Consider the following 68,074-nt stretch of genomic DNA (forward strand, 5'->3'; position numbering starts at 1 on the left):
TGAAAAAGGTCAAATTGAAATCGAGTTTTGAACTATAACGAAATAAAAGAACATTCCAGATTCAAAATACAAAAATAACTGAAATGAAGTAGGGAAGAAGTATTTATCAATCTCATATCAAGCACAAGACAACTTGATGTCTATTGTAATAAAAATACAAAACTCTTAAAGAAATCGCACTTTTAAACTATCTATAATAAAACTTTTCTTTCTTTGAATACGTTTCATGAAATAGGCAAGTATATTACCTATCTACAAATATATACAAATATTACATATTAAATTGTAGGTATATTGAAATAATAAAGACTTTACACGTACCTTGACAGCGAAATAGCAGCTTGCTAGTTGTTTCTGAAATACAAAATTTTAAATAACCATTTTTGCTTTCTCCAAATTCAAAACAAAATGGCGCGTCGTCCAAGCGTCCCATTTTGTTAAAACTATTTGACAATGTCATAGTTTTTACCACACTTTTTCCAACCTAATTCAATTTGTACAATGTATTTTGAATCAAATAATGCATAAATAATATACGAAAACTGTGAAATACCAATAATACGAAAACTGGTAAAATCGACAGTCTTATGTTTTTTCACAATTGTTAGATCAAAGTACCTAAACAAACATTAAAGTAAGATATTTCAATATGTAAAAAGCGTTTTTTTAGCATTTATTTTAAAATTTACTTAGGTACATTAAATAAGTAATTAATTTTAAAATAAAGCAAACTTACCTCGACGGCGATAAAGCGGGAACTGGCAAAACGTTTTATTTTTTCAAACAACTAGAGCCTAAGGAATAAAGCTGGCCATAAACGATCAAATGTGAGTTTGTTTTTTTTTCATTAGGACTATGGGGAAGGCGGTTGAAAGCAAATTGTAGATGGCGTCACTGGAGTTTGAGACAACTCGGGCAACTCGTTGTATGAAATTTATAATAAAAAATATATTTGTATTTAATAAACCAATGTTTAATAAAACTTCATAATTAACAATAAAACGGAACAGTAAAACGGAAACCCTGTGTGAACGGGCTGTACCTCTCACCGCCTGTAAATGAGCAGGGCAAATAAATACGACCCGGCGACTCTCAATGCCCCAGCGTTTTGATTGCGCGAAGTTTGTAAGTCCTGGAAATACCTAAGTCTCTCATCTGATATTCTACAAAACATGTCAATTATCCACTCTTCTGAGAGTCGTGACATTTCTGAAAAACGCGGTTCTGACAGCACAAGACAACGGACGTACTCGCATTGCGTTAATTTTTCTTTATTAAATTTATCCATCTTCCCAATCTTCCACCCCAATTCACCGTAGGGGTATAATAGCGGATATTGGAAAGACTCATAAAAGTCGACATTTAAGATGTCGACTTGGTGAACAGTACGTGCTCCAACGGCCCAGATTGCTACTTTATTTGGAAAATAACGCTCATTACTATGACTAATTATAGCTGCAACTTCATTACCTATAGGCAAATCACCCAAAATGTTACCGTCTCGTGGGCTCGACGCGGTAGAGTCGAACACTAAGTGGGCTTGTTCAGTCATTTCAAGACTTAAACGTCTGAAACATTCAATATATGGATTGACTTGGTGCAAATAGTGACGAATTAATTTAACAATATCTCTATTGAGACCTCGTCCAGTGGCGATTCTCTCACGCTCGCTGGGGTCCTCAATGTACAGACCGATCGGATTGGTCGTCTCATTATAGCCTAAATCGAATACTCAATGATAAATGCGGACTTGAACTTTCACAAAAGCAATACCCGAATCTGGATTTTGGAAACCATGTTGCAAACAAATGATTAAAAGCGCGCGAATTTTTAATAAAATCTGGATTCTTATAAAAATCTTCAGTGAGCGGGTGGAATTGTGTTGTTTTGTATTTCCCATCACCGCCACAGCACCATTTTCTTTCATTAGGGTCGGTGCCCTTCTCTTCTTCGAAGAGAGGGGCAGTACAATGTGGACATCTATAAATGTCGGGAGCAAACAAAGATCGCTTCTTCAAAGAATGAGGGACGATAGTCTTTAAGTCGTCATCACCCAACTGACCGATGAGCTTCCCGGCTCCGCGCAAATTATGAGGAACATTGCGATTAGCCTCACGATAACGTTGAGATGCCGCCCGATTGACTTCCGGATGTTGTTGCGAGTAACGGTTTACAGCGGATCTGTTTATTTCTGCGTTTGCTTGTGAGTTGCGGATTACTGCGGCGATCCTATCTACACGATTTTTTTGATAATATCGTTTCACGGCTTCCTTAAGCACTTGCGGATTGGTTTTCGCGTATTTTTTAAATGAATTTTGTTGCGCGCGATTCCCTCCCCGTTTTTTGGGTCGTCCGCGCGGTTTTTGGTCTGAATTTTGTTGTCCATAGTTGGGATATGATTTGACTGGGCCAAAACAACCGTTGGTTTAAAATACGATTGTTTTAGGTCTGAAGAAAATTGCGCTATGTCATTTTCTGACCGGTTCCGACGTGCTTAATTTTGGGTCTAATGAGTGGTCTTTGCTAATGACCTCGATCAATTTTGAAGCCGAAAGTCTCTCGATCATTACGATCGGTTCGCGGCGCGGTAAATTTACATTCGAAGATTCCAATCGAATCTTGTTGATCTCATACGATCCTAATTCCATACGGGCATCTTCGGGCCTGGCCGGAAGCGTTGGCAAGATTGTAAATAGAAGTTTAGTGAGAGCTTTGATACTCGAACACTAAAACAAACGCGCGTACCAGGTAGCGTAGTTGGACATGTTAAACTCATCAACCCCGTGGCTGTTAAAATAATAGAATTTATTTTTGTGGCGCCAAAACGATGTCGTGTATCCGAGCCCCGTAAATAAATATGAATCGATCGCGTCGGAATGATCAGGTTCGGCGAAAATATTTGCTACGACGTCTTCTATATTATCCACGGGTTTATTTTTAATATAATTGAATAAACTTTGGTAGTTGCCCAACTAATAGACATTTTGGCCGTGTAGTTCCCTATTTGTGCTTCGCCTAAATTATGGACTTCCTCTGGACGCAAATGCGCGTGGAGATTATTACTTCTACCGGGAGGACGACAAAGGAGATAGAGGACATCTCCAGAATATAAAATTAAGTCAATCGTATCTTTATTAAACTCCACGCGCTTTATTAACGATGAATAGAGGCAAGCTACAGCGGACATGGCTGTACACTGCGCATTGTTACCTTTAAAACGTTGATCGCCCTGATGCGACTATCCTAAAAAATATAATTTACTATAGGCGCAGTGTCCATTATCACTATAGGTTCTTTTAATTTGATTAATTTAATAAATTCAAATATAAATGGAATACCAAATATTTTACAGAAGGTAATGCAAATGCCAATACTTAGGTAGGTAATTATAAGAGTTATAAATACTGGATCTGTAAATATTATAATATATAGTTATGCATGTTAGCAATAATTTTATATAAGTATAGCAACCTAATTTATAATATTTCTACGCCGATAGAGGCAGAATATGACGCGCTTATTATGAATTGACCATCTTTGTACCATATTCTAAGAAATAAACATTTGTATTTGTATTTTGTAGGAAAATATGACTGGTATTAAATAATTATATGCCTGCAGCATTATAAATTTTTTCGGCCGTCAAACTTTCGTCATCTGGTGATAAATCGCAACCTTTGAACTGCGGATCCAGCAAATTTGAAATTTTATGAACGTCATAGATCGCGAACTCTTTTCTGTGCTTTAATATTTCCTTGACCTTTGACCTTGACCAGTGGAGGGGGGAGAGGGGTACCCCCTAATACCACCCCCACCCCCCGAAACCCCATGATTATGGAGATATTCATGGTTAAAGTTTATAGGTTAGAACAGCGCTATTTCACAAAAAACATTACAATTTCAATAGGAGGGCAATGAGGAGGGGAGGGGGAGCTGTTGGGGGGGGGGGGGTCCCGGGCTGCGCGTCGGCCGAAGGCTTGCTTCGTCGGCCCGAGGTCGCTCGCTCGAGGCCATAGCTCGCTGGGGGACGTCAGCTGGGGGTGAAGCTGTTGGACTTCCGTCACTCCGGCGCTGCGGGAAGAGCAGCCCTTTCGCCCCTCCGCGCCTCCGCTTCTTTTATATACACTCTAGGGGTAGGACAGACAAGACCACGTGGGAGTGGGGTGCTCTGATTCGGATTTGGGTTATTTTCTACTTTTGAGCATGTTTTAACCTAACCTATCCGAGTCGGTGCTGCCCAGAGGTCTTACTCGCTCACTGGTACTGACTTTCAATATATTGAGTCCGTGGTAGGTAGTGAAAAAGAAACAAAAATTATGTGAAAAGAATCAGATTTATTGCACAATTAATTATACTAATTAAAACTAAACTAATGCTAAAACTAAAATAAAACTACAATTTGTCTTTAAAAACATACTTTATTGCCTTAATTAATTCCTCATATGGGTCTAAATGATTAACATATATCCTACGCCTCCATACTGACTCTATCATCCAGTCCTCAAAATCATTTTTATTTTGCTTACATCTAAATCGCTTCTTTAAATTTCGCCATTGGCTTTCAATTCTTTGTGTATGTGTCCCGTCTGGTGCCACAAATTTATTCGTAGGGTCACTATGGTTTACCTTCTTGTGGACGTAGCCATATTCTGGCAAACAGTCATACGCCCTCCAAAAGTCTGTGTGTATGACTGACCCTACCTCAACGTGCTTTTGGATAAGTGGCACCAGTGCCTCCGCAGTTCTTGAGTTGTCGGGACACACCTCCAGCCTTAACTCGTCGCTGCCATCTTCGATTATTCCAATGACCCAATTTGATTCATCGATCTGCACAACTTTGTCAAGGCCGCCAATCTTTCCTGCTGCATTTTGGTAGTGGTCAATTTCATACTGTGTTACCACCTCGCGACAGTAATTAAACCAGTCATTGATTGTACTGTCCGAAAGGACTGTGTCATGGTCCCTCGAAGACACCTCATTTTTAGTAGAGTTGTAACTCATGTCCTGCGAGAACGCGTACATCACCTGGAAAATGAAGACCAGGGCCAAGCGCGCGTTCTCAAACCAAGTCCCCTTGGCTCGAGAGACTGGTTTGGTGCGGCACCCTGCCTTTCTGCACCGAAATCTGCCCAGTTGCCCATTCTCTTTTGTCACCTTCATTGGGACTTTGTGCTGGGTGCACATCTTCAGAGTAGGCACCAAGCCTCGGTCCTCCGCAAACTGGACACACTGCTCGTGTGTCCCCAAGTCTTCAAAGACACGTCTCCAATTCCACATGTCCCTAAAACAATAAAAATTGTGCTTAATAAACAGAATAGCTAATTTACAGAGGTTATATTACTTTATACCGGACACAATGCAAGGAGCCAAAACACCACAAAAAAAATACTCTATAAAAAATGGTATTTTTACAATATCTAGACCAAATTTTAGGCTTGAAACAGTGCTCGACCGACTGTCAGCGCTGACCTTCGGTCCTGACCGTCAGCGCTGACCGTCGGTGGAGAAAATGCATTCAGTGCTACGCTGACAGCGAACTGCGACGCGCGTGTACAGTTGTAAACAAAAATGAATCCTTTTGCTGTAAATGCTCTAATATGTGCACGCTATTTTTTGCGCCGACGTCGAAATAGAAGGCGGCGAAGATATCATGTACATCCAATACTTGTAGAACGGTTACTTGAAGGTGAATTTTGCAAACTATTTTCGAAATTGCAAGAAGACGAGGAAAAGTTTTTTGATTATTTCAAGATGTCAATCAGAAGTTTCGATGAACTACAAGCAAGATTACATGATACTTTGAAACATTCGAATATGTTTCGAGCTTCTGTCCAACCTATTGAAAGATTGGCTGTGACTTTAAGGTAAGTACCTACTTATTTATTACAATAATAAAATACTCAAAATTATTTATCAACATGTATTAAACAATTACCCTGTTTTATCAACATTTATGAAAAAAATACGTTTTTTAACATTTATTAAACAATTACTCTGTCTTATCAACAATTATCCTGTATTAAAAATTAACTTTTTTTTCAACATTTATTAGATATTAAAAAATTACCTTTATTTTTTGAACATCAGAAAATTACTTCAAACATTTACATTATTAGATGAATCATTTTCCTGTACATAAAACTGCTGAGAAGGAGCTTCCTCTACGATATACGACTGTTCGTTATTATAAGATTGTTCGTCTGCCCTATAGGAATGTTGTACATTTGTTTGACGGGACTGTGTTTGAAAAGGAGATTGTACTACTGGGTACAACGTGACAGCATTTGTAGTATGTTGCGAATCTGATGAAGTACAAGAATGCGATGTTCCTGGGCGGTCTAAGCCGAGCCTTGAAATTTCGAAGGCTTTTTCTAGCACCTCTCGACGAAATGTTAATTTTTGTTCGATAGAAAAAGTATTAGTAATCGGCAACAGTGAACAGAAAAACGCCATATCATCATTTTGCATAACTTTAGCATTCTCTTTAAAAAAAGCTAGCATTTCCTTGTCAAACTCATCTTCATTGCGATTTCTTTGACGTTGTGTTCGTATGAATTTTCGTCCACGGTTAGAGGCAGGTATCTGGTTGTTTCGGTTAATATTGAAATTATCGGTAGTTGAAGGTTGAGATTCAACAGTTCGTTGGTTTCCGGTAGGTTGAGATACGACAGCTCCTTCATTTCCGGTAGGTTGAGATACGACAGCTCCTTCATTTCCGGTAAGTTGAGATACGATAGCTTCTTCGTTTCCAGCACTTTCGTTTAACTCCTCATTTGATAAAATTGAATCCTCGGCATTCAATTCTCGTTTATTATCCAGAAATTTCATAAAATCAAAATAGACATAGGTCTTCCTTTTTCTACCTCCAGATCCAGACGGTACATTGTTCAATGAAGCCTTACACCTTACATAAGCGTCGCGTGCAGTTTTCCACCTCTGCTGCACTTGTTTTTCTGTAAAAAAAATTAATGTTATTTTTTTGTTTCAGATAATTCGTGACGGGAGAAACATTTAAAGATCTTCATTTTAGCTACCGTTTGGGGGCTTCAACTATTGGTGAAATTGTAAAAGAAGTCTGTAAGAACATTTGGATTCTACTCCATGAAGAGTGTCTTTCGATACCTAATTCACAGGAAGGGTGGCTACAAATTGCTGACGGTTTTGAAAATATAGCAAATTTCCCTAATTGCATCGGTTGTATAGACGGAAAGCATGTCAGAATAATTTGCCCTGCACATAGTGGGAGTCTCTACGCTAATTATAAAAAGTTTTATTCTGTAGTTCTATTGGCTATGTGTGATTCTGACTATCGCTTCACCTATATAAATGTAGGAGCATATGGAACAGATTCTGATTCAAATATTTTTCGAAGAAGTTCATTATTTACAAAGTTACATAACGGAGAAATAATATTGCCTCCTCCAAAAGCACTACCTCATACTACAGAACCCCTCCCGTATATGATTCTCGGCGATGCCGCGTTTGGTATATCGAACAAAGTTTTAAAACCTTTCGCGCGAAGTAATCTGACACATAAGAAAAAAATATTTAATTATCGATTGAGCCGAGCTAGAAGATATATTGAGTGTACATTTGGAATAATGAGTAATAAATTTAAGATATTTCACAGACCAATGAATACTTCCGTACCGAATACAATAGCAATCATAAAGGCTTGTTGCGTTTTACATAACTACATTCGGGAAAGAGACGGATACAGAATACAGGATACACTAACTGTTGTAGGCTTTCACGACCGCACTCATAGGAACATTAATAATAATATCAGATCAGGTGACGCAATAAGGGACAAATTTGCCAACTATTTCGTGTCACCTGAGAGTAGTTTACCGTGGCAAGATTCTTGTATTTTTTAATTAAATTATATTTTTCAACAGTAATGATGTTTTATTTACTTACCCACATCCTTTTTCTCATTGTCAGACTTGTCGTCGAAATCCGGAATTAATTCCTTACAAATTTCTCGCCACGCACTTTTTTTTGCATCGCGGTCTTTATAAAATTCATTCGATAAATCCCATAGTGCCGGACGAAGACGCACTTCAGAAATAAGGCGCTCTGTGTCGATATTCATTTTTGCATTTGAATGTACGTACGTGCGTCCGGTCGGTCGCTCCGTCAGCGAGGCACTGAACGCATCCGTAGGATCTCATAGCTCGTCGGTCGACCGACGTACGCGCAACCGACGAGCCGGACCGACGGCTCGACCGACCGTACGCGCGTACCAAATCACGCGCGTACCGTCAGCGTAGCTGTGTGCGCGTTCTAAGACTTGCATAGATATAGCTACGCCGACCGACAGTCAGCGCTGACCGTCGGTCGAGCACTGTTTCAAGCCTTATGGATAATTTTGATTTTAAATACCACTACTACACAAAATGTAACAATTATTATCAGAATAAAATACTAACCTGATCTCCTGCGCATAGTAGCCGACTCTTCGGCCCGATGATCCAGAAGGCCTGGATGCGGGCACTGCAGGCACAACATCATCTTCGTCAGAACTACTACTGCTCGCTGGTACCATAATAGAGCGAGTTGACCCGCGAGGGAAAACCACCCCACTAGGACCAGCAGTAGGTTCGTTCACTGCCGATGCCGGCACGAGCGGCTCTATTGAGTCCAACACTCGCGCACTAACGACCGGCGACACTGGGGCTGCCTGCACGAGCGGCTCTATTGAGTCCAACACTCGCGCACTAACAACCGGCGACACTTCACCAGAAGAGGAGCCCGTAACGAGCAGGGACTCATCAGAGTCCGACACTCGCACTTCGCTCGACTCTTCGGTAGACACGGAAGCATAGGGCTTCGGGGACGCCATGGTAGTCACTGAATGCGCAAATTACAGGAGTACGTAAAACGATCTCGACTGCAAGAGCAACAAACGATGACTGAATACGCGACAATAACAATACAAACAAAATGGCGTCACTTTGCGTTTCGTTATACCAACATACTATTAAATGTCATTAAATTTTTGTACTTTAATATTTGAGTTTTTATCATTATCATCAAAAATTTTTGTTCAAATAATTTACTTTTGCATAATAAATAAAACAACAATTCTGAAATGAGAAATAATAAAATAAAACACATTTTTTACCAATTAGCAAAACAAACATCACAGTAAACACTAAACGCAATGTAAAATGACAACTTAGACATTCGAAATATCAAGTGATCGTGGTTAAATTACATGATGCAATTCCATTTTGTATAAAAACTTTGAAAATTTATATCTCGAAAACTATAAGTTTTCTGCACGTGAAAATTGGTGAAAAGCTCTCTTGTTATCTAAACTATCTAACAAAAAAATATGAGCTTTATAATCGACGGCCTTTAATCTAAAGTTAATAACACTGACATACATACAAAATGAAACAAATGGAAAATAAATAATATTATAAGATATTTAAAGTAGGTAGATTCGTGCTCGCAACTCGGGTTAATAAACTATTTGGACGTGTAGAGTGTAGATACAGTTTTTATGCTTACTTACAATGGCACTTCGTGTGTTTAACCTTAACTTGACTTGACTGTACAGACTGTACTTATGTCTACATGAAATATATATGTAGTACCTACATCCATATTTTTAAGATGTAAAATACTAAAATACATAAATTATGACAAACAAGCTACTTATACTTACGATTTCCTGTCATTTTTTCGGAAACTGCTGTATATGGTTGTATGTATTTTTCTTTTACAGATTCGGGACATTTTTTACAGCCATGTATGTGTTTCAACATTCTTGAACCGTTTTTTGCGAAACGTTGTGAGCAGAATGTACATTCTACCTTTGCAAGTTTCGAAGTCGAAATAACATCATTAAATAACTTTGCCACTGCCACAGTCTTTCGACCAGATCCAAATCTTTTCGGCATTATAATATTTTGTGTATAGTATTCGTATTTTCCACTATTAATTGTTCATTCACGATTACACGAGTCACGACGGCCACGCTTCGCCGCTTCGCATTAACTAAATAAACACAATAATGTTTTTGATTGAGAAGTATAACTTACAAAAGAAACTAGGCTCTGTGTCAATAGTAACAACGTACATTTTAATTCGATAAACTTTCAGTATACAAACATTTATTGGGGAATCCCAGAGACCCAGAATTCCCCGATGCCGCGACGAGATGTGAACGTTCATATACAATAAATTTTTGGGGAATCCCTGAATTCCCCGATGCGGCGACGAGAGGCGTTGGTGCTGCCAACAGTAAATTGCGATAACTACCACTACAGATTTCATTTATGTTGTTATTAATCAAAGTTGTTAAATTAAATTGGTTTAATGGTTAACATAAAGTCTAAAACAAGTAAAACAACCGTATAAAAGTATTAACTGCCTTGCAAATTTTGAGTTTTCATACTTTCGAAAAAAAAACGTACTCCAGATAAAAAAACGGCTTTTTTTCCGGTTTTTTTTTTCATGTTTTTTTTTTCAAGTCAGAAAAAAACCGTTTTTTTTACAACCCTGGTCGAAGGGCTGTAGCAGATGAGACGTGTGAGGAGGCAGTTTGAGAATCGTGACATCATTTTGGGTGGCTAACTCTTAAGACTTTCATATCAACATGCGTGGCATGTCCGTCGTAAATTAATAAAACCGGGCGTTCTTCACCACTAGCAGGGATTAGAATGTTTTCCAAGTAATTGTGAAAAATTTCGGTTTCCATCCATCCTTTTTGACTGGCCGCATATGACAGCTCAAAATCAAAATTTTCGGTATCGGCCATCCACTGATCCCACACGTTCTTGCCCTTGAATTTTAAGGGTGTTATCTTTTTACCACTTGCACTAACAGCTGTCAGCACCGTAATGTTTTCTTTGCCCGTGCCACAAGTGGTTCTAGAACAAGGTTTGTTGATAGCACCAACTACTTTTGTCCTTGTCGGGTCAAGAGACACAGATGTTTCGTCTAGATTCCAAATTAAGTGTGGTTTTTGGAATAGTTTTAAGTCAGTCATTGTCTCCTCTAGGAGGTTAAAATATTCGAAAATAACAAACGGGTCTGTCATTTTCTTTCTTACATATTCTACTGGCTGCGCTTCTTTAATAGACAGGTTATGCCTTTTCCGGAAATTGGTAAATCAGTCCTTCCCGGGTCTGTTGTTGGTAAATTGGGTGTCCATGTTATTAGCCTTGATAAACTCTGCGACTAGGTTCAACACTTCTTCCCTAGAAAGACCAAACCCCCATTTCTCCATAGTTCTGATTCCATCTGCCAAGCGATTTTCTTCTTCCAACGGAATAGCTAGTGGTCTACCTACAATATTTGTACTATAATTTGATTTTATTGCGTCATACAGAGTTGTTGACGGAATGTTATATTTTTTTGAAGCGGCATACATTGATCACTGATTAGTTTGAACTTCTTTAATTGCATTTTTCATATCCTCCTATGTATATTTTGGTATTTTCTTTTTAGTGTATTTATTTGGCATGTTTCTGAAACAAGGTATTTTTTGCGTTAGTGGGTATTAGTCTATAATTATACATACAGATAACATCTTAAAAACCAAAAACTATTTACTTACGAGTATCATTAAACAGTTTATTTGAAATGCAATTTGAGTCACATAATGGTATCACGGGTAGTGATATCTAAAAAAAAAAATTTATGAACTAACTCGCCATGAAAATAAATTTACGATCAAACTCTCAAAGAGTTGAACACTTTTATACAATCTGATTAACATGCCTATAATTTAATATTATAGTAGGGTAGGTACCTACTGAAAATTTGTATACGATTGTGAACATACATTGGGGTTTTCGGTGCGGGAATGATTTAATGCCTACTCTTTGGGTATGCCAAACATTCCCGCCGCGCCGAAAACCTCGATAGAAGTTTCAAAGTGTTGGTATACCTACTTACAATACATATTTTTTGACGTGACCGCACCCTGTCGCTTTAACGTCATGTTTAAAGTGACATGTTTATCGAACGGGTAAAAGCGACAAGATACCAATGAAGTGTTCAGCTACTTATAAAAGTCGACTGAACGTGTTCGATCATTTTAAAAACGCTAATAGTAGATCAAGATAGGATTGCTGAATAAATTCAAGAATAAAGAAACTGACCAACAAACATAGTTACTTCAATTTAGAAAACATGAACACTCCTTATTTTAGTCAGGTAAACGTGTAATGGAATTATTATATCTCTTCAAATAAAAACTTAAGTTTCAAAAGATTGAGAACCAATTGATGAATACTATAGAAAGCAACATCGGGCAATTCCGGATTATTTTTACATTCGGAATTCTCCGCTTCGGTTAATTCCGAAAAAACATAAAAAGTTAAATTTAGCTGTCGTGAATGTACTCAATAAGCATTAAAAACGATAGTCTATCATATAAAAAAACAATAAATATAGCTAGCCCAGAGCGAGCAGCCCGATAACCAGTCAGATCCGGTTCCGCGCCGATGTAATTTAACTAAAAGGGTTAATTACAAATAGTTACAAGTATAATAATGTACCTATCTCTTTGAAGATACTTAATATACTTATGTCTAAAATATTGTCTGTTTTGTTGTCAGGTTCCCAGAATAATGTGGGAGGAGTGATATGTATTGACTGTTGACGCTGTACCTGCATGTTCCAGTAATAAACCAGTCATTGGTCCGAACGGTTGTTTTACTAAATACCTCAATCACTCACCAAATTCCTGAGTAATGAAACTTCGGGCAAATCCGAAAATCAGAAAAGGCGGGAAAATGCACTCGTTCGCAAAATTTATTAAATAAATTTATTAAACCTGGATCAGCTGATGATGCCAACATATATAGCACACAGACTAGATTCGCCTTTAAGACAGTGTCGCAATCGGATGTAAGTAAACTTATAGCAGTGGATTCTATAAGCAGTGTGAAATGTCGTTCACTTGTGAGTCCAGAAAATCCTGGTAAATACCGTACCTGTTTCGATGACGTTGGTCTACTGTTAAGAGCCACTATCTGTGACATAATTTGCTCCAGACCTGCCGTCGCACTCGATGACTGCTCCCGCGAACCACATCTGCAGTAATCGGCGCATTGCATTCTATTGTTGCATACTTCGTACTGATGACGTTCGGACGTACGCGCGCGCACAGCTGACGATGACGGGCGCTCGGGCGGCGTGTGCACGCGTCGATTGCGCGGGACTGACTGGGATAAATCTACCTATCCTCCTTTATTTTTAGGTTGCGCAGTAAAGAGAATTTGTTGTTGTAAGTATAAACATAATTATGCACAAGCCCGTAATATAGTGTTGGTTTCCCTTTGGACGCCCACAAAAGCAGCAGAATGTTGTTGCTGGTGCATGCGCCGCCGGGTAGTCGGCGCGGGGTTCCGGCGTGGAGGGCGGACTAAACGAATCCTTGTCGGAAGTGAGGGAGTCACCACAACTATTAAATGAGTGACGGATCCGCCTCCCGTCCGCACGGATTTTTTCTTCAAATCAGGCCACATCTGAAAAATATTGTTATTAAAATTCATATAATTCGTAAACATCTTTCTTGTACTGAAAAAACATTAGTTAATAAATGGCAGATTGAGTGCATAAGGCTTTTTTATATATTGATTAAGCGCTTTTGCTTATTGAAAAAGGAAAAACCACCATGAATGTAGATACTATGTAGTTAGCTTAAAATTAATAAACACGCACACAACTACTAGATTCAATTAGTATAGCAATACATTCAAATATGCACACTGAGATACGTGTTTCCACTGGTCCACGGACTTGTACGGGCCGTAACTGGGCAACGCAACGTGGCCTTTACTTGGACCCACTCGGCTGCCATCTGCTGCTTCGGGCGTGGGCCGCGAAATTCCCCAGCTGCAAATAAAGGGTTCGTGGACATGTAGTCCACGAGGTTCTCAATTTGCACCGAGGAACTTCGTAGCCTATAAAGTGTAACATAATATAGGTATATATATCAGTAGTGTAGAGCAGGGGTGAAGGAGATACCAAGGCGGTAACGTGAAAGGTGTATTTAATTAAGAGAGTATAATTAAAACCGTTAAGTTAAACGAAGACGTGTTCCCCAGCCAGTTAAAAGATATGATGAACTGGAGCGGGTATAGTATCGTGGGCTATTTCTAAGGAATATCAATTCCTAAGATTTTATTATCATATTTGTATGGGATCAACTAACAATCCAATGTGTTTTGTTTTGTAACCGGCCGTTGACCTACATAATTTTCTCCTATGCGACTGACTTGTGTGAGAAATACACAAGTCAGGTGTTGGTTTGGCCGCGGAAATGAAGGACAATCTTATTGGATTACTCCATTTGATGATTTTTATTTGCACAACGGTCACAAGTTTTTATATAATTTATTATATTTTTGCTGTGTGTCCTTTCTATTTTAGTTATGTAGGCACCATCCTTTTTATTTCTATTGTAAATGGCATTAACTTCTTCCTTCCCTTGATTTTTATCCTCATATATTTCTAATTGATCATTGACTTAAATTCGCCTCTGTGACAATTTTTTCCAGAGTAATGCTGTCACCTATTGTGAGAATTTGCTTGCGTAGTTCAGCTGATTTTACATTTTTCAGTGATCTGATTGACCAAGTGATCATCTTTTTTATCGAAACTGCATTTTTTCAGCTTGTTTCCGGAGTCATGCACAGGGCCAGATGTGACGGGGTCACGTTCGCCGGGGCGGGCGTGGCCTCATACAACTCCCTTGTTCCAGACAGGAGCAAGGGTTTCCTAGTTAGCTCAGAGGAGAGAGAGGGTGCAGGGTGAGACAAAGAAACAAAGGTTAATGCTGTAACATAAATCGGCGGGCTTTTATGCCGGTTTATTATAAATGAAGGTTCCTTAAACCTAGACGTCCTAGGCTAGGTACGACGCGGGGGTGTTTCTAATTTATACCAACGATATTACGGTACGCCGCGGATCCTAAGCTACTCGCGAGATTTGGGATCGGTATCCCCTAAGAGTGAAGGGGCAGTTTTGACGGGAGCGAGATAGTATTGGGGTGGATACCCCGGGTGCCTTCACGCGTCTTCAAACGCGCCGGCTCAACTGGCCTACGGAGGAAGGGTAGGGTGGCTAGGGACCGGGAGCCTTAACGCGTCTGTAAACACGCCGGCTCGTACCGGGAGAGCAGCGGTCCTCACAGCGGAAGGCTGTGAGAGCGACTGCCTACTATCTGTCCTTCCTTCTTTCATATCTCCCTTCTGGAGATATGAGGTGCCTTTCCAGCCTTTCTTGGCTTTTTGGCGGTGGCAAATCGCCGCCCGTGACTACGGGCGGGTCTTTTCATTGCCCTTTCTTTGGGCTGAGGCTTCGTGTTCCATGGCTGGCTGGCCACTTGTGCTGGCCTGTCATGGCATTGTGGGCCTACTATCTGGGCGACCGCGCTGGCTTTTATAGTGCGCGGCTCGCGGGGTGCGGGCGGGGGCGGCGACTCTCAGTCGCTCGGCGGCAGGCATGCGGCGCGATGGGTAGCTCCGGCCACCACTTTGATCTAGAAAGTTAGCGAACTTGGCAGAAAATCAACAGCCAAATCAACGACGTCACAACAAATGAATGACTCTCATGATGTGACGTTTGAATTTATTATTATTATTATCTCCTTATTTATTTCTTTTCTTAGTCTAGGATTTTTACAATATGTATATAAAAGTAAAATATAAAAACCCTTACAAAACAATACAAAAGATATAAACACATTATAAAAAACCTAACCTAGGGTGCCGCCAGCAGCGGGGCAGGGCCCAAGCTGCCGGTGGTCAGGGCCGCAGAGAAAGGAACCGCCGGACTATTCGCGTCGTGTCCAAGCTCTCCGCCTTCTGTATCTGACCCTTGATCCTTCCACCTAGCGAGAGTCTCCCAAGGTGTTGGTCGAGACTCTTCGCTATGAGACCGTTCGCTGAAACGACTATCGGGACAATGATCGTCGAATCAACATCCCACATGGCGGTTATCTCGTAAGCCAAGTCTAGGTACTTACTGGACTTGTCCTTCTCGGCTTTCACGAGATTCTCATCATGGGGGGTGGTGATGTCGACGAGCACGGCTTATTGGCTACAATAATCCTGTCAGTGATAATAGATCGATCCCAATAGAGCGTGGCACGACCATTTTCGAGAACTGGCGCAGGTGAGTACTTGTAGTACGGTACTTCACGGTCCATAAGACTGTATAGAAGAGCAAATTGCTGATGAATAATCCTGGCTACGAGATTATGTTTGTGCAAGTACTCGCCGTTAGCAAGATGAGAACGACCGGAAATTAAAGACTGTATCAAGGATTATATTTATTGTCAAAAGTTTAAAAATATCTCGCTATTATTTTCCAATAAAAATTAGCAAGCGAATTTATGTGTTATAGTAGATTAAAATAGTTTGCAAAGTTTATAGTAATTACACGCCTACTAAAGACTCGTTAAGGCGATACGCAACAGACGGCGCGGAGCCAAGCATTTGGTTACATAAGAACATGTGATAACGAGCTATAGTTGGATGTTTTTGCTTACAAACTAATTCTTATTCAAAGTAACTATCTAGAAACCGCAGGAGTTTTATTGTAATATTCAGGGGAGCTCTGGTCGTTTCCAGGAAGTGACGGATGTTGTTGATTCCGATGATCCACTGGAACAAAAAGTGGAATTAGGATATTAAAATATATAAATAGTACAGTAAAGTTTGGTAAAACCAAATGAGCATGCCTTAAGCGCTCATGCAATACGTGAAAATTTTAAATTTATAATACATACAATATTTATTTTAATTATTTATCTTAATTTGGTTGTTGAAAAAAATAAATAATAATTACATGACAAAAAACAATTCATTTGAATAACAATTCAAATTAAATTTCAAATTCGATTGAACTTGTCCCCCGTCGATCTATATTTAAAACAATTCCGACTGCATTACCGACGATCAGTATAGTATGAAAACTTTTAGCTGTAATAATTTAATTTAATTTAATAAAATAATAGTCAAATGGCGGACAAAAATGATAAAAAAGTCGGCGTGAGTGCTAATCTTTTAATTACCAGCTAAACGAAACAATATAAAGCTTCGATATTGAATAGGGTTCGCCATTAAAACCTAATTATAAGGCTGAAAAAAAAAAAAAATCGGCAAATTGTGTATTTTTACCACAGCCCCATAAACTTGGATTTTGAGGCCCCAGTAGAGCTATGCTTACGCTCACGCTTAAGGCATGCAATAGTATATTTTCACAGTTAGCGTACTAAGGTAGCCATTATGTGGCCGGGGCAATATTTTTAGCACGAATCGTAGGAGAACATTTACGGGCCGAAGGCTGTAATCCATCATCAGCTTTAGTTAGCTCATCACGGATTTGTATGAACTTCTCAATTTATTATATGGGAAGGGTTATAATTTATAATATTAATAAGTTAGCATACCCATGTAACACTGTGCTTGAGGAAAATTGCTATATGGGATAGCAGGAAAAATAGAGTATTAATATCGCTTAGAAACCGCATGGTTTTCAATATTAAAATATAGTTACAATAGATTACCGATAGCGTAGGCAATTTATATTTTTATTTAACCACAAAGAGCTAAAGATCATTTTAAAATACATTTCATTCATTTTCCTTATTGCCAATTATCCTGGATAGCAACATTTTGAACCAGTTTTAAGACAAACTTTATACAGGACACCGGCGTTAGTTTCTTTATTTTTAAAAACAAAATTACAATAATGCGACAAAGATTGTTTGCGAACTGTGCCAAATGCTGCAGAGGACTGTGAGTACAAATTTGTCTATATTTGAACTATTGGAACCTTAAGCTTTTTTAGATTCTAAAACTAATCTTTGTTGTAGAGTTTTTCGTCCACGACAAAAAAGAAAGATAAAATCGTTTTCTGATTTATTCGAAGAGGCAAAAAATCCAGATTTTGCCGTGAGGCGGAATACCATTTAGACTAGAATATTCTTTTTTATTATTTAAATAATGTAGAGGTTAATAAAAAATAGTTCTCGACAAATAGTTTCAATCTCTTATAACCTAATTCCACTGTTTTCAGCGACATATGATAAAGTAGATTTTCAATTTTTGAGCCATTACTGCCGAAATTGCGCCAAAAAATGTTCACTCAATGTAACAAGCTAGCAAAGTCTTATAATGTAACGTAATATCTGTAAAGTTTGAATTTTTGAGTTAGATAATTAATAGCTATCATTTGAAATCTGTGAGAAATTGGAATAGCGCTTTAACAGTGTAAAACTAAATTTGTATATAAATTTCTACTATCAGGTTGTAAATTTTAAGTATTTTAGTTACACGGTGTATACGATGGTGAGCTTACGCATCGTCTATTTTATCTTCATCATATAATTTTCCGGGAAATGGAGAGAACTTATTGACGCAAACAACTTTATGATCCAATATGTAAGTAAATGACTTTGCTTTATGGTACTTACTCCGATCACAGAGACATTTGAATTAACAAAAATTCGGGGCAAGCTGAAAATTGGTGGAGTATGTAATTCCATCTATAACATCTACATATTGTATCAGGTATTATATGGGTAGCTCCACACGAATGATACAACAACTAAATGTTATAGAAGGGATTCAGTAAGGGATAAATTGACGGACTTTTTTTCTTTTAAGAAAATATCAAAATACTATTAATAGTATAATTTGCAGATATAAAAGACATATTTATGCATTTTTACTTGTCTTTGAGGCCTGATACGTATATAAGTGGTATATACGTATACATGCGTGGATTTAATGTAGAACCTGATTCTTAGAATGGCGATATTTTGGAAATGGTTAGTTTCTGGAAAAAACCCCAATAGACTATTTTTGTATAGAATTCAAAGAGCTACATATTTTGTCAAAGGTACTTTTTCGAAAAAACTCACCGTTTCTTAGAAAAATCCAAAAAACCTAAATTTTTTACCTATGACCCCGAATAACTTCAAACTTCCACGCGGGATCGATGCTGAAGCCAAGGTTTCCGCCAATTTTCAGCTTGCCCCGAATTTTTGTTAATTCAAATGTCTTCAGTGATCGGACTAACTACTTATAGTTCTTGGGTTCTAAACGTGAAATCTTCAGTGAAACTTGATTTAAGGTTACAAGTTTTTTAATAATATGATTACATAATTGGTCCCGACAATCGGAGCGAGAGCGAGCGAGAGCGACCGAAGTTAGGTTCGAACTGCCTTTAAGTTTTTCTTAATGCTAGATGCACTACACATATGTACCACACAAGTATATGGCACGCGCACACACATAACACCCCCCTTATCACTCAGAAGACCTTCCCGTGCAGAAGGGCTGAACAGTTGGGGCCAACTCGACGTCCTGGGCTCTTGTAGTAGTCGTGGTCGTGGTTGGTCGGCGTGATTTTAGTTTCTTCCACACCAGTATTCCGGCGGTTGCAATAACCAGCACGTATAAGGGTACGATCCATACCAGGTTACTATTATTTTTAGGATCAAATGGTTGTATCTGCTGAAGTTCCTCCTTTTCTAATAGAGCTTGGAGTTTATATAATTGTTCTAATGGAACCCTTTCCAGTTTCAACGGTTGTGCATTATTTAGGATCGTTATATTGGACAATTGGAAGGATATAAGTTTGAAGCCGGGTATTCATTAGGCAACATTTGTTGATAAACTGTTTACGAATTTCATCACTTGTTCCGCAACAAGTTTACCGTAAACACTGTTTCTGAAACTTAGCAGTCCACACTAGTTTAGTTGTTGCTAGGATGTCGCCCGAAGAGGTAGTGATGCTCTGTGCTGCTTATATAATAATGCACAAGTGTAAAGCTAAGAAAAAAAAGAAAAGGTGGTGGATGAGAAATTACCTCATGAATAGAACTTACGTATTTGATGATCTTAGAGGCTTTGATGGATCATTCCAGAATTTTACCAGAATGTCACGATCTGACTTTGAAACATTATTGGGATTGATTGGACCTGCTATAACAAGACAGGAGACAAAATTTCGGCATCCCATTGAGCCCCAAAGACGACTGGCTATAACTTTACGGTTTATTGCAACAGGTGACTTGTATGGCTCACTGTCATATACTTTTAAAGTATCAAAACAAATAATCAGCAAGATCATACCAGAAGTTTGTCAGGAATTGATAAATGTTTTGAAGGACTATGTAAAGGTAAGCAAAATAAATTTAATCACATACTTATTTATTAATTATTTAAATGAAATTGCTAAATTTTATTGTGAATCATCATATTCCAACTGGGAGACTAATTCCTCAAGATTAGAGAAGTGCAAGACATCTTGACTATTTGCATTATGGGCTTCGCCTGGTTCTGGTGTCCCTGTTGGGGTCGAAGTATCAGCATATGTTGATGTTGATGATGCGGTGCGATATCCACTGCCATAGCCGTACCAATCTCTATACCCACCACTATTGTAATAGCCCATTCTTGCTTGTAGCAATATATTATTTATGTAATACTTGGCCTGCATAAGTGCTCTTTGGTCTTTGACATTTTTCAATTCAGATGCCACATACTGGCCATAAATATCGAACTCGTTATTTGATACCTCGTCCATTTTCTTCTTTGCACTTTTCATAATTTCGTACGCTTCGTTTAGAGTGTCGTCACCTTTCCTCTTTTTGGGGTTTGAGGGCGACGGCGTTGGTGGTGGCGGCGGTGGTGGCAGTAATAATGATGATGATGGTTGTTGTGGTGGTAGTGGTGGTGGTGGTGGTGGCGGCGGTGCACTTGTCGACTGCGTTGCGGCAATGCCTTCCTATAAATAAAGAACTAGGTACCTACTTTAATTCTTATATTTTTTTTTATTTCAGGTGCCACAAACTGAACAAGAATGGAAAAAGAAGGCCCGCCAGTTCGAGTTATTATGGAATTTTCCTCATTGTATCGGTTCCATTGATGGAAAACATATTGTTATTGAAGCACCATTTAATTCTGGCAGTGATTATTTCAATTATAAAGAACAATTCAGCATTATACTACTGGCAATAGTTAACGCAGATTACAACTTTATATGTATATGCGAATTGTGGTGCTAAAGGCAGATCTTCCGACAGTGGAGTATTTCAAGAAACTTCATTTTACGATGCAATGACTGCAAACCGGCTTAATTTTCCACAGCCACAACCAATATTACCAAATGGTCCGAATCTACCTTATGTAATAGTAGGGGATAGTGCATTTGCCTTATCTGAAAATATGATGAAACCGTATCCTGGCGTTCACAACCGTGGAACTACAAAACGCATTTTCGACTACCGCCTTTCCAGATCAAGAAGGATTGTAGAAAATGTGTTTGGTTTATTAAGTGCTGTCTTTCGCGTTTTCAGAAAAGCCATGCCTCTTAAGCCTGCTACTTGTGAAATTGTAACAATGGCGTGTGTATATTTGCATAACTTTTTAAGGCGTAATAAACAGTCCCGAGCTATATATACTCCACCAGGAACATTCGATTATGAAGACCCAGAATATAACGTTATAGAAGGTTCTTGGCGAAGAGAAGTTGCTCCTCATGGCATGTTGAATTTACAACCTATTGCAAGACACCCACCACTAGCTGCAGCGGTCGTAAGAGATCACTTCGCTGAACATTTTAGTAGTCCAGAAGACAGTGTGCCATGGCAAAATTCTCACGCATAAAGATAGTACCCACTGAATACGTGTTTTTTTAATAAAGTTCTGATAACATAAGTTGTATTTTGTATATATAACCTAAAAAAATATCTGATCATATATATTGATCTGCAATAGATATCTCATCTATATAGCAAATAAATATAATTATAAAAAATTACGCACCGTTCCCATCGTATCCGATGTCCCAGACGTTGTTGCATCACGTAATAAAAATTGTAGCGAATCATACCACTGCCACTTGCTTTTAATCACTTGCTCGGCTCCGCATCCCGTTTGTTTTGATGACTTGAGTTTTCTCTTTTCACGACAAAATTGGGATCGTAGAGTATGCATTTTATTTTCCACCTCCTTTTGGGGCACATTTAATTTAGCGGCAATGTCGGCCCAAGCATCATTTTTTTTCAATTTATCTTTGTAATCCTTATTAGACGCGTCCCACAATATAGTATGTTGTTGAAAAAGCTCGATGAGCATTGTAATTTGGTTGTTAGACCACACCACTATTTCCAGGTTTATGAACTTGCGTCTGACACGTCCACACTCGTTGACACTTGTTTATAAACTGAATATTTCGTCATGTTCTCCATCTAGAGTGGGGAACACAGCAACATGTTAATGCAACAATGTTTCATCACTTTTGTTTATAAACATGTTTACAGAGATGATGCAATGCAACATCGTGCAACACTGTTTATAAACAGTGTTTATTGACAAATGTTGCCTAATGAATACCCGGCTTGATAGTCTGTCCTTTAATTTCATTTCTGTAGTTTTTAACAGATGAGCTTGCGGTGGTAAAACTACAGCCTTCTGGGACTTCGATCAGGTATGTTCCTTGGATAAATCTAATTTCTTCGACGTCGCATAAAAGTTGTGATTTAGTACGTTGTAGACAGGTCATTGTATAATGGTAGTCATCCAGTTTCTGCAGTAACTCGAAGTCAATTGTAATTGCAGTATATTGGCAGTTAGCAGAAATTTCGTGTTTTAGTATCAACGAGTAGATGCAATCGTCGGGCCTTGATGTCAGAGTAAAAGACGTTTCCTCGCAGTAGTACGTTTCTTGAAATTGTTTACATTCTTCCTCCATGTACTGGTGTTTTTCGCCGTTCATAGCCATATAAGGTTTAGGAGGGATAAGAATGGTTGAATTATAAGTAGGAGTGGGGAATAGGTGGTAGTAGGTGTATGTATTTTTGTACATTATAGGAAACTTCAAAGCGAAAACAATTCTATTCTGTATAAAAGGAGCCACAAGTAATAATATCATAATAATCTCGCAACTCGGTATTTTCATTGGTAAGCATTTCTTGTTTGTGATAAAGCTTTGTCAAGACATTTGACATGAACATAATGTTCTCGAAATTTATTACACTATGGTGGGTAATTCCTAATTTAGAGAAAGCAATTGCATTTTCGAGCATGGTAACAAAGTCTAGAATATTCCGTAAATTACTTTTTATCATATTACATAAACAGTTAATTTTTATGTAATCGGACAAGTGATAATTGGTCATATTAACGTCAGTTATTATTTCGTTCAAAGTTGTATGGATTTTATTTTCGTTGGAAATTATAGTGGACAGTGTGACATTGAATGATTCTAACATTTGTTTGTTAATGCTTATCCCAGAATTCAATTTATTTCCAATGATATTTTGATTTTTCTGTAAAGTTTGTATGGCTTGATTGTAATGGTGTGCATCGTTATGGTCCAAATTGCCAGTGATACTCTTTATGATAGAACCCAACCCATTAATAAGACCGCGTTTTTGTTTAGGGTGAACAGCGTACAAGGCATTGAATTTACTATAAATTGTGTTGAGGTCATTTAGGAAAATCTGAGTGGTCATTACTGAAGTATCTCTAAAATAAAGGGGGTCCGCAGATTTTAGATAATCTAAGTAGATACCGATATAACTCTCTATACTATTAATACTATCCTTAATACTACTTAATTCGTAATAGTGTAAAAACACGTGTTCATTCATCTGTATCTTAGCAGTGCCTAGTTTAAATGGCAGGATGCCAGGGTTGTTATCCAGCTCCGTGAGGGTCACTTGACGGCCTTGGGTCACTCCTATCAGGAGGGTCCTGGAACAATGATCTTTGTTGTTTTAATGGCACTCTTAGCGTCCTTTTATGATGACTGATATCCTTATCGTCTATAACTTTTATATCTAAGTTTTTCTTAATTCTACGACCTAAATAGCGGGGCTTCGTCTTTTGACGAGCAGCCGCGGGATTTTTCACGTACACGGCTCGGTGTTCCTCGTATTCGGGAGGTTCGGATCTATCCCTGTTCGCAATTGAAATTGATTTTTCTTGGTACTCTAAAAGGGATTTGTTAAGGTTTGCATATAATTCTTTTGTTACGTCTTTATGCCTATTTATATAATTTTGTAGATAAACATCTTCACTTAATATCCCAGATTAAGCACAATTCAGAGCGGTTTGAGTCGCTGACCAATGCCCAGTCATGTGCATGTAAGCAAGCGACTGGACATTTGTTGACCAGTGTACTCGATCCAAGCCTGTGTGACAGTTTACCACAACAGCAAATAAATGATAATAGCTCCTTCCACACTCCACAACAAAGCACACCTAAACCTAATATTATTATGTATTGTGATGAAATTGGGAGCAATATGAGCTCATTTTTAAACTATTACCTAAAGGGACTTAGTACAATCAGCAATTGTCTGCCTCACAGTAGTTTTGAAAATATCTTAAAACAAATTTTAAATGACAGTAATATTAATTCTAAGACAACACTGCTAATTCTTATGGGTAATAGGGGAAATGTGAACAAAAATAATTTACTTAAATACTTTGAACAGTTAAATTCACTTGCAGTGCATGAAATTATTATTTTCACATTCCCCTATTGTGAGCAAATGTCAGAGGCAGAAAATAACATTAGACATAAGTTGAATACATCTCTATATAATCTTTGTACATATAGTAGTAAGTTTATCATAATTGACACTAACAAATTTGTTAGTAAATACCATATGCCTATGGTGTTTTTGACTAAAGGTAAGTGTTACCTTTCAAATTATTACAAGAGACAAATAGCTTTATCGCTATCCTATTTACTTGACATTTCTGCCTAGAATTTGGCAGACAACTCTGCTCCTATTGAGCAGCCCAGTATGAGCTTGGAATTGGTTCCAGTCATAACCAATGATTTAAACTAGCTGTTAAGACAAAAGATTCTGTCTCTGGCAATTTAGTTTTAAATAAATATAATGAAAAATACTGTAAACATGGAAAGTATATCCACCTGGTGCATCAAAACATTCAAAGTATTAGAGGAAAAGATTTACAGATTGAACTTTTTATGAACGATTTTTATGTTGATATTTTATGTATTACTGAACATTGGTTAACAAATAATGAATTAATGCCTCAATTTAATAATCATGAGGTGGGAAGTTCGTTCATCAGAATTAGTTCCATACATGGTGGGTCGTTAATTATATTAAATAGTCAGTTAAAATTTAAGGAACGTAAGGATATTGTATCCATGTCTGTTGAACGGACTATAGAACTAAGTGCAGTAGAATTGGAGCAATTTATTGTTGTCTGTGTGTATAGGCCGCCATTAATTTTGAAATATTTGAAAGTGTAATGGATTCTGTGCTACTTTAAATATCATCTTCTAGTAAGAAATTATTTATATGCGGCGACTTTAATGTAAATATTTTGGAAAATTCAACAATGTCTTGTAGATTGTTGAATCTATTCAAATCTGGTAATCTCAACCACATGTTTATGGAGCCTACTAGAGTGACTGCTACTAGTGCAACCTGTATAGATAATATTTTCACTGATATTGTTCCTATTACTAAAAAAGTTATCAGTAATTTAGAATCAGACCACTTAGGTCAATTAATGGTATTTGAGACATTAAGGAAAAATACTTTGAGAAAACAAATAACTTTTGTACCAGTAACCTCGGACCGCGTAGAAAGAATGAAGCAAAGTCTAGTTCAGGCGCTACCCTTTTTGTCTTCCGATATGGGTCCAAATAGTATGTATAATTCATTCTTTCACACTTTTATGGATCATTATAATGCGATATTTACTTCAAAATCGGTCGTAGTTAGTGGTGCATCAGTTTTTAGTGAGTGGGCTACTGCGGACTTACATCAACGAAGACGTGCACTGTATGCCTTGTATGAGGAACGGCGGTTTAACACTTAACACGAGTGATGAATTTAAAGAACATGTCAAGTGTTGTGTGGGTAATCATAAAGATATGTATTAGAGGGTAGAGAAAATAAAGTTCAGTTGTTATCGAATACGCTTTTCATTCACATCATGGTGGCAGCGGTGCCGTATTTTATTAGATATTAAGGGCATTTTGGGCAAGTAAACAAGTGTCGTGTAGTTTAGAAGTGTGTGCTAGTGATAAATTGTGTTTGTGTAAACAATGGAGCATGCGCGGCCTCCACCAGAGTTGTGCCTGGAGGGTGGCCCTGCCGCGCGCGCCGAGGCATGGCGCCGGTGGTATACACAATTCCAAGTATTCCTGAAGGCTTCAGGTGTCTATAAGGAGACAAGTGATGTGCAAGCCAGTTTGCTGGTAAACCTAATAGGGTCGGAAGGTTATAATGTGTATTTGACCTTCAGATTTACAAAAGATGAGAACCGCGATGACTTGCAAACCTTAGTAGACAAATTTAACGATCACTTTGGGACCAAACAGAATGAAACGATGGCACGATTCAAGTTTTTCTCTAGGAACCAGGAAAGTGGTGAATCTATAGACGAGTACGTAACGGCACTGAAAATACTTGCCCAGCAGTGCGAGTTCAAGGACCTCGAGGAGAGCCTAATGCGTGATCGCATAGTGTGCGGTGTTGCCAGTAGCAAAGTACGCGACCGCTTGCTTAGGGCGGAGGATCTAACTTTGGAAAAGGCGGTAAAGATAACTCAGGCGAATGAGATGTCAAGTGAAGAAAAGCGCCAAATCGAAGGCTCTAAGGTTGCCGTGGCAGCGTCATCGTCGGCAGTGGATGTACTGTATGGAACCTCTGGACAGTTTGCTGGGGGTGGCCGCGGCAGGCGCCGTTGGCGGGGACGCGGCGGCCGGCGCGGTGGTGGCGCGACGGCGCGCGACGGCGCCGCCGCCGGCCCGAGCGCGCCGGATCGCTCCTGCGCTGCCTGCGCGAGTACCTATTGCGACGGAGGTCAGCGGTGTCCAGCGAGAGGTGCAAAGTGTTTATTGTGCGGTGGTGCAGGTCATTTTAAGGTAAAGTGCCCATTTAGAAGACCAAACAAAGTGTATCAAATTGAAGAAGAGGACGGCTACAGTGACGACGACGAACTGTACTTCATCGATGGGGTCGATGTGGACTCTGATTATCGCAAAGACCGCAAAAAATGGTATGAAACTTTACTAGTTAGTGATAATCGTAGGGCCGAGACTTTTAAGCTTGATACTGGCTCGGATTTAAACGTTTATCAATGAAAAATTTCAAAAAATTGGGTCTTGACAGTAGTACTCTTATAACACCTGATAATATTAGGGCCGAATCATATTGCGGAAATTATGTACCTATGATCGGTTCGTGTATTATTAATTGGTTATATAAAGAACGTTTATATCCGTTGCGGTTTGTTATATCTCGAGACGATAGAAAGAGTGTTTTGGGCAAATATGCTTGTGAGGACTTAGGCCTGGTCAAACGCATATATTCGCTTACCTTAGATCATTATGAGGATCTCTTTCATGGCCTGGGTAAATTGCCGGGTGAGTATACTATTAGTATCGAGGAAGGAGCGCAACCGTCAGTCTGTCCGGTTCGCAAGATACCTATGGGCGTGCGCGACAAATTACAGGGTGAATTAGATCGCATGGTTAAAATGGGGGTCATTAGAAAAGTGTCCCACCCCACACCGTGGGTCAATGCGATTGTAGTGGCCGCGAAAAAAGATGGCAGTATACGCGTGTGCCTCGACCCGCGGCCGCTAAATCGCGTTGTGCGCCGCGCTCGCTACCCCCTCCCCGCGCTCGGTGAAATAGCCACAAAGCTACAGGGAGCGCGATATTTTAGCAAACTTGATGCTCGTTCAGGTTTTTGGATGGTACAAATAGACGATGCCAGTGCCGACCTATGTACATTTGGGACACCGTTCGGTAGGTACCAATTCTTACGCCTCCCATATGGTATAAACTGTGCGTCTGAGGTATTCCATTCTAAGGTTCGTCAAATTTTGGAAGATCTGGAGGGAGTAGAGTCCTTCGTCGATGATATTATAGTCTGGGGAAGTACCTTAGAGGAACACGATGCAAGATTAAAGTCGTTGCTAGACAGATCGCGCGAGGTAGGCATTAAATTTAATAAACAGAAGTGCGAATTTAGAGTTCAAAAGATTACTTATCTAGGTCACACGTTTAGTCATGAGGGTATGCGTGTTGATTCTGAGAAGGTTAAGGCTATCGAGAAGATGCCTTCTCCACACGACCGAGCGTCTCTGGAAAGGTTTTTAGGTATGGTGAATTACTTATCGAAATTCATACCTAACTACTCGGAAGTGGCGTCACCTTTACGAGCCCTGTTAAAAAAAGACACGGAATGGTGCTGGGAGCCCGAGCACGAGGCAGCCGCCGGACAGCTGCGGGCATTGGTGAGCGGCGCGCCTGTGCTGGCCCTGTACGCACCGCGCGCTCCAGTGCTGGTCTCGGTAGATGCTAGTCAGCACGCGTTGGGCGCTGTGATCCTTCAAGCGGGTCGGCCCGTTGAGTTTGCCTCTGCCACGCTAACAGATGCACAGACCAGGTATGCACAAATTGAAAAGGAGCTTCTTGCCATTGTCTTCGGACTGGAGCGTTTCCATCAATACGTGTACGCTCATGGTGACGTCACAATCGAAACGGATCACAAACCACTGGAGGCATTGTTTTCAAAACCTTTAGATGCTGTGCCAGCGCGTTTGCAGAGGATGATGCTTCGCATACAGGGTTATGATTTCAAGGTCGTGTATAAGCCAGGTAAATATATGTTTGTCGCAGATACATTGTCTCGAGCGCCCCTCCCGGATAACATCAGTGACAAAGTATCCGAAGAAATAAACGACCAGTCATGTTTCTTATTGGAAAATGTCAGATTCAGTGACGGTAAGTTACGTACTATCAGACAAGTGACTACAGACGATGATGAGTGTCAGTTAATAATTAAATATATACAGTCAGGTTGGCCGCACAGTAAATATGAAGTCAACGAAAAAGTGCGAGGACACTGGTCGTTGCGAAATAGTTTCGAATATGTGGATGGTATAATTTTCAAGGACAATTTAGTTTACATCCCCAAGGCGTTGAGGGCAGAAATGATAAGTCGCGTGCACGACGGACACATGGGCATCGATCGTTGTAAGCGGCACGCGCGTGACGTCATGTTCTGGCCGGGAATGAGTCGAGACGTGGAGCGCCGCGTGCGCCGCTGTGGGGCATGCGCCGCGCGCGCGCCGAGGGCCCAGCGGGAACCCATGCTGCCGCATGACATACCTGATTTACCGTGGATAAAAGTAGGTTCCGATATTTTTCAATATGGCTCTAAATATTTTCTTATACTGGTTGATTACTTTTCTAATTTTATCGAAGTAAGTCAAATCAAAAACATAGGAAGTAGGGCAGTCATAGAAGCCATGAAAGATCAGTTCGCAAGACACGGCATTCCTTGGGTATTAGTTACAGATAACGGACCTGCTTACGCATCCAAAGAGTTCGCGGATTTTAAAAAAGAATGGGAGTTCGATCATATTACGACATCTCCCCATTATGCTCAATCGAACGGTCGTAGCGAAAAAAGCGTGAGAACTATTAAGGACATTCTCATAAAATCTATAAATTCTGGTACTGACTTTTACTTAGGACTTTTAAACTTCCGAACCACACCCCGCGACAATTTAAGTTCGCCATCTCAGTTACTAATGGGACGCACGCTCAATACAAGATTACCGTCTCACGAGAGCAAACTTCGGCCGAGCCGAGATAACAGCCGTGACTACGAGAATATGGTACGTAACCAACAAACTAGTAAGCAACACTACGACCAACGAGCACGTGCGCTGCCTGAACTACAGCCGGGTGACCGGTTGCTGGTGGTGGACAGGCAACGCAGGAGACAAGCCCGTGTCGAGTCTCGAGCAAATCAACCTCGTTCCTACTTCGTGACTGATCGTTCCGACAGGCGGATCAGACGAAACAGGCGCCATTTAATAAAACTTGAGCGATGTTCACCCGTGGATGACAGCAACGTTGCTGACAAATTACCGAGTGACGACGAAGCCTGGTCGAGTGCCGACAGCGACAGCCTGCCGTCGCCTGACGGAGCTGGTGCTGCTCCTTGTCCTGCGCCTAACTCGCAACCACATACGGAAAAATCTCGCGAACCTAGACAGGCGGCGATTAAGGCACGCATTAATATGAAAAACTATATCTAACTCTTAATTTTTCCAGACCAATGAAAAAGTTACCCTTACAGTTATTGTCAATTAAAATAATTAATTAAGCTAATATAATCCTCATAATAATAATAATTAAAAAAAAAAAGGAGATCATTCTCCTTACTTACCTAAATACTCAATGTTAAGCTACGTTTACGTGCATGCAAGTGTGTATTTTACTGAGTTAAGAATGGTTATTTACTTATTTGTAGTACTCGTATGCGTGTGCTTCTGTTAAAGATTAGATTACGTGCATGTTTATCTAAAATAGTAATAATAACTATCGCATTGTCACTGTGTCAACTGGCACAATTACAATATGATCAATAATACGCGAAGCATCTTGTTTATTACTTTGTTAAGATATATAGTAATAACTGATATATACTTGCAGTAGCACAAATGTATTTATTCGTAACGATTAGACTGTTACGTCATTAATATATACAATTATTACTCCAATAATTATATCTTTTATATACCAATATAATAGTACTTCAACTTTATACTTATGTAAAGTTAGCTTCTATATCCATTGCAATTATAATAATGTAGCTTAAGCTTATGCTACTTATGTACTTATGACTTATTTTCGTAACGGGAAAAATGTTGTGTGGGTAATCATAAAGATATGTATTAGAGGGTAGAGAAAATAAAGTTCAGTTGTTATCGAATACGCTTTTCATTCACATCAAAAAATCAATAAAAGCAATATTCGAAAAAGTTTAAAATAGATTGTCATATAGCTAAGCGAAATTATCTAAGTCAAAGAATAAAAAATAGTCCCAACATTATTAAAGCAACCTGGAAAGTAATCAATGTGGAGACTGGTCGCTCGAAACACAAAGTGAATGATTTTAAACTAAATATTGATAACAAAATTATAGATTCCAATTTAGAAGTAGCTACAGAATTTGAAAATTTTTTCACTGACGTACCAGTTTTCACAACTAAGGATTTAAATTCATCACCCTCATCTGCTGTTACTCTATTAAAAGATAACGCTCCAGAGTGTTGTGGAGATTTTCATTTTGAACGTGTTTGTACCTCCGATGTAGTAAAGGCGTTTAATTCGGTTAATGTCAAAAAAACGAATGACCTCTGGGGAGTCTCTGTCCATGCTGTCAAATCCTTAGTAGAAATTATAGCGCCTGACTTAGTAATTATATTTAACAACAGTGTTGATTGCGGCGTTTCCTTATTTAATGAAACATAGTAAAATAACTCCTTTATTTAAATCGGGTAGCAACTCTGACCCCACTAACTTTAGACCGATATCTGTGCTACCAACGTTCAGTAAGATTTTTGAAAAATTAATTCTTTCTCAATTAGTACGACATTTTAACGTCAATAATTTAATGCATAATAAGCAGTTTGGTTTTACACGGGGTCGCTCGACAACCGATGCTGGTGTTGAGCTAATTAAGCATATCTTCGATGCCTGGGAGGAGTCACGAGATGCTATAGGTATCTTCTGTGATTTGTCTAAGGCCTTCGACTGCGTTTGTCATGAAACATTAATCAGGAAACTACACTATTATGGAGTTAGAGGAGCGGCACTGGATTTACTTAAGTCCTACTTAAATGGTAGAACACAAAGGGTCGATGTGAATGGACAGCGATCACCGGGGTCATTGGTCTCTATGGGTGTACCACAGGGGTCAATATTGGGACCTTTCCTGTTCCTTATCTACATAAATGACTTGCCATTCCTTGTAAAGACCCACCATGATATAGTATTGTTTGCAGACGACACTTCACTTATTTTCAAAGTCAAACGACAGCAACGAGCTTACAATGATGTAAACGATGCTATTTCTAAAGTAGTAAATTGGTTCAATGTTAATAATTTATTGTTAAATGAGAATAAGATTAAATGTATTAAGTTTGTCACTAGTAATGTAAGGCATGTGTGTCACAGACAGACAAGTGTCATTGTGAAGGATGAGGAATTGGAATTAGTTGATAGTACAGTTTTTCTTGGTATAACTTTAGATTCTAACCCCTTCAAACCTGAATTACGAGATTGTGTTTAAAAAAATATTTCTGTCAATTAACTGTATATTTATGGTCTAAATGAACGATTTTAGGTAAAAAAAATTTTTTTTTTTATTTATATTTTTCTAGATATTTTTGTGTCCATTGTAATGGACAGGAGGACTTAACTGTTGCTTTAATTGTATATATGTATTAGTTTATGTGAGGTTTTTAAGTTGGGCATTAAGGGTACTAAAATAATATGTAACACGTTTTTTTATTATTATTTGGTATAAAAAATGAAAAAACGCAAACTCATTATGTGTTTTGGTGGAATGCTCTAAAACAATTCCTTTCACTTACAAAACACAAATGTATATCGCATTTTAGGCAGTAGACATGTGTTTTGCCTTTACAGCCAGGTTTTTTGCACCTTGTAGCTTCTTTTTTTTTGTCGTATTCTGGTAAATGGTCGACAGTGTCGTACTGTATTTCACTAGCTGGCCTAAATTCGATACACCGGCGACTCTTCGGTGTACTAGGTGGTGTATTTATTGGACTGCTGTTTCCAGAACTAGATGGACGTCCTCTTTTTCTTGAAAGAAGTGGTTGTCCCATTTTTATTAGAGCTTCAGCTACTCGTTGTCGGAAATGCAGAAGGTCTAAAATATCTTTGTCTAATATTTTACAAACTTGACAGTCTTCTTTATATTCTAACCAGCTGTTAGTCACCGCCAAGTCAATCGCGTGAAATATCATTCGCAACGTCCATTTTTTAGACCTTATAAAAATGCGGTACAGGCTAAGTAAATGGTCAATTTTATCAACGCCTCCCATACCGTTGTTATATAGTCGTACAAGTTCTGACGTGGAATTGATATGTACTCTTTCGACACTTTGTTCCATCTTCGCGCCTCATCTTCCTCTCCGATCCCAACAAAATTAGATGCAAGTATTACAGCTTTGTTATCCATCCATTTGAGGACTACCACATCTTTTGAGCTATTGGTAACTTGTTCTGAGTATCCTCTTTCTTTTTTTGCGCCTTCCCTGTCAGTAATGAGGGGTGGGTTTTGAAATCTGTTTACTCTGATCGTTCCTCCTGCATATATTTCTCTTTCACGCAGATCTCTCAGCAAATTGTAGTTAGAAAAATAATTATCAAAGAAAAGGAAATGTCCAGAGCAAGCTATCCGTTGAGAAAGCTGATATACATACGCAGCTGGTGCACCGTAACGCAAGACATAATTTTAAGCTATTGCATAGCTTCTATCGCGGGCTTTGAGCGCGGGGACCGAATCGAGAAATTCCGTAACGAAAAAACCTCACGCTCTCTTTTTTTTTTTATCTATATTTGTTGTGGCTCCTTGATAAATAATGAAGTCATAGACCAGCCCGCTCTTGCCACAAAGCATAAAAATTTTGATACCCCATGGCTCTGGTTTTCCTTTGACATATTGTTTGATATTCAGATTCCCTCTAAAGGGAACAATCTGCTCATCAACACTTAGAATTTGTTCCAGTTTCAGCTCTAGGCACCGTTCCCTGATCGAATCGTATAAATGTCGGACTTTGATTAGTCGGTCACTGTTTCCATTTGGAATAGAACTGTTGTCAATAATATGCAAATTATTTCTCAACTGCATAAAACGGTCCCTGGGCATGTTTTCTAAAAATACTTTCATATCCAAAGTTCTATCCCAATACATTCTAATTCGTGGAAACTTTAGATTTCCCATAATAATATGGAGGGCTAAAAATATTTTCATTTCGGTCAGCGAACATTGTTTGTAGTTACGGACGTTTTTTGTGTTGGCATATAAATTGGTATTAAAAACTATTTCTTCTAGCAGAGACTCCGGAATATATTTATTGAAGTATTCTATCGGTGCCAATGGTGATTCAATTTCTGATATTGGTGAAGATGACCAGACAAATGCAGGAGTTTCAAATTGAAGATGCTTTCTCCATGTGATATCTGGTTTGTTAGTTTTTTTATTAGTTCTATAATTATTTGATCCACTCACTACTGATTCATCCTCCTCTTCGATTTCTTGTTCAACTTCCAAGTTTTCTTCGAGTGGTTGTGGTTCATTTGGGCGTACAATATCACTACCCACACGAGTTGACGTTGATGATGCTGGCTGTATAATTTCATCATCACTTTCTTCGTCGAGGTCTGACAGCGTACCATTTTCTAGAAGATCCAGCAGACTTGCAACGTCTTTGTTTCTTGATAAATCAAGTACTAAAACACAGAAAAAGTAATAATATTCAGTAACATAATATATTACTTGTACACTTTTTTATTTACAGTCGGATCCTAATGTCCATTCCAGTGGACAAACAAAGTTACTCATATTTTGCCAGGAATATTGATAAAAGTTACTTAGATTTTTAGATAAATACAAACATTAACGTCCAACCTACTTGAAAAAAAATATGTTACATAAACAATCAATTTGCCAAAGAAAATAATTGAACAAAGTTAGCTTACCCGTACTGCGTCTACTCATGGCTGCCGTCAACATTCGACTTATTGTTTCGATATACCCACATAATTTTTCTTAGAACTTGATGAAGCATAAACAATTCACAATGACTAAAGAGCACGGCTAAATGTTTACATTACCTTTAGAACAACACTGGATCACATTACAAAAAAATATCAGTAATGTCCATTGATATGGACGCCGGGTCTGAAGGGGCTAAACTCCAGTGGGGTCCCCATATTGCTACTCTTTCGAATAGACTGAGTTCTGCAGCTTTTGCAGTAAGCAAAATCCGTCAGTTAACTGATGTCAAAACAGCTCGATTAGTATATTTTAGTTACTTCCATAGCATTATGTCTGTAACCGCCAGAGGACACCCTGGAGTCAGCTCTCAGCGATAACTCAGTTTAATATTTATTTACGGAGCCTGCTGGTTCGGAAATCCAATTCCTCCCACGGTGGGACGTAGTTGGAGCGTCAAACAAACACCACTTAATTAGATTCCTATTTATTTTGCACTAGCACACACTTAGTCTAGACCTTAGGCACCAAACTTAAGCACTAAACACTAACACTATAGGCACTTTCACTATAACGTTATTCTAGTACTTACTAAGGTAAAATAACTAAGCGGTCCACGTAACTAGCACTAAAACCACTATTACCACTAATACTGATCACAACTTTAGGGCACTTTCACTTTTTCCTCACTTTTCCTTCTTGTTTTCCGATCGCTTGAACTGAACTGAACTAACTGACTGAACAGCAGGCCGTATCTCGCCTGCTTATATAGGGCGAATACGAGGTCTCGAAAGTAACTCCAGATAATTCGAGAACGGCCTCGTTACGTGGACTTCTCTTTCTTGTGCTATCTCTTTCTCGCATTGGGCGTAGAACTTTCCCCGTATTTAACCACCTTTTCGGGTTTATCTCGGGAACCCTGAGGTTTTCAGTGATGAACCGTACCTTTTTAGAAAGCATTTACGAAGATCTACCCTATTATACTAGTTTCAGCTGAAAATATTCATAAATATAAGAATTATCTCAATCGATAGTTCAACTCCATACAAAAATAACTTTAAGTCTTAATATCTCGATAATTCTAGGCCCAATGCTTACAATGCTTGTGTCTACGGATAGCTAACCCTATTTTCTAACTATACAGGTCACTACGATCCCTGGGGAAAGCCTAACTTGGGAGAAATCAGGTGAAATTGGGTCGCCTCGGCCCGAACATATAAATACCGCGCACCGAAGTCCGCACCGCTCAGTACGCTTCCGGCTTCCGCAGCGATCGCACCGGCCGCTCACCCGCGGTGATGACGTCACGTAACAAGCTGACACAAAAACGCTATTTTCATAGCGACTACAATTTTATCCTTTTTCTAGTCAATCGACCGATAAGTCAATCATACAAAGTGTGCTTGTGTCAACTTATTTCTATCCTATAGCTAGGCACCCTATAGCTATTTTATCTAGTTTTACGCGTTAGGTAATTCTTTCCGGCCCGGGTCTGTACCGTCCGAGCATTCGTCTCGGCAGGGGTCCATGCTGTCCGTAACAGTCTGCCCCCGCTGACGCTCCTGCGACTGCTCCTGTTGCAACGGTAGGACAGCCAACTTTGTGACGGGCCTCCGGAACACGCCTCCTCGGGTTTGAACGTCAGCCGATCGTATTCCACCATCCGGTCCTGGGTACACCTGGGTGACGATGCCGCGTGGCCACACATTGCGCGGCAGGTTTCCGTCCACTATTATTACATAGTCGCCCTTCTGGATTGGCCTGACCCTGTTATTTGATGATTGGCGCGGTGCGAGTGTTGGCAGGTACTCCCGTATCCATCTTCGCCAGAAGTGGTCGGCCAAAGCTTGGCTGGCCCGCCAAGTCCTGCGGTCCGCTTCCTCGCACGGTCCGGTCGATGGAGCTCCCGTTGAGCTTCCCAGGAGAAAATGAGCCGGTGTCAACGCTTCCTCATCCCTCGGGTCCACTGAAACATGGGTCAGTGGCCGTGCGTTGACAGTATTTTCTGCCTCTGCCAGTATGGTCAGCAACAATTCTTCTTTGGGTGCCTTTGTGTGTAATGTTGCTGTTAGGGCGTTCTTTACGGAGCGTACTAATCTTTCCCAAGCTCCGCCTTGGTTAGGTGCACCGGGTGGAATAAACTTCCATGTGACGTTGTGTTGTACGCCGAACTCTCGAAGTGCTGGTAACCACTCCTTGTAGGCGTTGCGTAGTTCGACGTCCGCTCCCCTGAAGTTTGTCGCATTGTCGCTGTAAATGACTGCGGGCCATCCTCGTCGTGCCGCTAGTCGCCTGAGAGCCATTATCGCCGAGTCCGTTGAGAGACTATGGACGATCTCCAGATGTATGGCTCGCGTCGTTAAGCATGTAAACAATGCAACCAATCTTTTTTCATGCCTTCGTCCGATGGTCACTTGTTCATCTTTATCCGGGCGGGTAGCTTCATCCGCCGGATTTTCTTTTGTGGGAACCTAGCGCCATTGTTTTGGTATTGTCAGTTCCGCTATTTCACCTAAGCGGTTGGCTACATAGGCGCTGTATCGTTTCGCGTCGTTGCGGACCCAGTGTAGCACCGTCCTTGAGTCTGTCCACATGATGACCTGATCTGGTGTCAGACGGTGCTCCTCCCGGATGGTCTGCTGTAGCCTTGACCCGATGAGCGCCGACTGAAGTTCCATGCGTGGTATGCTGAGTTGCCTCGTTGGCCCAACCTTACTTTTTGCCGCGATTAGGCTCACTTGGGCCTCCCCGCCATTTGAGGCTACTCGCCAGTACGCCACGCATGCGTATGCTTTGGTGCTGGCGTCCACGAACACATGTAGTTCCCTTCTCGCCACTGCCCCCGTTGAACAGCTTCTTGGCCCACAGATTTTGCAGCTGAACTTTTGCTGTTATAGTATAGTGGCTTAACAGCCCCAGCGGGTCATATACTGACATCACGGCCGATAACATTTGCCTCTTCGTAGGCGTCTGTATCATTTCCTTCACTTCGGCCGGTACCCTTATCATTGTTGTGTTGAAACCCAACTGGTCGGTTTCAGGGTTCCAGTACATCCCGAGGATCTTATTTTCCTTGCCTTTGCCGAGCTGTGCCGGTGTACTTGCGTGTAACTCCGTCGGGATCTGCTGGAGTAGCTTCACACTGTTTGAAGTCCACCCTCGTAACTGGAACCCTCCCTTGGCGTGAGACGACGCAACTTGCGTAGCACGATGTAAGAGTTCCTTCTCATCCGGGTAGCTGGCTACGTAATCGTCCATGTAATGATTACGTGTGATGTCTTCCACAGCATCCGGGAACTCATCAGCGTTGTCCATAGCGTTTCTATTTCTGACGCTATGGGCCAGAAATGGTGAGCTTGCTGCACCAAAAAGCATGCTCGTCATTTTGTAAAATTGCGGATTCCCTGTCCGGCGGTCCCCTCTCCAAATGAACATTTGTGACGGTTGATCCTCGGCCCTTATTTTTACTTGGAGGAACATTTCCTGTAGATCCGCCACAACTGCAAATTGCCCTTCGCGGAACCGAAAGAGAATCCCTATAATTGACTGTAGTAGATCCGGTCCTTCTAAAAGAAAATCGTTTAGGCATTTCCCTTGAACGCGACACGCAGCGTCGAAGACTAGCCTTATCTTTCCCGGTTTGTTCGGATTAGTTACCGCAAAATACAAATACAAATAAATACAAATAATTTTATTGAAAACAGTATAAGTACAGTGTTAGCACTTAAAGACTAAGGATTAAGGATAAGGAAAAGTTTACAAATGCCTGAACTAGGAGTTCCTGTGTTTCAGGCAGAATAGGACCATATTAATTAATTTGTAATTATTCACTTAATTATAATTATAAATAGTACACAATAAAAATCTGGTAGGGTGATAACCTTAACAAAATAACTTATTTAAGTATTCTATATCAAAGTACAGTAAGAAATCATTTTACGACTATTAGTAAGTTCTCTGTATCAGTTAGATCTGTCCACAATAGTTTTCTTTGTACGGTTTGTATACATATAATATCTTTGCGCCTTTTGTTAGTATATGCAGTGTTGAAAGGAATTTTGGTGTGCTGCTTAAGTGTTGTGCTTAATATAAATAGTTGACGAACAGTTAGTACTTCACATGCTTTATAAAGGAGTTCAGTGGGGTATAAGAATGGGCGGTAAGTAGCTACCTTTAGTACAGCTCTCTGGGCTCTTTCTAGGTTTATTAGTGTTGTTTTAGCTGTACCACCCCAGGAAGAAATACAGTAACTTAGTATCGATTGACACAGTGAAAAGTATACTTGCTTGATTAAAGTTTGATCACCTATCGATCGAAGTTTTTTAAATACAAATATTAATTTTCGAACTCTATTGCACAATGCTTCAATGTGATTTTTAAAAGAGAGAGTTTCGTCAATAATGACTCCCAAATACTTAATGTTGTCAGTAATAGCTATAGATGGGCATGTACAGGGCTTATTTGTTTCGTCCTCACAGTTATGTGCGTAAAGTGTGTGATTATTTGACATTGGGTCTGATTTCCGCATGGAAAAGCTTATAAAGTTTGTTTTGTCAGAGTTCAGTGTTAGTAGATGAAGTTTTAGCCAGTTAGTTACAACATTGAATCCTCGTTGTGCGTACTCGTAAACCTCGTTTGTTGACTTTGCGGAAAAAAGTAGCGCAGTGTCATCTGCGTAGGAAATGATTTTGCCACTATCTATCTTTAGATTGCATAGATCTTTAGATTAATGTAAATTAAAAATAGGGTAGAGGCCAAAACGCTCCCTTGTGGCAAGCCGTAAGATGTGTTTTCTAAATCTGAGCTGATGATGTTATCTATTTTTACGCATTGAGTTCGTCCGTTTAGGTAGCTCGCGATTAATTTGTGCTGTGTGCCCCTAATACCTAGTGATTCAAGCTTGTGCAGTAAAATGGAAATAGAAACGGTGTCAAAAGCTTTTGCGAGGTCCAGAAAAATTCCAATTGTCTTATTACCCTTGTCTAGTTCCTGAACTAAATAGTCTGTCAATTCGTGTACAGCATCTGCAGTTGATAACTTGGACCTAAAACCAAACTGCGTCTTTGACAAAAAAGCATGCTTCTCCAAATATTGCACAAGTCTATTATTAATAATTTTTTCCAGAATTTTTGATGTCGCTGGCAAAAGAGAAATCGGTCTATAATTTGTTACTTGAACTTTGCTTCCAGATTTATAGACAGGGATTACAACGGATTTTTTAAGACATTTCGGAAATATTCCTTCAGAGATGCACTTTTGAAATATATATGTTAGTGGTGGAACCAGGATATGTCTGAATGCCTTTATTATTTTGTTCGATATGCCATCCCAACCGACCGCGGAATCGTCTTTTAGGCTCATGATAATCCTTTCAACCTCAGCTTCATCCGTGTTTAATAGGACAAATGATTTCGAGGATTTATATGTACTAAAATGTATTCTTGAGGGGGGTGAAGACGGATCCTCCTGGATTTTATCAGCCAGGTTTTTGCCTATGTTAACGAAAAATTCATTTGTGCTATTTGCAGCTAGCAATTCAGACGGGCCTACTTTCAACAAACTTGCAGATGATTCACGTTGTTTTGTTGTGTATGTTACGTTTTTAATATATTTCCAAACTAATTTACTGTTTTTTCCAGCAATTTCCAGCTGTTTTTTGTCGTAGTTTGTTTTTACGTTTTTCAATAGGTTGTTACAAAAATTACGATATCTTTTATACGACAGTTGCAATATAAGATTGTCTGGATTTGCTTTAGCTTTCAGGTGAAGTTTATCCCTGTGTCTCATGGATCGAAGAAGTCCTGGGGTAATCCATGGTTTTATATTAAAATTCTTGCTATTTAAACGTGTATTATAAGTGTTAAGTAATATTGCTTGTTGGACATTTTTAATCAAGTAGAGCATACTATTTTCTGCATCAGCAGAATTATAAACGGGGCCAAAGTCAATATTGCATAAATCATCTCTAAGTTTGTTTATGTTTAATTTAGAGACAAATTGCGTGCGAGTGCATGTGTTACGTGATTTACGATATAGGGTTAGTAGGGCAGCTCTATGGTCGGTCACTGTAGAGTTAGTAACAAGTGCTAATGCCGAATAATTCGATTTTACCATAATATGATCTAAGCAAGACCCGCTTTGGTGCGTAGGAAGCGTGTGCGCTGGGAGTAAGCCATGGAAAGAGCATAGGTTAAGGTAGCTCTGGGCTGTCAAAGACGATTCGCTGCTTTCAGCTAGTATGTTGATATTAATATCTCCTATCAATATTATATTTTTAAAGGATGTTAATTTACTTAGATTTGAAAATCTAGAGATTCGATAAAATTACTTATATTTTTAAAGGAGGGGGGTCTATACAAGGCTAATATTGCAGTATCTGATCCGATTTTAATTAAAAGCCGATTGCAATCTAGTATATGGGGTTCCTCAACTGTGATGTTTAAGTTATTTTTAACATAAACTACTACCCCGTCGTTTTGGTTATAATTAAACTTACTGCTATACGATATGAAACCTGGCATATTTGGTAGATTAGTATGGGTATTAAGCCAACATTCTGTCAGTACAATGATGTCACAAGTAATATCCAGTCTTTGTTGAAATACATTAAAATTATCAAACTTTTTGGAAATACTGCGTATGTTTTGAGTTAAAATTGATAATGAATTCTGACAGAGACGAATGTGTTGTTTGCAAGTTTCGACATCGCATGCTTTAGACTCTGATACAGAGAAACTATCTAGGTCAGAGAATATGCTATTATTCATAGGTAGTTAAACTAATGAAAACAATAAGTGCTATATAAATATGTGAAAAGTTAGCGCTCTTAGGCGCCTTCATAATCTATGGAGTTTATATACCTTTTTTCGGCCATTTGTCTAGCTGGGCATTCGGCGTCGCCTGTTTCGTGGTCGCAATGCGGCAACACCCACGCTATCTTGCTATCTGGCGGCTCCTGCAGTGGCACGGCGTACTTTTTCTTTAATAAATTATCAATTTGTTCCTTATAACTCTCAGCGAATGCCGGATCCCGATCCATCTTTCTCTCGATACTCCTTAACCGACACATTGCAGTTTGTATGGTCGGTGGCATTCGTGGTTCGTCGTCCTGCCATAGCTGACCTACTTCATAGCGTGGTCCATTGTCGTTGATTTTCTTTATTGTTCTGTCCAAAATATCCATGGCCCTTTGGACTTGCGGATCCACCTTTGTAACGTTTTTTATTCCCAGCGAATCTATGTTGAAATAATCTCGTAGCATGGAGTCTAGGTTCTCATCCCTCTCGCGGCAGTGCAGCATCAGGTGTTCCTCGCCCTCCTTGGGAATAACCAGCCGTGGTTTTCTCCCGAAGATCACCCAGCCAAGCCCAGTTAGCACTGCCGCTGGCTCGTCCAGACCCCTGACGATTGCTTCCTGTGGTAGTAGCACAGGCCATTGGTCGATGTCGATAAGCAGTTTAGGTATAGCCTCTTCATAGCACGCAGTCGGTATATTTTTGAAGTGTTCCAGCTCCATGATTTTCTTACTCATCCGTTGCGTGCGTAGGCCTATACGTCGTACAGTCATGAAGACGAGATCGTATGCGGTTTCCAAGCCCTTTCCGCGTACGCGCACCTTCACCTGTCTGCTTATTTCAGGCTCCGCTTCCATATTGCTTACGCCTGCGAGACATAGCGGCGTGGCAGGTCCCGTAGCTCCTACGGCGTCCGCTACGTCTGTCTGAATCAGGCTTATAGTGCACCCGTCGTCCAACATAGCGTAGGTGTCCACCTTCCCCTTGGGACCCTCTACGGTGACGGGAACTATTTTGAGGAACACCGTGGTTGTGTTATTCACATACTCCGTAGTGTTCGTAACAGTGTCCGGCTCTTGTGCTATAACCGCCGGCGTATGTCCGGACCCTAGGCTGGCGGTGGGCTGCGAAGAGGGCGCGGCCGCGCGGGACACTGGCGGCCGGCGTTCACGCGTCGCTTCCTGCGCCTTTCCCTCGTGCAGCAACTTATGATGCCTAAAAGTGCATCCGTCGATTCCACAAGGTTTGTTATGGCACTTAGTCTTTCTATGCTTGCTGTTTAGGCATCTGAAGCATATTGTGTTACTCCTGGCCCAGTCCCATCTAGCTCCTATGTCCATGGCCAAGATCCGCTTGCACTCCGGGGTTCTGTGGCCACCGCCGCAACATAGGCAGGGTACACGCCGCGCCTCGGCGTTACCCGTCGTATATGCCTGCTCGGCGTGGTACTGCGCCTGCTGTGGACGTCTACTTCCCTGGACTCGTTGGCTCGTCGTTGATGGGCGGGCAGTTTCCTTTGCTGCCGTTTCCCTCCTCTTCATATTGCTTGTAGGTAGCCGAGCGTGTGAGAACTCTAACTCGGCGTCGCTTTCCTTGATGAGAAAATCCGCCATGAGCATAAGCTCACATTTACCATTCTTTATATTTTCTCGGGCATATGCACACCATCTGCTTCGTAAGTGGGGACTCAGACGATCGGTTATTTCTCTTACCAACAAAGGATTGTTACTGTAATTTTTACTATCCAGTTCACACAAGGTGCTTACTATATTGACGACTTTTGTAGCAAAGTTATTTAAATCTATGGCACTAGGACCCACAGGCGGCAGACGTTTAAGCTCTTCTAGCGCTTTATCGACTAAAAGGTCAATCCTTCCAAAGTTCTTTTTCAACAATTTCATTATTAAATCTGGCTGTGTCGACGTTGATAATAGATGTTTTGACGGGTTGTACGGGTATTGCGGTCTGTTCCACTGGTTATTTTTATACGGATTGGGGTAAAAAGGCCTGTAGTAGTTATTTTGGTAGGGTGACATTTGTCTTTGTGGAAACAGCGGTTTATTAAAATTACCGAAGGGCACCGGTCTCGGGGGTAAGTTTGTGCGGAGCAAACTTGTTCAGATCTAACGGTTTTTGGAAATTAGTTTGGGGCACTTGTCTTTTTTGGAGATAATGTATATTTTGTTCCTCTTTAATAAATTGCAAGGATGACGGCATGTCCGTAGGACGCATGGTTCTGATGGTTACGCCCAGGGGGTCCTTAAGACCAGTCAGGAAAGCTTTCAAGGTTTGAGATGCAAAGAACTCTCGCTTGCAAGCTTTCTTGTTTTCGTCAATTTCGTGTAAATTCACATAGTTTATTATAGTACTGAGTAAATGCATGCAACGATTATAAAATTCCTGGGGTGTCTCGTTCTCTTGACGCAAATTAATTAAGTCCCTATTAAGGCAGTTTTCATCCCGTTGGTCAGCGAATTTTTTTAATAAAACCTGTTTTATCTCAATCCATGATGTGACACCATTGATAGTAACGACCTCTTCAGCTTTACCTTTCAATTTATTAAGGATGCTATGCAGCAATATTTGATTATTGAAATTATTGGGTTGCGCTACGTCATAATATTGGGTCAAAACGGTTTCGCACGTAGTTATAAACCTGTGCAACTGATTTGGCCTTCCATCGTATTCTGGTATAACATTAAGAGCTACCTTTAATTGGTTAATATTATTATTACCATTACCTTAAGCCATTATAACAATTACAAAAACGAACACAAAGAAATGTTACAATTCGCAATAACTAGACAAAACTTGTACAATCAAACGACTTGATACACAGAAATACAGATTTTATGGATTTCTGTAATGTACAAAAATACACAGGAAAATGGAAAGGACTCACAGTATGGCGACGGCAAACAGCAATTTCGGCTCCGGAGGTCCGGTGACTAGGCTTTTGAAGTAGAAAAGCTCTAGTTATCCTTTATAAGACTGCGCCACTTATAGTTCTTGGATTCTAAACGTGAAATCTTCAGTGAAACTTGATTTAAGGTTACAAGTTTTTTAATAATATGATTACATAATTGGTCCCGACAATCGGAGCGAGAGCGAGCGAGAGCGAGCGAGAGCGACCGAAGTTAGGTTCGAACTGCCGTTAAGTTTTTCTTAATGCTAGATGCACTACACATATGTACCACACAAGTGTATGACACGCGCACACACATAACAAATTCACTCACGGAAATGAATCTGTTGATTACTTAGTATGATGTCATGGGGTTGTTCGGTCACTATATAAGACGTTTATAACTCTGGACCGATATCAGTCTTACATCAGTCTTCAGAAAGCGATCACGTCTTCCAGAATTTCAACAGGTAAGTCACAAGTATTTTCTATCTTGACCCTTTGGGGCATTTCACTCTTAAGTTAATAAACCGCCGCCTACATTTCGGGTACCCACTAGCTTCACATTGACTCAGAAAATGTAAATTACTCATATTGGTTTGTTATGACGTCATGATTTTTTGAAAAAAAATGTGTTCTGCTTTTAGAGTTGCTAAGTCTTTAATTATACAAAAAAAAAATTGTCTGTACACCGAGCGCCACCTATCTACGGGCATGTTTTTCGACCCACTGAATACGAATTTCAAGTCAGTTTAGGCCGTCCAGCATTCAGTTTCGAGTAAATTGCATAAATCCCAAAAATAGCAAAAATTCGATGTTTTGGCAAGAAAAAAAATTTTAGGATCTAAGGCAAGCATGATAATTATGTACTTTGATCTGTTAAATACTAATTTTGTTTGTACGCCAGTCATAAGCTGTTTTAAATCTAAAAAAATGCAAAAAATCCTTAAAAATAGCAAAAATCATGAAAAATTGGAAACCTACAAACCTTATTCTATTGGAACCCTTTTCTATTTTTTTTTATTGGAACCTTATTCTGCAATAAATTTGGCCCATAATCCACTCAAACATTCATACAACTGCAAAAAACCGATAAAATAGCAGATAATTGCTGCTGGAAAAATGGAAAAAAGTCTGTTAAGCACAATTAAATTAATTTCTCGTATTTTTTTACTTTCAAAATACAAGATTGAGATCTAAGAATGTACAAAAATTGTATTTTGAACGGTTTTCGAGGGTAGAAGAAGAGGTATCTACGTGGTAGATCATTTGAGAATGAAACAGTACAATACCCCTTGTAATAATTATTACTTCTTCGGCAGCTACTATCCAGGTAGGAAGGAACTATTGGCAAAAATTTGGACCCAACCTCGGCTGACAATTGGGCCAAGTATCGACGGAGTATCAATGTTGAGGAGTGAGCAAAGTAAGATGGCAATGAAGAAATCCAATGTGAAAAAGTAAGCAGGTGACATTAGAGTAAATAAAAACCCGGTAAATAAAGCAGTAACGATTGATTTATTTTTAAGGAATCCAACAAGCCAGAGAAAAATATCTGCTTTAGAACGAGGATTTATGATAGTTGCTGTTTGGGGAGTACTTTCACACTCTGTATCGGCAAGAAGTTTTGGTAATAATCTTCTAAAGTCGAGTTCATGCAATAGCACAAATACAGGTGACTATCTGTTTTTCTAATTTAATTGTTTTTTTAATGATTAAGGCTGATTAATTACGAGTCTAACGTTCTGTTGTTAAATTTTCAGATAATATTTGTACCACGCCAGCATGTATTCATACTGGTAAGTTATGTTAGATTTATTATATAGAAATAGGAATGATATACTAATTAATAATAATAAAACTATAATACTGTTTATTACAGCCTCAAGCATCCTGAAAAATATGAACCCAACTGTCGACCCTTGTGATAACTTTTACAAATTTGCTTGTGGAGGTTATATCAATACGGTAACTATTCCTGATGAAAAAGCTCAAGTTAGTGTATTGAGTAATTTTGATGACGAGCTTCTAAACCAACTCAAAAGGAGTATAGATGGTCCACGTTTAGCAGAATCAATTCGTCCATTCAGACTTACCATCTATAACAGCTGCATGAATAGAAGTGAGTATTTAAAAAATTTCGATCAATGAGTTATTTTTTAATGAATATTATTTATGATTAATAATAATTTTATACTTTCAGATGTTATTGAAGATGATGGATTTTTCCGATTATCGATCATTTTAAAAGAATTAGGAGGCTAGCCAGTACTTGAAGGAGACTCGTGGAAGGATGATGATTTTAGCTGGATATCATCAATCTACAAATTCCGTAAGACGGGTTTCTCCATAGACTATTTCATAGATTTATACATTTCGGAAGATCTCCGCAATAGCACCAAAAAGATTATAAGTGTAAGTATATTTAACAATTGAATACTCTGTTAAATAAAAATGTATCAGCATGTAAGCTTACATTTTATTGCAGCTGGGTGAAGTGACACTTGGATTATCACGAGACTCCTTAATAAAAGGATTGCAAGACAAGGATGTTAAAGAATATTACCATTAATTATTTTTTTTTTTTCAACAATCAAATTAAGATATTTAATATTGTATGTATTATAAATTTAAAATTTTCACGTATTGCATGAGCGCCTAATGCATGCTCATTTGGTTTTACCAAAATTTTTTTTGACTTTATACATTATACGTAAGACATTGTTATATACTAAAATTGAATTAAATGTTTCAGATAACTTTACCAAAGGAAAAACGTCGTAACGTTGATTTATTTAATAATCCAATAACAGTAGCTGAATTATCAGAGAAGTACCCCAGCATACCTTGGAAAGAATTCATCAACACCATGCTCAAGCCTCATGCCGAAGTTGATGATAATGAAATAATCAATGTCGACGTACCTAGTTATACATCTGAATTTGAAAAACTGATAAACATAACGCCCAATAGGGTACAAGCTAATTACGTTATGTGGCGGGCCGTTTCATCAACAGTGGAGTACTTGAATGACAGAATTCGTGACAGACAACTAAAGTACTTGATGACGCAGAAAGGCCAAACTAAAAGAGAATCTCAGCCGATAGAATGCATTATTTCCGTAGCTGAAAAACTACCAGTTGCCATTGGTGCGTTGTATGTAAGAAATTATGTATCCAAAGATGTTAAGAAAAATGCCGTACAAATGATATCCGACATCCAAAATCAATTTAAGAAAATTTTACAAACCGTAAGTTCAGCTATTAATTTTATTTGTGACATTATTTTATTTTTATCATGCATTAAAATTTAAATATTTCATTAACAAAAAAATTGTTTACAGGTTGACTGGATGGATGAAGGAATTAGAAAGAATGCTATTGAGAAGGTTGCGGCAATAGCGAGTCATATTCCAGATGAACTTTTGGATGATTCAAAATTAGAAGAATTTTATGAAAAACTACAATTTGATGAAAATTCATCTTACCTAGAGAATATTATGGATGTTAACTTATTTAACGAAGAATATTCATTCAGTCAATTAAGAAAACCAGTAAACAAGACAGATTGGGTATTATATGCCGACGTAGCTGTTATTAATGCGCGTTATTATCCATTAAAAAACAGTATGAGTAAGTATAATTAATTTGGAATCACTAATTTCTATGAATTATATATAAACTTATCTTATTGTTATTTTAAACAGGTTTCACAGCTGGAATCCTTCAAGACGCTTTGTTTAACATTGACCGGCCAAAATATCTAAATTATGGTGCCATTGGATTTGTAATTGGTCATGAAATTTGCCACAGCTTCGATGATATAGGAAGAAAGTTTGATAAAGATGGTAGTGTGGTAAATTGGTGGGCATCATCAACTGAAAAGAAATATCTCGAGAAAGTAGATTGAATAATTGAACAGTACGGCAATTATACAGTAGAAGAAATTAAAATGAAGGTAAAAAAATTATTATGTTGATAGATTTTAATTTTGCGTAGGCATTTTTCACTTATAATTAATTTTTCTATTTTTTTTTTAGATAAATGGAATAAACACCCAAGGCGAAAATATCGCAGACATTGCAGGCATGAAAACATCATATTTAGCTTACACAGAGTGGGCTGAAAAACATAAGAGAGAGCCAATGCTTCCTGGAGTTCCTTACACGCAAAAACAAATGTACTGGATCAATGCCGCAAACACGCTTTGTTCTGTGATGCGACCTGAAGAATTGAAACGGAGAGTCAGTTTTGATGTCCACAGCCCATCGGAGTTCCGTATACGTGGATCGATGTCAAATTTAAAAGAATTTTCAAATGATTTTAATTGCCCCTCAGACTCACCAATGAATCCACAACATAAATGCATTGTATGGTAATCATTTAAACTCAAATTATATTTAAGTTATAGTGACTGTTTAATGTTAGATATAATTAATTGTTACCATTATATTCAAAGATCTAAATTTTGATAAGAGTAAAGCATAGTTCATATAGAATTGGTACGCACTAGAAGATTGTTATTTTTTTAAGTTAATAAAATAAGAAAGTTATGAATGATGAATTTTAAATAGTAATGTATTTAGCTTTCAAATATGTATAAATAAATAAATAAACTCTGTTATGTAAATAATTACGAACTGTTTTCATAATGGACCCCCGTCATTTTCTGAACAACACTTTTGTCGACATTTTTGGCGTATTGATTTCTTGTAGATCGCAATAAATTGATACCCTGGACAATTTGACTAGTCTTATTTAATTTTTTTTTCATAATTGCCCAGTAGTTTTTGATAGATTGAAATTGGGAACAATTCGAAGGATTCATCTCGCGGGGTATGTAATTGGCCTGATTATTAGCATACCATACCAAAACTTTTTTTGGGTAGTGGCAGCTGGCTAAATCTGGCCAACATTTCACAGGACCGTTATGGGTTCTAATAAATACCAATACTCATTTCTCTAAGCACTCTTTAATATAAAGGTCCGACTTCATTGTTGACTATGTTATAAAACTTTTCTCTTACAGCCGAAATTATAAATTCCTTGCCATATCATATGTTTTTTTGCGAACTTGTCAAGTTTCACGAACTCATATTATTCGGGTAAATTACCTCTATTATTGGCCATATAAAACTTCGAACCGAGTAGTTGATTAAAATCGAGTTTTACATACGTCTTGTCGTCCAACAATAAGCAACCTTCGAATTTTGTCAATACTGGGTCGTACAATAGTCGAGCTAGTGTTTTAGCTTGTCGGATCTGTTTAACAGTCCGATTTGGCTGTTTTATTGCTCGATAGCTCTTATAGCCACCTCTGAGGTGAATCATCTTTATTTCTCTAGAAGTTTCTTTGAATTTTTGGGATAAATCGTAATTAGACCGTCCTGAATTTTATTTGAGTGACCTTGGGACTTTTTTCCCAAAATCTTGTTATTTGTCCCAGACCTCCGATTAGTTTGTGTTTTCCTGCCGGCTGATAGAGTCTCCTTGTAACAAATACTAGCTTTTAGCATCTTAAGCGACTTAGCTGTCTTGGTCCGGGATCGATAAGAATTTTCGAAGTATTTGTGCACGATCAATCTCCTGTTCTCAATTTTCATGGCCGAAAACTTTAAAGTGGTAGGAAAATAATATTTTCACCATTAATACTTTGAAGGTTGGTGATTGAACTGTAATTGTCAATATTTTTCCCGCCATGGAATTATTATTTTTTAAACATTGCTAATTATGTGCCAATTCTATATGAACTATGCTTTGTGTTTTTCAACCTGTGAGTCGCGACCCCCTGGGGGGTCGCGAAGCTTCTGTAGGGGGGTCGCCAGAGGTCGGAAAAACTGGGTACTTTAGTAAAAAAACAATAAAGACAATTAATATTTATTTATTAAGTAAGACTCTAACTTTAAAATTACTCTTACTTGAAATTCTCTTACTGTAAGATAATTTTAACAAAAGGATATAACAAACAACATAACATAACAAACTCATAAACATTTTAATATGTTATAAACAAAAAATACAATCCTAAGACGCGCGTTAATGCGAAGGTTGAGCTTGTTTTTTATTAATTAATTTATCCCATCGTGGATCTGTTTTTGCGACACATAGAATTAAATCGTTTTCCAAATTTAAGCGATTTCTTTGCTTACTTTTTATCTGGGCCATCGATGAAAATGTCAACTCGCATAAGTACGAGGTGGCAAATGGAATCAAACACTTCAAAACCTCAGTTGTCAATTCCGGGTATTCTGTTTTTCTCATTAACCAAAAGGTATCCAAATTAGAAGACTTGAATTCCAGGTGTAACATCCCATCGGCAGATATTTCTAACAGATTCTCTTTGAGCTTATTTGGTAAACTAGCCTCATTTATAGCTGCATTTAAAAATGGATTTATGATCCACCTCTGCCCAGTGTTCTCCGATATCTCTTGCTCTGAGAAGTAATGACACAATTCTTCTTTCAAATTATCTAACACCATTTTCATACCAGGTGTATATGTCATGATGTTCACCTCACAACCGACTTCTTCAGTAAAAGATTGTGTCGACGAAAAAGCATCAAAGTTATTTTGGTTCAAAGACGACGACCACAAGTCAATTTTTTTTGTAAAGCCATGTATTTTGTCTTTTGCAGTGATGACATTTTCATTTCGCCCTTGAAGACTTTTATTCAAGATATTTAAATGCTCAAATAAGTCAGAAAGAAAAGCTAATTTCAAAAGAAATTCCGGGTCGCAAATGAATTCAGAGTATTCTGACTTGGCCTGCTGTAAATATATTAAAAGTTCAGCACGAAGTTCCATAACTCTGGCCAGTACTTTACCTTTTGACAACCACCTAACCTCTGTATGGTAAAGTAAATTTTGGTGGAGTGCCCCCATATCTTCACAAATAATCCGAAACAATCGTGTCTGCAACGCTTTTCCTTTAATAGAATTTACAATCTTTATAACAATATTTAGAACTTGGCTGTATTCCTGTGGGCAGGCTTTGGCCGCAAGAGCTTGGCGGTGAAGAAAGCAATGCACCCAACAAGCGTTTGGCATCTGTTCTTTCAGCCTAGCAATAAATCCACTCTTCGCACCAGTCATCGCTTTTGCTCCGTCGCTGCAAATAGCAATGCATTTATTTGCCCAATCGATATTCATATCTTTCGTAGCTTCAAGGAACATCTTATGCAAACACTGACCTGTAGTATTTGTGGGAAGGGCTTTGCAAAATAGTATTTCTTCTATTAATTTATCGCTGGATTCAAAACGCACAAAAGCTACAAACTGCGCACAACCCGCAATGTCCGTGGATTCGTCAAATTGCAAAGATACAAAAGTACTTTCCTTTATTTTTTCTATGACTTGATCACGAACATCAGTGGCCATATCGCTTATCCTGCGTTGAACGGTATTGTCAGAGAGAGGTATACTTTTGAGTTTTTCAACCTCTGGTTTCCCAAACATAACATCTGCTATATCTAATATAGCTGGTAAAATCAAATTTTCGGCAATAGGGTGAGGTTTTCCTGCTTTAGCCACACGAAAAGCTACTAGATAACTAGCAAGCAACGCTTTCTCATTTAGGTTGGACATTTGTACTATACCAATTTTTTGATGTTGAAGAGCTTGCAATTTTCTCTCAATAAAATCCACGGGCTTATTTTTTTTATTTGGATGTTTTGTGTTAAGGTGGCGTGTTAACTTCGATGGCTTCATGCTTTCTCTTGATAAAGTTTCAAAGCAAATAACGCACTGTGGTTTATTGTCAATCACAGTAAACCCGAATTTCAAATAATTGTCGTCATAAAGACGTTTTTTCTTTATTTTACTTCCACTACTATCACCAGAAGTTGATGGTTCTGTTGATCTTATCAGGAATTTATCCATTTTAAACTATGACAAATCACTACAAATGCGTAATTATTACAACAAGTTAAAAACTATTTCTACAATTGATTGTTGACGTGAACTGAGTGAGTATCGCTTCGCTTCGTCCCGCACCCCTCCCCCGCATCGTTCGTTGTGTTCCGCTCGCTCGTTCACTCTCAACAACTCGTAAGCCACCACCACCACTCCACACTCGCCGGGCGGCAGGCATCGGCATTAGTCGTGCGTACGTACCGTATGGCGTCGTATCCGATGTACGTAATTGTAAAAGTGTTTTTATATCCGATAAGTATGTACTTATATCCTAATCATGGAGACCATAAATACGTTGTATGGAATGAATATTGGTAATTCAGTAACATACACATACATAAATGATAAAAAAACCGAAGGGTCAAGGGGGTCGCGAAATATTTTTTATACCAGGGGGGTCGCATCATGAAAAAGGTTGAAAAACACTTTACTTTATCTTATAAATTATAAGATAAAGTAAAGTTTATAAGAAGTATTTGCTCATTGTAATGTCTGTATTGTGTATATGTTTTAATATAACACTTATTAGAATTTTTAATAAATGGTGTAGTACAAATTTTGAACAATGTATCTCATATTTTAAGATTTTCTAAGTATTAATTTTAATTATACATTATGTGTAAATATATAAAATTATAATGGATATTATAATTATAAACTATTTATTAGACGTTTTGCCGTTTTTATAAAAGATATAGTGCTAAAGTGATCTAAATACTTACTTCTAGAAGACTTCGCCCAGTTCTGATTGGCCGGTCCACTACTCTCCACGGCAGAGTATTTAACATCCAATGCATATCTTCTATACCAATATCCCAGAGGACAACGAGCAGAGGGTCCAAGAATGGGAGGTCCATCATTGTGTCCCCTGTAACCATCTGGCGGGGGATGAACGGCAGGTCCCTTAATTCCTGGGGTCCCAGCAGGTGTGCGTTATGATATAGTCTGACTCCATGAAGGATCAGATCGTCTTCTGTCAGGCCGTTTACATCTGAGTCAATAAAAGGCTTGCGAAAGCTCAAATCGTCAAGGATTACCGTATTTATAAGATAGCGGTAGAAATTCGTGTGACGATTTTCTGTAGCTTCAGTCACATTTTCTTGGGGCTGACTCGAAGTAGGAGTGGGAGTGGGAGTGACTGCTCTAGATGGCGCTAGAGCTCTAGTAGACTCAGTATCACCTTCTTCTTCAATTTGAGGCAGCGGAGCACTTCGACTTCGCTTAGGTAGTAACTCAACAAAATTTCGCTTAAGTTTTCTTCTTTTCCTTGATGTTCCTGCTTCATATTCGGAGTTGGTAAGGTTGATAACTGATATATGATTTTGTTGGTACATTTCACAACGTTGAAGCCACTTTTCGATGTAACGACTGTTTGCCATTGTATCGAACACACGACTGGGTTTGTTTACAATTCTGATGTCATTTAAGCTGGTTGTCAGAGGTGAGTTGAAGTATTCAATCCACATATATATTATATCACGTCTAAACATAAAGTGCAGCTGAATCGGTAACGCACTGAGCAGTGAGCACTGGCGTGGGCTTTATGATTATGAATTGTGTCTGCAGTGCGAAAACAAGATAATTATGCATGTGTTTGCAAAGTGATTGTTATCACTACTATTGAAGGTTATTAAAGTTTTTCCAGAGAAAAACATATTTATCGTATTGACTCTTATGATATAGTGAAAGTTAAGTTATTTGTGCATTAAACTACTATTGCAACAAGTATTTTTAATGTTAGTTATCTATATAAATTTATTTTATAATCATATTAAAAACATGTTAAAAAAAAAGTGTCTAGTGGCTCAGTAAAATGTGAAGATTTCCTCAACGCAGAAAGTACAGAGTTCGAGTCCGGTATTGGGTAGAAAAAAGTTCACAAATTTACTATTAAAAACATGTTAAACAATAAAAAAATTAACTTATAATTAGTTTATATTTTAATAATATATATATTTATTTATAATCCCTCTCTTCTACTACTAATAAAAAACAAATCAATTTGAAATATTTCTTCTAACAAATAAACAACACAGTTTTTATTCATTACCAATATTATCTCAATGCCCTAGAATACAAATTGCAGTTTCATGTGCATCAGCCTTAAGCCTTAAGGCGAAGTTTGAGCAAACATTCGATAGGACTATTATTGCCACTCTAATTGCTTATTCAAATCACAAACGTTGACTCATAGTAATTACTTAAGTATCAGAAAAAAAACCAAACGTAATATAGAGAAGTGAATAACCCGAACAAAGTGCAACTTTGTTTGTAAACATAGAACCGGTTCAAGGAAAATGAACTCAACTCGCCGTCGCCGAGCTACAAAACTACAGAAAATGGACTCGGTATTTTTATTCTTCTTACGGGTTTCCAAATTTTATAACTGATTAGTATTTTGGTTCTATTCCTGATCAGAAATCTTAAACTTCTGTATCACCAGGGACAACCTGAAAAAGAAATAATTTAAGAAACAGCAGACAGATGCCTCATCTAGAAATATGTCGCTCCTAGTTCGTAACTATTATTATCGCGATTTTCCACGTGGTATCTCTTCTTAGTCAAAGTAAATTGAATATTTGGGATCAGTGACGGGTTCAAGTGTATTCAAACATTTGATAAGCTAATTGATTAATTATATAACAGTTACTTACGTGATAAGACGAGTCCGTAGTAAGCACACAGGCTCCATTTTGACATAGCGAATTCCCGAAGCTCCAGGACCACTTCCGCTGGTTATTTCGATGTTATTATTGTTCTCATCAAAGTGGGGAACTATTTCATAGACGCTATCTTCATTGATTTGTCTACAAAGGATTTGTCATAGATTGGGTCAAAAGATTTGTAGGTTAGATTTTGATTTTGATTAGAAGAAATGGTGCTTACTCGTTTAAAAGCTGACATACAAACGGAAAGCCCAGAAAGTTTCTTATCAATCTTACGGGAACTTTCTTTATGATAATAACAGAACTGTTTTGTTGACTTGTTTCTATTATCCTTCTCACTGCACGCAAAACAAAGTTCGCCATGCCCCAAATTGGCCAAGACAGCGGCACTAAAATGTCCCCCGCGAGCTGGATGTATTCCATAGGAACAAATTGTTGTTCCATAGTTACTAATTAAATAAAACGACCGGCTTGGACGAGGTTGAGGTTTTAAATGCAATCCGGGACTGATATCTTCAGGTCATTAATTGATGTCAAAGGTGAGAGAGTAATTAGGTTTGATAAAGTTAAGCTACAATTTCACTGTTGCATATTTACACGAAAAAGAACCATAAAAAAATATCATTTATATTTTTTAAACAGTGCTTATTTAAATAAAACTATAATCGGTTGTAGGGAAGAAATGATTCGTTTTTGTAATATAGACATAATTGCCAAAAAGTCAATCCCAGGGTAACTGTATAAAATTTTGTTACAATAGGAATATCATCTTGAGACGCGGTAGTGTCTCGCGCCAAGTACACATCCAACATATATGGTAAAACATTTGCAAAGCACCAAAACATTTTAAGAACTCTTTCTCGCAACGCAGAAATAATACCATTAATTTTATTGTCAGAGATTAAAATATCCAAAATCTACGCCTCTGTATCAGACCGTACCTCGCTCCAAACACGGGCCCCAGGTCATCAGCCACATAATTCCTTTCTTGTCGCTAACTCCGAGGTAAAGAAACCAATTAAGCCTATCACTTAACTGCAGAAAAACACAGGGACCTTCAGCTGACACACAAAGTCGTCAGGTTAACGACAGTGTGGCAACGCACTCGATTACCACGTGCTATAATAAATCCTACGACGCACATAATTTAAATAAAATGCAAAACACGTTGCGCCGGTATTAACATTTTCGTTTCAATGACTAAGAATAAATAGAACAGACACAACTGGTCTGTCCTTATTAATATAGTAAACAAGATGTTATGAATGGACCGGTAGCGTAGCGTAACCTTGGTAGTAAGCGTTTGCATGGTAATTAGATAAACATTGTATATTGTCTTATGCAATCGTTAGTACGGTCAGTAAATAAAAATATATTTACAACAAGATAAGATATCGCGAATTGTAACATATCACTCGCTCCCGGATTTCAATTACCGATTAGTGATGTTACACCTCCCCTGACGCCTTGTTTTGAACGGGCGCGTTGACATTTTAATGCATCGTAAAAGAAATAAACTAATCAACAATTATTCATATAATGTTTTGGCTTTTACATGTCACTGACAAGCTAAATAACGACCTGGGAATTTATTTGATTGCCTGTAAAATGCCCCAACAGAATTCAGTAACATTTTACATTCATACGGTGAACGACGTAAATATGGAACAAAATGGTTTTATAAACGGTGACGAATTTATAGAGCCTACAGATTTAGAGGGACATACGTTTCTCTTTATTTGCCAAGTGGGTGAAGTGTGGGAGCTTTTAGACGCTGTGGAGTCCTTGAGGTGTAGGGACGTATTGTTCCAATATGACGCATATGGCAGACAAGCAACTCATGCAGTCACTGAGACCGACCAGGCAAATGCTAAGGACAAAATCGAAATCCTTGCTCGAGAGCTTCTAGGAGGTAACACACTGCTCCATCTAGCGGCGGGTAGCAGAAATTACGCTTTAGCCGAGTGGATTTGCCGGTACCCTGGCGCAGATCTTGGGGCTATCAATTTCCTGCATGAGACTGCCTACCACGTGGCCTGCAAAGTTGGAGATTTTTGGATGAAGGAGCTTTTGAGGGTAAACGGCGCAGTTTGCGACGAACCCGCAGAAGATAACGAAATTCTTGACCTGACATTGAGGTAACTTTGACAGTCTGCTGCATGGAGACAGCTGCAGAGAATCGGCCAAAAGATAGCCTGTGACCTATTAAATTCGTTATCATACATCCGCTTTGTATTTAATGGAGTGATATGCAATGAGTGACTCAGTTTGTTCAGTTTCGCAGTAGCGGAAACAATGTACACCGTGGCCCAAAATTACGTTGACAAAATTAAAAAGTAAAATTTTTGAATTTGGAACGCCAAACGAATTCGGTTCATTTTCTGTTACATTTTTACACATATTGGCAACGTTTTATGAATAATAGCTTGTTTGAATTATATGAATATTTTTGGTTTTTATGATGTCTACGCAGCGTAAAGCAATAATTTCCTTGCACGAAGCGGGAAAACGACAGTGTGAGATAGTTAGATCGCTCGGTGTCAGTCGTCAACTGGTGTCCAAGACTATTGGGCGGTATAATGAACTCGGGCATCTTGCTGACCGCCCAGGAAGAGGAAGAAAGAGGACTGTTAGGACTCCGAGGCTTCGAAATGTTATAAAAAAACGGCTTAGTCGTAATCCACGGACCAAAGTGCGAAAAATGGCTCGGGAACTGGGTGTAAGTCGATCAACGGTCCAACGTATTGTCGCTAATGATCTAAAATTAAAGGCATATAAGCTACGTAAAGCTCAGCTTCTAGAAGATAAAGATAAAAAAGTTCGTTTACAGAGATGCCGTTTGATTACGCGACGTGCCGCTACTGAAAAATGGAAAAATATCCTTTTTACTGATGAAAAACTTTTTTGTATAGAACAGGCCCACAATCACCAAAATGACAGAATTTACTCTTCTAGTCGCCCCGGAGAGGTCGCAGTCATTCCCCATCGTCAAAAGCCGGATTCAGTTATGGTTTGGGGTGGTATTTGCTCTACAGGCAAAACTCCTCTCATTTTTATTGAAAAGGGTGTAAAAATAAACCAAGAAATATACAGGAGAGATATTCTGGAAGCTGTAGTTCTTCCTTGGAGTCAACAACATTTCGGCAACCAGCCGTGGATATTCCAGCAGGACTGCTCCATCTCACAGGGCCCGAAGTGTGCAGCAGTGGTGTAAAGACAATTTTCCAGGGTTCATAAGCTCGAAAGAGTGGCCGCCCTACTCACCTGATCTAAATCCAATGGATTATAGTTTGTGGTCTATCTTAGAAACAAGGGCCTGTGCTACAAAACACAAGAGTGTAGACGCTTTAAAAGCGAAACTTACCCAGGAGTGGGCAAAAATAACCATGGAGGAGCTGCGGCATATCGTTGAAAATTTTACCAAACGTTTGCGTTTGTGCATTAAAGCCAAAGGGGGCTATTTTGAAGACAATTGATTTTTCTTAAATAAAATAGGCTGTATTTTTAATTTTAAGTTGTATTGAATAAGTTATGTAAGTATTTAATATTAAAACTTAAAAAAATCTTTGTCAACGTTTTTTTGGGCCACCCTGTATTCATCGAAAATAACAATGACCGGGTCCAGAAATGAACAAGGCGAAAACCTGGCGCAATTTCCTTTGCCACGGGGACATCACCAATCTTATGTTTCTGCACGACGTGATAGACAATGACAGCAGGCATTGTTTGTTGGAGTACAACAATAAACAACAACAATGCGTACATATAGTCGCATCGGAACCCAACGCTGTGGAGAAAATGAAGCTCCTGGTCCTGTGGGGAGCTAATATCAATGGAAAGGAGGGTAAAAACGGCGATACTGCTTTGCACATCGGAGTCAAGATGAAGGACTACGAGCTAGTGGAGTGGCTCTGCAGACTGCAGGATATAAACCGTGAGTTGGTGAATAACGAATGTAGGACTCCTTTCCACATCGCGTTTATGAATAGAGATGAGAAAATGATGAGAATATTGAAAGAAAATGGCGCCACGGGCAGACTTCCTTTGCAGTCAGAATCAAATTCTGCAGACGAGGACTACGAGCCGCATAAGATATCCCTGAAGCACGTGTAGTTTGTTCGTTTTCGTTATACAGTAGGTAAAACAGTCATCTATTGTGTAGACAGCTGGTATGAGTCAATGAGATCACTGAGTCACTGGAGCACTCGGCAATGATTTATAAAAATAAATAAATAAATAAATAATAATAAAATTGTTTATTCCTTATAAGTGTCACTTTACATTATACAGGGTTGGTACCTCTTTTTAAGTAACAGATACTTGTATTAAGAGGCACCGCTCTTCCTCAGTTGCTAAATGAACAACAATAAATTATTACAGAATTTGAATAAAATTAAAACAAAAAAATATTAACATTTTCAGTTAATAGCAAATGTAGTTATTTTAAATTTAAACTTAAAGAAAGAATAAATTGTTGTGTGTTTGTGTATGTGTGTATTTATATATCAAAAACATTATGGATTAAGTTCTCAATATCAAGGTAACTTTTACATTTTAGCAATTTTGTTATTATGCTTTTACTTTCGTAATGTGATAGTGGATATATATTTAAATGTTTATTAATAGAATTATATAGTTTAACGGATTTACAAACAAATTGTCTACTCGCATATGTTGTGTTTATTTGAACTGTTGGAATTTTATTGTTTCTTCTCCTTCTGTTTTGTGTGGTAGGTGTGTATGGTACAGATTTGTGTAGTTTTAAGGTCGTAAATAATATATACAGTTTCCTTACAGATAATACGTCAGAAAGTTTATATAGGTCCATGGTAGGAAATCTAAACGGCTTGAAGAACATAACTTTTAGCAGTGATCTCTGGGCTCTTTCGAGTTCCAAAAATTTTGTTTTGGTAGCACCCCCCCAGACCGGTATACAATAACTTATGACTGATTGAACAAGGGTTACATATATTTGTTGGAGAAGATGTGAAGTACAAATGTGCCTTAGGTTTTTAAAGACCCATATAAGCTTCCTGACCCGGCTCATGAGTAGCTCTATGTGCAAATGCCACGTTAGACGTTGGTCGACTAGTATCCCTAGATACTTAGCATTTTCAACTTTATTTATAGTAGTGCATGTACAGTTTTGCGTGTTGTTGCTGCATGTGTGGATTTTTATATTAAAATGGTGATCTGGTTGTGTACTATTGTAGTTTGTAAAGCAAATATAGTTTGTTTTAGATGTATTTAACGTAAGAAGACGGGAGCGCAGCCAGCAGGCAACTTCTGACAAACCTTGTTCTGCAGAATGCTTCACGTCTTCCCAAGTGTCTCCAGTGAATACAATGGCAGTGTCATCAGCATAAGAAAAGATGTGTCCGTTATTAATATGCATATTACATGACTGGTTTATATAGATTAAAAATAGGGTTGGTCCAAGGACACTCCCCTGGGATTTATCGACGTACACATTGACGTCATTGGGATTTGAATTGCGCTTGCGCGAAATGATGTTTATTTTAGATGGCGGTCAACACGCTGGTCAGTGTCTAAAGATTAGGTTACATTGACTCTGCCTTTTTTTCGCAATTTATAAGTTAGAGTTTACTTGATAAATTTGTAATAAGGATATTTGTAATATTGTAAAGCTATAAGTCATTATGATTATAATTCGAAGTGAGTGTTTTTATTATCTTAGACAATATTGTAGAGTAACGATTTTCTTAAATATCTTTTATTGTTATATTTGTATTTGGTAACCTGACTTGTGTTTTTATAACGTTTTATATTTTATATTTGTTATTTATAATATATTTATTTACAGTCTGACAATATTAGTTGAATTAATATTTTATTTAATATGGTATTTGTAATCTTGTAGTAGAGGTATGGCTTGTTATCTATGAATATAATGAATTGCATTATTTTGGTTTGCATATTAAATATGTATTTTAGTTTATATTGTATAGAGTCTGAGAAAGCTATGAAATATAGCGAAATGTCGCGAATCTGATATTGTTGGTGTGTCATTTTATTTAATTCTACTGTCCTCTTACACTTTAATTAATATTTACATTATTAATTTGTTAGATGATATGTGTAATAAGATGTTATTTCTATTTAATATTGTATAAACTCCTTTGTTAAATTTGTTTTATATCTTTGTTCATTATTTTGAAAGCTACAAGAATCGACCATCTGTTCAAATATAATTCATCTTTAGTGCTCGCCGTTTCTGACATTCACGCGTGATTAAAATTCACCTTATATAGAGTAACAAAAGCCGTTCGTTGCTCCTTTTTCCGGCCCATTTATTACTTAGATACTGTCTTATGGCCTAACCTTGTAGAGGACGAACAACAAACAAGCATCCTGGGGTCGTTGATACTCTGGCGGGAATAAAAAGCATACGATGCATCGTGGTGACTTCATTTCACAAACATTCGCGGTATCATCCATTCGGGAGACTTATCAAAATAAATATTATAATGGAATACTTTCCGTGTCTGATCCCTAAGATTTGGGACTTAGTCCCAGAGTTTTTTGTGGACCTGATCATCCACGACAAGCTGCAAGAATACTGTAACGTGCATGGAACTGTCTACGGGGCCACTTTCACCCATGAAGGCGTCACGGCGACCGCACAGAACTACCACGGGGTTGCCTTGTGGTTTCGCATCAGCACTGATACAGTGGATTATCCTAACCACCAGGTCTACAAGATGATTAAAGTGGCCCAATTTCAGTGATCTAAGTGCTCAGTGCTAGTGTTCCCTAATTTTAAGGCTCTTTTCAAATTTCAAAACTCCCAGTGCTAATATTAAGATTAATTTTAACGTTTTATGGTCTCAGAAATTATACTCATTTCTATTAAGGATTTTCCCTGTTTATTTCTTCCTAATCTTTCAATGCGTACGCCTGGAATTTTGCTAAGGGCTCATCCACATATTACGATAATATATGGACGAGCCTTAAGGATCTAACTTTTGAGATTGAAATTTTTACTTGTATCGTTTGTTATAAGTACAAGAAAAAATGCGACAACTTTTAAAAAAATATTTATTGACATACTAAAATCAATTAACTATGTACAAAATAATATGGACAATTCGAATAGTACCACAAAAAGCCCAAATTATTGCCTCATGGTGCCCATTAATGACCAGACAGCGACTTTGTCAAAAGTGGAGCCACCTTATTCCAATCTGACCGAAACTATTTTTTTTTATGGTAGGGGAGGCAAACGAGCAGACGGATCACCTGATGGTAAGCGATTACCGCCGCCCATGGACACCTGCAACACCAGATGGGTTGCAAGTGCGTTGCCGGCCTTTAAGATGGGAATACGCTGCTCCCATCTTTAAGGCCGGTAACTGATGCTCTGTATCGGCACTACGGGCTGTTTTACGTAGTTTACATTATAGCCCAGTAGTGTTCAATCGGGCGAAGCTCTGGAGAATTCGGTGGATTTAACTCTTTGGCCACAAAATTTACATTATTGTCTTTATACCATTTTACTACCTTAGCCGCGTAATGGCAAGACGCTAAGTCAGGCCAAAATACAGTTTTGGAGTTGTGCTTTTTGATCATCGGCAATACTCGTTTTTGAAGTTTCATATTAATATCGGCATTCATCGACGAGGTAGTGAAAAAAGTAGTTGACTTCATTCCGCATTCACAAATGGCCTGCCACACCATGACTTTCTTGCCGAACTTCTCAACGCAGATGGATTTTTCAGCCTCTGTGATTTCTGTTCCCTCACGAATAGGGCAATACTGGGGGCCTGGCAAAGACTTGTAGTCCAGTTTAAAGCCGGGTCCAGATTAGTGACAATTTGCCGAACGGAACACTGTGATGTCGCCGCGGACTTGTTACGTATAGTGTGGACGAATGGAAGTTTGCATCGGATCGGACGCTGGTGGTGTAACGATAGTGTGGACGGCATTTGTTACGCGTACAAATGTTACGATGGTCCTCTATAACCGATGGATGCCATTTTGAAACTTCAACCAACGTAGTCGACATGTCGACTCCAGAAGAATTAGCCGAAATGTATTTAAATATTGCTCTTGCAAGCGCATCATTTGTATTACTTTGTGCTTAAAAAAAAAATAGGGCGGCGAAAAAAAAGAGATGGTGGCAAAGTGAACTTTTCAGAAATCGTAATATTTATGGTGGAAATTCGTTACTGAGAGATTTAAGATTTCAATAAATAAGTGGAAAATACAAAAAAATTGTGCGAATGTCTCCTACAGACTTTGAAGTTTTGCTGAATTTGATTGGTCAAACAATAAAAAAACAAGACACTCAATTTAGAATGTCAATTTCGGTGCAAGAAAGACTTGCAGAGACATTGAGATTTTTGGCAAGGTCCAGTGGCGTATGCAAGTCGAAGCTTAAATAAAGCAGACCTCAATTATCTTACAATTGAAAAAGAGATGCTTTCTCTTGTATGGTCCATAAAATACTCCAGACCATATCATATGGACATAAATTTACAATTTTTATAGATCATCGACCATTAGTATACCTATTTAACATGGCTAATCCAACAAGCAGACTTACCAAATTTCGCTTAGCGTTGGAGGAGTACGACTTTGTGGTGGAGTACATAAAAGGCAAAGATAATATGGCTGCAGACGCACTATCTAGTGTAATAATAACTTCGGATGAACTTAAAGGTATGAGTGAAAACATTTTAAATGTTATTACTAGAAGTAGCGCTAAACTGATGGACAGCAATAAAAATATACCGACTAACAGAAATTCCAGTTGTTTCCGGATTGGTCACCCGAAAATCATGGAATCAATTGTTAGGCCGACGAATTCGGTATAACTTGAGTTTGTTTCGAATAGTATTGTTTTTTTGTAAAAACGAGCAACATTAGTTCGTAATAATCAGGGCGATGGCTTACAAGAACAAGAACTTCGTGTTGATTATACGTCCAGAAATTGACTGTTCAGTAGTCAGTCTAGACGATGGAACTCGACAAGCCCTGGAAAAGCCCCTAAAAGAAAAATCTAAATACGGACCAAATATAAATGGTGCCCAAGCAAAAATCTGGTCACACATTTAGAAAAATGGATTAGGGGAATATAAGGAGAGACAGCAATTGCTGGGGAAATATATGGTACCAAACAACTGTCAGCTTTTTCAAGCCCCTAAATTAAATCCTGCAGTTATAGCCACAATTTCCGAATAACACAAAAACCGAGATAAAAGATAGGAGAAGAGCAGCAGCAATTGGGACATGGCAAAACAGCCTTAAACAGGGCACACTGTCTCGCGATCTACACAATAAACGAGCATCGTTGGTCCGTCGCCTCCGGGGCCAGCAGCCAGCCGATGGGCAGCAGGAGCAGCTGGCAGACCCAGCACCGAACTGAAGGCTACGTCGTAAGAGGATGGCGATTTTCTTTTAAATTAATATAACAAGGTCCGTATGCTCTTAAGTTTGTCGTCGCCGTTACGACACCGCTACCAGAAATGGGGAAGAGTGGACGCAGACACATTTTGGTCAAAAAGTGTGGTCGCCGTGTGCACTCATTGTTACCAGATATTGCGACTACTTATCCCAAAATCATTCGTTCATTTTGGTAGTGTCAAATGGAAACTGTCAAAGTGAAAAATCAATACATACATTAAAACACCATCGCTTTAAAGGATTTGCAAGACTTAAGCATTTATTGGTTGCATTTATATTACAATATGGCTTAAATAACTACGGAAAGTTAACCTGCTCGAGTGAATTTGATAAGTGTAATTTTATCAACGCGCCACCACATTATCTTAGTTTAGCCAGAAATTAAATTATTTACTACTCAGTGCATGTGTATGTACATAACTACAGTATTTGATGCATTATTAGTGCTCCGATGCATATACTTTTTTTTAATTAGCCTATTTGTCCCACTACATGTCCCACTGCTGGGCAAAGGCCTCCCCTCTCGCTTTACAATCCTCCCTGTGCTGAGCAAGATCTAAACCTGTTGACTAATTAGAAAAAAAAACAGACCAAGAGCATATCCGGCTATGCTGTGTCATGGGCTCCGCCAGGATTACTTTCAGGGAGGTGCATATACTATACTTAAATAATAAAAATAACGCTTAACATACTACTAAACTTGTTAATTTTGATGTAAAAATATGGTTTAACGCTGAGAAATATTGCAGTCACAACGTAGTCGTAATGTGTGGACTCTTGTGTAGACACCTGTTAGTGTTAAGCCGTGTACTCATTAACGAGCTGTAACCGTAACCGTTGCATGCACTGTAACCAAAAAACATAGTGTGTACGTGGTTCGCGAACCTGCTGCGAGCGGGTACGCGTCGGGCTTGCAGCGAGCCGATGTTTACAGCGTACTCATTTCTGAACCTGTAACGTTGCACGTAACTGTAACCGATACTGTTACAAAAACATAGTGTGTACGTGGTTCGCGAACCTGCTGCGAGCGGGTACGCGTCGGGCTTGCAGCGAGCCGATGTTTACAGCGTACTCATTTCTGAACCTGTAACGTTGCACGTAACTGTAACCGTTACTGTTACAACACTTACTGTACAAACATAGTGTGTACGTGGTTGATGAACGCCACACGAGCGACTCGCAGCGAGCCGACGATTGTCGGTTTTTGCCGCGAATCAAAGGGCGCTCGCAGTGCGCTCGTGGACGTCAAGAGGAGAGGTTGTTGCTAGCCGCTATCTGTACTTTTTATTTCTCTCGACATGAGTGAATGGTCAGAGGAGAAATGTCTGTCGTTGATAGACGCCTACAGGGAAAACACGGTGCTATGGAACCCTAAGGATAAGGACTACTACAAAAAACATTTAAAAGAAGATGCCTGGGCTAAAACTGAGGGCAGGGCAGGCCTCCACGTTCGTTACACTCCCCGTACACACTAGAACTTCGTTACTGTATCTGTTTGGTTACAGTTACAACTCGCAAAATGAGTACGCTCGGTGAAAGCGTTCCGGCGACATCGTGAGCCGTAACTGTAACACGCGTACACACTAGAACCTCGTTACTGTATCTATTTGGTTACAGTTACAACTCGCAAAATGAGTACGCTCGGTGAAAGCGTTCCGGCGACATCGTGAGCCGTAACTGTAACACGCGTACACACTAGAACCTCGTTACTGTATCACGCATGTTACGGTTATGGCTCGCTAGTGAGTACACGGCTTTAACGCGTGACCAAAAGTAGAAACAAAGTTACTGGATTCACAAAATGGCTCCATGTGTTCATTTGCGTTCATTTATTATCAAAGTGTTTTAGTGCCACGCCGTGGTCAGTGGCCTTAACTGACGCAAATAAAATAAAATTATTACGTTGGTACCCAGTTGCTGGGTACTGAACAGTTGATATATTATTATGGCCCACAACTAAAAAGGCTTCTGAATTGGAGAGGCTGAGGAGGGCAGAACAAACGCCCTTCAACGAATGGGTTCGATTGTGGTGCGCGGTTAAGGCCAATGATATTAATATTTATATGGAAGGAAAGAAAATAGAAGCATTATAAGCTTCTTTTGAAGACAAAGACAATTTTTTTTATCGTAATTGTTTATCATAACTCATATTATTTGTTTAGAATAAGCAAGCTTGCCAAACCTGCTGTCTAAATATTTAAAAAAAACTGACCAAGAGGATATCCGGACATGCTCAGTGTCATGGGCGCCGCCAGGATTACTTTCAGGAAGGTGCATATGTAAAACAGTAGAACTCGATGGCGTCATTTATTTCTCTTATGTCATATAGTTCCGCCCGATTACAATTTGCTAGCTTACAGTGGCGGCGCGTCACAAATATTCGTAGGGAACCCGGAGCTAATTTTGGTTTCCTTTTCTCCATGAACCGATCGTGAAAGTACTCAACGGGCTGAAGTTTAGACAAGCCGGTGGGAATCGAGTTCTTTGAACGATCCGCCACTGCTAGCTTATAATAAGAATATTTTATATTAGAAAGTTGATTAGTAAATCTTATGATTAGAAAGTTCATGTTGTTCCCTCAAAATCACCGATGTCTTGTTTAGGCATTGATAATGATAATTACCTACCTTTGCATGCTATGCATTTTTGCACCTATAGACTAAATTATTCGTGATCGGTTTCGGACACGCCATACAAACCATTATATTATATTAAAAATAAATAAAATTAAAACCGATGTCTAATATAAAACACACGATTAACTTTAGTATGTCAGTGCCAGTTTTCGCTTGCTAAGTCGCTGTCATGAGACGAGATGAAATGCATGCGGTAATTTTAAATTATTTAACGTGTCACTGTTATTAATACATAATATCAACGCAGTTCTTTGATGGTTAAAAATGGACGGCAAAGTCGATTTTTCCGGTTAAAACAGGTCGCGAAGTGCATAGTTTAACGTCAGGCAAAATGTAAAAAATTAAAAATATTGCATTCTCGATTTTGCGACAGCAATGTAGCATACCATTATTTGTAGAGCCAAGCACTCTCCGTTCCGGTCTTGCAGACCATTCAAAGGAAGTAGCCCGTTCCGTGTAAACCTCCGTTTTGATTCCCTTGCACCCCCTTTCGATTTGTAGTGAATAGTGTCGTAAGTTGTTTTCAAGTTTCCAAATAACTTATTTACATTTATAAAGATATACTTAACGTTTATAATAAGAAATAACGTTTCATTGTTCAAAGTCGGCTACCTATGTGTAGTTTTGTAGTTGTCTACCTACGTAAATACGTACAGTCAAGGGCATAAATATATGTACGTTCCCAGAGCTTCAAATATTTATGTACTATCTTTTAGCCAAAAATTTCTCTACTACAATTAGATCCAAGATATGTGCACAATGATCGACTCATTGAAATGCGTACTAATACCGTTCATTAATATCAATACAATGACAGACAAAAATATGACGGCAAACAGGCAGCCACAAATATCTAGGCAGTTACTTAGATTTATTGCGGGATGTATTTCTGCCTAGTGCTAGAATAGTCTATCCTGATGATTACGTGATTGAATTCATGCAAGATAATTCCGCAATTCATAATGCGAGACACGTCCAAGCATTGATAGACAATGAAGATAGTTTAAATTTAATAAAAATGCCCCCACGAAGCCCAGATTTAAACCCTATAGAAAATCTATGGGGTTTAATGGTACAAGACTGGGATGCAACTAAAGCTCGTACAACTAACAGCTTAAGAGCACACGTTCACGAAATTTGGGA

The 68,074-nt window shown here is 38.7% G+C and overlaps 5 protein-coding genes across 6 annotated transcripts; 4 read left to right on the plus strand and 1 right to left on the minus strand.

Moving 5' to 3' along the window:
- The first annotated feature begins 18,958 nt into the window (after positions 1–18,958).
- Positions 18,959–21,699, plus strand: LOC133525267 (uncharacterized). Its single transcript, XM_061861561.1, has 2 exons — positions 18,959–20,161; positions 20,825–21,699. Exons 1-2 carry the CDS (start codon positions 19,751–19,753, stop codon positions 21,047–21,049), a joined length of 636 nt encoding a protein of 211 aa, XP_061717545.1. The 5' UTR covers positions 18,959–19,750; the 3' UTR covers positions 21,050–21,699.
- Positions 21,700–33,165: 11,466 nt separating this feature from the next.
- Positions 33,166–36,897, minus strand: LOC133525346 (uncharacterized). Its single transcript, XM_061861629.1, has 3 exons — positions 36,153–36,897; positions 34,109–34,329; positions 33,166–33,210 (listed from the first exon to the last, which is right to left on the minus strand). The coding sequence occupies exons 1-3, from the start codon at positions 36,895–36,897 to the stop codon at positions 33,166–33,168; spliced, it is 1,011 nt and encodes a 336-aa protein (XP_061717613.1).
- A 6,630-nt stretch (positions 36,898–43,527) lies between these two features.
- On the plus strand, positions 43,528–46,449 carry LOC133524786 (neprilysin-2-like). Of its 2 annotated transcripts, XM_061860924.1 has the most exons (5): positions 43,528–44,763; positions 45,616–45,753; positions 45,823–45,968; positions 46,057–46,092; positions 46,176–46,449. In XM_061860924.1, exons 2-5 carry the CDS (start codon positions 45,701–45,703, stop codon positions 46,442–46,444), a joined length of 504 nt encoding a protein of 167 aa, XP_061716908.1. In that variant the 5' UTR covers positions 43,528–44,763; positions 45,616–45,700; the 3' UTR covers positions 46,445–46,449. The 2 variants fall into 2 exon arrangements, with proteins under 2 accessions (XP_061716908.1, XP_061716906.1); XM_061860922.1 differs by having other exon boundaries at positions 43,528–45,753.
- A 117-nt stretch (positions 46,450–46,566) lies between these two features.
- On the plus strand, positions 46,567–48,296 carry LOC133524787 (neprilysin-2-like). Its single transcript, XM_061860925.1, has 4 exons — positions 46,567–46,708; positions 47,049–47,543; positions 47,637–47,925; positions 48,000–48,296. The coding sequence occupies exons 2-4, from the start codon at positions 47,163–47,165 to the stop codon at positions 48,200–48,202; spliced, it is 873 nt and encodes a 290-aa protein (XP_061716909.1). The 5' UTR covers positions 46,567–46,708; positions 47,049–47,162; the 3' UTR covers positions 48,203–48,296.
- Positions 48,297–58,496: 10,200 nt separating this feature from the next.
- On the plus strand, positions 58,497–58,982 carry LOC133525347 (NF-kappa-B inhibitor cactus-like). The gene has a single exon (XM_061861631.1). It carries the CDS (start codon positions 58,497–58,499, stop codon positions 58,980–58,982), a length of 486 nt encoding a protein of 161 aa, XP_061717615.1.
- The last annotated feature ends 9,092 nt before the right edge of the window (positions 58,983–68,074 follow it).

The sequence above is a fragment of the Cydia pomonella genome, chromosome 14, assembly GCF_033807575.1.
Source record: "Cydia pomonella isolate Wapato2018A chromosome 14, ilCydPomo1, whole genome shotgun sequence".
In the NCBI taxonomy this organism is placed as follows: Eukaryota; Metazoa; Arthropoda; class Insecta; order Lepidoptera; family Tortricidae; genus Cydia; species Cydia pomonella.

Coding starts and splice junctions, on each gene's coding strand:
- LOC133525346 (XM_061861629.1), bottom strand. CDS start 36,897: ATGGCTCTCAGGCGACTAGCGGCACGACGAGGATGGCCCGCAGTCATT. Junction 34,330..36,152: donor ACAGGAGCAGTCGCAGGAGC/GTCAGCGGGGGC, acceptor TCTGTGTTTTAG/TACTTGATTTATCAAGAAAC. Junction 33,211..34,108: donor AAGAGGAGGATGAATCAGTA/GTGAGTGGATCA, acceptor ATTTGCTGAGAG/ATCTGCGTGAAAGAGAAATA.
- LOC133524787 (XM_061860925.1), top strand. CDS start 47,163: ATGCTCAAGCCTCATGCCGAAGTTGATGATAATGAAATAATCAATGTC. Junction 47,544..47,636: donor TTAAGAAAATTTTACAAACC/GTAAGTTCAGCT, acceptor AATTGTTTACAG/GTTGACTGGATGGATGAAGG. Junction 47,926..47,999: donor TCCATTAAAAAACAGTATGA/GTAAGTATAATT, acceptor TATTTTAAACAG/GTTTCACAGCTGGAATCCTT.
- LOC133525347 (XM_061861631.1), top strand. CDS start 58,497: ATGAACAAGGCGAAAACCTGGCGCAATTTCCTTTGCCACGGGGACATC.
- LOC133525267 (XM_061861561.1), top strand. CDS start 19,751: ATGTCGCCCGAAGAGGTAGTGATGCTCTGTGCTGCTTATATAATAATG. Junction 20,162..20,824: donor TTTTGAAGGACTATGTAAAG/GTAAGCAAAATA, acceptor TTTTTATTTCAG/GTGCCACAAACTGAACAAGA.
- LOC133524786 (XM_061860922.1), top strand. CDS start 45,569: ATGAAACAGTACAATACCCCTTGTAATAATTATTACTTCTTCGGCAGC. Junction 45,969..46,056: donor ATGCAATAGCACAAATACAG/GTGACTATCTGT, acceptor TTAAATTTTCAG/ATAATATTTGTACCACGCCA. Junction 46,093..46,175: donor GCCAGCATGTATTCATACTG/GTAAGTTATGTT, acceptor TGTTTATTACAG/CCTCAAGCATCCTGAAAAAT.